Source organism: Furipterus horrens, unplaced genomic scaffold (assembly GCF_987537825.1).
Source record: "Furipterus horrens unplaced genomic scaffold, mFurHor1.1.pri manual_scaffold_16, whole genome shotgun sequence".
Classification (NCBI taxonomy): Eukaryota; Metazoa; Chordata; class Mammalia; order Chiroptera; family Furipteridae; genus Furipterus; species Furipterus horrens.
Window position 1 is genome coordinate 6,086,798 of NW_028327186.1, and position 72,089 is coordinate 6,158,886.

Below are 72,089 nucleotides of genomic sequence, written 5' to 3' on the forward strand. Positions count from 1 at the left end.
AAGTAGTTCCCCCACTTTACAGAAGGTGGAGTTAATTAAGGCTCAGAGAGCCACGTAACCACCCGAAGGTCAAACAGCGAATAGGATGAGAGTGGGGACTTGAACCTAAATTCTTCTGATCCTAGTAAATCTCCTACTATTTTATCTTCTTCCCTGGGATGATACACTATTTTCCTGGAGGCCCATCTGACCTCTGTCTCCAGGAAGCACTTATTCTTTGGAGTACCCACCACATCGACAAATTCCTGTTCATAATATTTAAAACCATGATCTACTGTGAAGTACTAAACATTTCTTCTTTGGGCTAAGACTTCTACAGTATCTATAAAGGTTCTCACAACTGAACAGCAAGCCTCCTTTGTCTGGTTTTAACGACTCTGTAAAATAAATACCTAAGATTGTTCCTTAAGAAAAAGAAAATAAATTGTTTCAGTGGGAGAATATGGGAGATATAAATTTAACTGACTATAATTCCCCCAGTCCTTGTTAAGGGTGAACATGTGACTAGGAATTTTTAGAAGGGCTCCGATGAGCTGGTTGTCATGAGTTGCCTTTCTGGCCTAGATTTGTACTTTCCTTGAGAATAGTGGTAATTTTAGCGTTTCTTTGCAGACTTTTTTCTTCCTCGTACATCCACTGCACAACTGGGATCTGGTCTCAAGGTGGGAAGCCCTTGCCAACGTGTAAAATCGCGTTCTTGCAAAGTACCTGGCGTGAAGGAGAGCGGCAGTGCCTGGCAGTGTGAGCTCGGGCCGCTCTGGCGTTGCTCCGTTGCCTGGACAACCGCGTGGAGGCCCGGGCCCCTGAGCATTGTATTTCACCCACACAGTTTCTCAGGAAGACAGGCAGGGTGGCCAGGTCTCCCCTTCCCCCAGCAGGGAGCCGCCGCTCCCAAGGGTGACAGGTCTGAACACGTTGGGGACAGCGGCGCACTCGGGCCTAGGGAGGCCCAAAAGGCACCGCCAAGGGGAGACGGTGCAGGTGAAGCCTGAAGTAGGCAAAGGCGCCCACAGAACTGTGCGTGGAAAGAGTGTCCCAAGGAACAAGACCCTGAGGAACAAGAGGGGACCGGCAGGGCCTCAGCACGGGGAGGGGCATGGGTTTCCGGGTTCCTGTTCCAGTCAAGCACCTCAACTAGATGGGGCACAGAGGAAAGCTGGGTCCCCGCTCTTATTCTGGGTGGTGAGCTATACCTAGAAACATGGAGAGGCTATTCTGGCTCATTCCTTTCATGTTGCATGTCCACACACACACTTGCTTTTGTTTTCTTGATTTTTTTCCCCTGGAAATTGCTTGTTTTACAATTAAGACAAAAATGCATTTGATGCAAGGATAGATAGGTACCACAGGTACGACAGAGGATACACGAGCTTGGGAGGTGGGAACAGGTTAGTCTGAAGGTCAGCACGCCTGGGTCTGAGCTCCTCGTCAGCTACTTGCTGATGTGTGTTCTCGGTGAAGGTATTTGAATCACCAGCCGGGGCGAGTGCAACAGGCAACTTACTCATGTTTCTCTCCCTCTCTTTCTCTCTCCCTTCCCCTCTCTTTAAGACAAATAAAATCTTAAAAAAAAAAAAAAAAGAGAAAGGACCATGGTTCATCCTTACCTGTTTCCTACAAATGGACACCAATGTGTATCCATGAGAGCGCTTACGCTACAACAGAGGGCAACTCTCCCTTTCTAAAAGGACAAGAAATTCTCTGAATTACAGCTAAAGAGTTTTCATTCTTCGGATGCATTTTTTCCTCCTCTCTGACTTCATCCGTAAGTCTGGCTCCCACACACCTAGCAGGCTTCAGCCTCTCGGTTCCAGATATTTAGAGGGCAGGCAAATGGGAGCCCGCGCCAGGAGCCTCTAATTTACTGCCCTTCTTGCGAGGGGGAAACATGTTTCTCCACAAATCTTTCTTCTTCCTCTTCAGTTTGATAAACCCTTGGCGGCTTTGTCGGGGCAGACCAACTCTAGCCGACTCGTGACAAAAAAAAGCTTTACAAGTGGATTTTCAGTCACTACTCAATGAGGGTGGCTGACAGAGTGGCACGGAATCCTTCGGGAGGGAGGCAGGCTTTTAACTTGATTGATGAAATTATATCTAAATCTAGAAGATTTGGGACTTCAAAGGCATTTTTCCCAACTCAGGGCATCCCGGATGAAGGGCGTTTGCTATTTGTACCAAACTCCCAGGCTCAAGTGGTTCGCAAATTGACCCCTTTGTAATAGGTTAAAGGTTTCTTGCTAGATAACGGTGGTTCATTTTGATTAATTATGTCAGGGAATTAATGTATGATTACTAACTTTTAGCAGACCCTGCTCCTTCTGACCCCGAGCTGCTTGTTTGTGTGGCTGGTTGTAATTTTCGACCGATGGGTTAGGAGGGGTCACTGTGTGGTCAGCATATTTTAAACAAAGGCAGAAAAAGAGCAGCGGAGGCTTCCAAATGGAGTGGACACCGCAGTTCAAGGCCTTTTCAGAGCTCTGTTAAGTGTTTTAACAGTAGGCTTTTATACATCGACTCTTGCTAATAAAAGATGGTCCACCGGCGTAGGAAGTAAGCTGGGAAGATTTGGGGAATAATTTCGCAGTTAAACGTGAGCCCATAAATTTCACTCCATACTGGTTTCAATGGCCTAGGACCTTGTTAAAGATTAAATGGCCGAGTGTTGAGTTTCGGCTGTTGGTGGGTCAAAGGATCCAAGATGAAGGGGTCTTGTTAATAAAGACGGTTTCTAGTCCACGGCGTGCAGTTCCGACTGTTTTTCTCAGGTTCATTGCTAGATAGTTAGACCAAGGGTGACAGAATAGCTGATGCCACCTCGCTTGGAGTTAACTGTATACCATTTACTGATGTCACTTATGTGGTGAGCTCCTTGGAACTTGAATGGTTCCATTCACTGGCAGGCACTGCGGACTCTAAGCGATCCGCACAAAATGGCCAGTAACCCCCAACGTTAGACTGGTTTTCCTGGCATTTCTGACTCTCGGAAACTAAGCATATTTACCTCCAGAATTTGGTCTTTAGGATTTTCAGAAAGATGCTAAGGATTTGTTCTAAAAATGAGAACTCTCCATTCTTCCTGCCATGAAACGTGGAGGATTTCCCTCTACAAGGTGCCATGGATGTTATGTTGCCAACCTGTTTTCCGACTGTGACCTTGTTCAAGCTCAATGACTAGGCTCAGAGGGAGGAAGGCAGGCCGAGGAGAAAGAGGAGACCTTTAGAGGAAAGGTGGACATGCCCAGGGGAGAATTATCAAGGAAACATGGGGAGGCAGAATCATGAAAAGGGCTGGAACAGCATTCGGATGACGGAGAACCAGTCTATTTGGCTTTGGAGCAAATGCTGTGTATTAAAGAACTTGAAAGCAGAGATTGAAAAAGGAAAATCAGAAAAGGAAAGAGAAATTGTTACAAATGGAAGGTGTTACTTAGACACCGTATTAAACTTTTAAACATTATACAACACCCTTTCTATAAGGTTATTCAGAAATAGATTGTGCTTTAGCGTTCAGATTTCGTTAGGTCTGTTCAGAAGGATATTGAAAAGGCACTGGAAATGCCTACAACTGCTGATCCCCCGTAGCCTTTATGGACAACATAATCACAATTACTGTATTTCAAACAAGCCCCTTTCAAAAATTAGAGGTGTTGATGACTTTAATGGGGACATAGACCATTTGTCTGTTCCATTATTGCAATTACTGTCTGGCTTGGTATCTTCTCCCTGACAGTGGCTAATGCTGCATATACTTCAAAGGAAGATATAAACCCCCAATAATGCACTTACGATCCGATGCACATCTAGCTCTTTCTCCCTGCACGGTGCTGCCTGACCTCCCGGACACGCACAAACACAGAGGTGTGAGGAGCGGGTCCTAGGGACGAAGGGTATGTGGGCACCTGCGCTGAGGCGGACAGCGGGCAGCTGGGGGGGGGGGCGCACAGCAGCGCAGGGTGTGGGTTGCAGGGCTGCAGGGATGTAAGGGGGTTGCCTCGCCCAGGTCCCCTGCATGGCTGCCCCATGTCATGCCGAGATCTCAGAAGAAAATATCCCTTGGACACACCCAGCAATATGTTTAGGGATTTTAAAATCTACTTAAACAATCTTCTTTCAGCTCAGTCTCTCACTTTCCTATTCTCATTGTTGGAAATAGATATGAAAATACCACATGTATCATGTGATCTATGTATATCTATAGCTCTAATATCTCAAAATTTTATACATAAATTTTATATTGACATATAGATACAGATATATATGTGTGTCTCCTAAATGTCCTAAATAGATATCTCCTAAATATCCTAAAATTGCCAATGATTTTCTTTTTGATTCCCAGGTCACATGACTTGGAAGTCATTTGACTTTCATTGCACAACAGAAGCTATGATTGCGCAGAAGAGGAGGGGGGGCAATGGGGGAAAAAGTGGGACAACTGTAATGGAAAAACAATACATAAAGTAAAAAGAAGCTATAATTGTTTTAATCTCATGTTAATTTTAAACCAGTAAGACATAGCATGAAACGGTTTATCCCTACATGACCAATAAATGGTGTTACTGGAGGTGAGGAGTCTGTGAGAATGGCTGTCTCCAAAGCTGTGGGCCAGCTTTTGTTCAGGTTTTCTGGAGAAGGTGGATGTCCCACCAAAAGTGCAGACGTGCAGGAGCTACGTCCATTTGTAGTCTTCCTCATCCAGAGAAGCCTGCTCTCCGCTCTGCCCCCAGGGCCTAGATTTTAATGGAAACACATGATACTTCTGCCATGGTTTGAGGTCCTTAGGAAGCATCCAGGGTTTCAAAAGCAAGACGGACAAACATTGCAAAATAAAAACACACGGCAGAAGAACATCTAAAAAGAAAACTAATGATCCTAAACTATTTAAGACTTTTTACCAAGGTTAATAAATTTCATGATTTTTGACATGAATTAAAAAGAACATCATATTGATGCCTGCTTTAACAGGTTGAGTTGAAGGAAGCTTCACTCATTTTTACTCAGATAAACAGACCAATGAATGTATTTATATTTTGATTAATGTCTCCATCCATTAATCCTCAAGACAATATTGATATTTAAGGAGCATCTTGGCTCAACCTGAAGAAAAAGGAGGCAGATAACTCTCCAGTTAGATATAAAGGGCTATAGGGTAACTCATCATCTCGGTAGCCAGGGTTTGAGAGGCGTCTTGGAATATGGGGCTTTATATTTTATTTCATTTTGTTTAATTTTTTTTATTGATTTGAGAGAGAGGAATGGAGGAAGTGGGGGGAAAGAGAGAGAGAGAGAGGAAGGAAGGGAGGGAGGGAAGGGGAAGGAGAGAGAGAGAGAGAGAGAGAGAGAGAGACAGAGAGAGAGAGAGACAGAGAGAGAGAGACAGAGAGAGAGAGAGACAGAGAGAGAGAGAGACAGAGAGAGATTTGTTGTTCCACGTATTTATGCATTCATGGGTTGATTCTTGTATGTCCCCTGACCCAGGATCGAACCTGCAACCTTGGCGTATAGGGATGATGCTCTAACCAACTGAACTACCAGGTCAGGCTTGGGACTTTCTATTTTAAAACTGGAAAAGTCCTGGGCCAACCAGATCAAATCACATCATTCTAGATATGGGCCTCCCTCTCTAGTAGCCGATGCCTAATGGGAGTTGGGTTCTTCCCCTCGAAGACCTGATGTGATTGGACAGATTAGACATATTCTGTCTTAAGGTAGCTCCCCAACATTAATGAACTGTGGAGGGAGCTGGGCCCACTCATGAAAATATTCACTTGCTCTGCTGTCTCATATCCTTTTGTCAGGCTACAAAATTTCACTTGCATACTAACTGAACTCTTTTCATTTTTTTTAAAAACTGGAGATTGCTCAATGAACTTTAATAATTCTCACAATCAAAATTAAACTATTTGCCAAATGTTATTAACCATTTGCAAACCTATCGCTTAGCTTGGCTTTATGAGTATATTCTTTAGAACAGTCAGAACTAAGGCATCGTTCTAAAACACCAAGTACGATGACATTGAAAAGAGAGTATTTTAAGGATCCAATATTTTGGATTGTTTAAAAGTTCAGATGTGACTTTCAACAGAACTTCAAAACCAAATTGGGGAACAATGACCATAGAACTGTTCTTTTTAATCACAAGCAAAATCTATCACACATGTTCTTTCAAGTAAAGTTTATTAGAAAGAACTGCTACTAGAGAACCACATGTTAACTCTGACTTGGCAAGGTCAGGCCAGGGCAATAAACCCTTGAACTTTACAAATATCCCAAGCTGACATAAATAACAAATTAAACCCAGCCAGGTATAACACTTGGGCCAGTTGGATGTGAGGCAGACCCCAGGCCCGGGGAACAAGAGCCTGTTGATTGGTAAGGAAAACCCGGTCTTACCCCCTTTGTTTGCTGCCCATTAGTTTAGCATCTGGGGGTCACTTGGCTCCTTCCCGCTGCGGTAAAACCCAATAAAAATGATTCTGCTGCGGTCCCTGCCAGCGACCCCATGTTATGGCACATGGGTTGTTGGTATTCTACATTGGGCTAATAATGTGGTGCGTTTTTATGAAGGAATGGAGGGCTTTGGGTGGGATTGACGTGAGGCGTTTTGGTGTTTCAAAGCCATTTCGAAATGGTGGAGCCCCGGGATGTTCTCCAGGAAGAAGTGAGGTCTGGGGTAACCACGGAGTCAGCACCACGGGAGAGTGGGTGATATTTGATTCAACTCAATACAGGAAAGAGAATAAGCAGCTTGTGAAGAGGAAAGCAAAGATAAAACATATCTTGTTTTTAAAATTGAACGTTGTCCTGACTGGTGTGGCTCAGTTGGTTGGAGCATCATCCCATAACCCAAAGGTTGTGGGTTCGATTCCCGGTCAGGGTGCGCATGGGAGGACACCAATTGATGTTTCTCTCGCTCCCTTCCCCTCTCTCTATAAGCAATGAAAAAAAAAAGTCCTTTGGTGAGGACAAAAATTTAAAATAGGACATAATTATCTATTTTTTAATCTGAAATTTATTAAAGGATTCAGAAGTTAGGGATCTGGAAGAACTAAGGAGAAAATAACCTTGAATACCGTCTATAATTCACACTAGAAAGTATCAACGGTGCGATATCATTGGCAGGAGACATACTATTTTTTTGCTGAACATATACTTTTGCGTAATATGTAGAAGTTTTCAAGATTATTCTTAAGCTCGAATGTTGTTATTCTGCCATTGCTTTTGTTAAGGAATATAAGTTTTGACAAGTCTAATCTGTAATGCATTTAATTAAGCAAACATGGCCTATCAAATTCAATGAGTTGATTCAAGGGTTGGATTCGGGGCTTTTAACTTCTTTGAGCCTGTGACTCTGTCCTCTCTACCGAAGTCTGTTAGTATAAAATAGCCTTTTGATTGTGGTCATTGAAAGAGAAAACTGTCCTTTGGCTGCTGTACTAGAAGTGGCCCACAGTCGTGGCTCCCTTTGGAAGTCTGTGCTCTCTTTGCCAGCAGGGAACAGCATAGGATGTCTCTAAAGCATTTCCTGGGGAAAAACCATTAGACTACATGGTGGAAGAAAGAGTTACAACATGTCGGTATCATATAAATTTTTGAATTTTAAATTCTGAGAATTGCTTCATGGACCAGGAAACAGGTTTGTAGGTCAATAGTGGAATTCTTGACATTTGTTTAAATAACTTAAAACTTAAAATTGGTATTTTTTTTTTCTAATATATAGATTGTTGAATGTGGATAACAATCTCTTGGGCTTTTGAATGCAGATGTACTTAATGTCAGGACTACCAAAATGTAACTGTATCCAACATCTGAGATAAATTCAGAAACATGTTTTTCTGAAAACACAGAGGACTGCAAAGATCATCGTGAAAACCCAGGTGATGGATGGATTGAGTCCTTTCTCTGCTCTGCCAGTGCGGTCGTAATGAGGTGGTGCGGTCAGTCTTTCCACTTTGGGAGGGAGAAGTAAGAGGTGTTTTTAGCAACTGGCCCAACTGAAGGGCAAGAGGTTTGGCAAACGCCTTTAGGGGAAATAAAGAAAATAATCATCGCCGCACTGTAAAACTGAAATCCCAATAATGAGCAAACGGTATGAAATCAAACCTACAGAGATTTTCAGAAACCTGGATGACAACAGGTAATATTCCACTGCCATTGTTCTTTTACTGTGAAAAGCACTCTAAGTGTCCTCTGGTGATGTCAATGATATATATATATATTTTTTCATTGCAAAAGCAACTATTAGGCAGCTCAACTTTTGAACTAGACAAAAATCTAAATCTGGTCTCTGCTCCATTTTTTGAATTCTATGTAAGTGGTCCCTTAATAGCACAGAAAAACAGTGATTCAGTTGTCTAAAATTATGGCCCATCCTACTCTCTGAACAGCAAGCTCATTTTTTAATATCAATTAATGTTTCTCAGTTGGGCCGGCAGGCTGCATGTTATAACCATTCACCTACTTCATGCTCACCATGAAGACCCTGGTCTCATACTAGCAGACCGGATTCTGTCATTCTGTTCTCTTTCAGTGGTGGCCATAGTTATTTTAAAATTGAACACTGAATGCATTTAGATGGTGAGGGTATAAGCATTTCAATTTGCCATTAGTTTCCCCCCTGATCTATGATCTCATCCCTGGCCTAGCTCACAGAGGAACCTCAGCAGCCTGAGATTTGATGGTGTGATGTAGGCCATCAAGGTGGCCTCCAGTCCCCGGGTCTGGTGTGGACTAATTAGTTAATCCACCATGCCAACCTTGACCCGAGTGGGCTTCTTGCTTCTGGGAAACCTGGATAACTAACACATTTTTGATTTGAATGTCAAGTTAATCTCAAGTTATTTTGGCAAAAACGGAATGACCTTGCTCCTTGCTTCTCTCTTGATTCCGTGGGTGGGAGCTGAGTGGGAGAGAGGCAATTAAGAGGCTCTTGTACAGGAAGTTGAATCATAATGTATATGACTACCTTATTTATTCTTGGATTCTTGTGGATTCAAGGCTGCTGCCTCTAAGTCTCAAGGACTAAAGGATTAGGATATATACATACATATATATAAATATATATATATGACTAAAGAGGAAGGCTTGTTACTCTTGTCTATTCATCTTGGGCCTCAGGGCCTATACCCTTGAATTGTATTAAATATTATATGAAAATGTTTATTTAAAGTCCTTTCCACTGACAGGTTATTAAATGCTAGATCAAATGACAAGAAAGTTCAACATCAAACGTGTTAGTGGGTGAGGAAGGGTGGAATCTGTTGATTCCTGTATAAACAAACAGACATGGAAATATCCTCAACTTCATTTAACCTGCTGAACAACGGTTCCAATGAAGGAAAAATGAGGGAAGCATTTTTTTTTTTCAAGTCATCCAAGGGCAAGCAGAGTTGGCAGAAGTTCACACACTTATGAATATACCGAGAAGGAGAAAACAAATAAGCTTAATTTTGACAACAGATGTTTGGCAGCTAATTAGGAGTCGATGTTTTAGTATGTAACCTAGTCCATCACCTTAGACCCCAGAAGAGTTTAAATATTAGCCTGGGCACGTAAAACAGAATGGTAATAAAAATATAAATAGCAAATAAGAAACGGAAAGGGTTCCTTTTCTTTGCTTTTTCCTACAGAGCAGCTAGCAGACGGTCAGCATTTGGGTTTGTATTCTTTATCTGTTTATAGTGAAATGATTTGAGTGTTTGAAAAAAGTCCACCTTTAGTTCAGTACTCGGTCAGCAGCAGGGAAGGGAGTGCCCAGAGCAGTCTCTTAGCCGAAGGTCAGTAGAGAAGTGTAATCAGAAGTTGATGTTGTAACTTACTAGAATGAAAGACTTTTCTTAAGGTGACGTGAAGATGAAATATTTAAGATAAACTGGAAGATTTGACTGGAAATTCACAATGGCTCTCTGAAATAGCCTGCCCTGATTTACAGATGCTCAATTTTCAATTTATGAGCGAAGACCAGAGTATACCACCAGAGGATGAGAATAGAGTAGTCATATTAGAGGCAGCTCATATATCGTAAAGACAGACTTTGGAGGAATTAGAAAGTATAATAAAGTGCCTGTCCCTTTAAGACAAGACCTGGCTCACTGCCAATTTCAAACCTAAAGCATTAGATATTTTTAAAGCCCTTAAAACTGTCACTTTTTCTCCAGACTTTTTGTCATCTCCAAATGAAAAAACAGTTCCAGGGAGATTTGCCCATATTGTTTCAAGCCTCCTCAGGATATTTTTGAAAAGCAAATATTTATTGCCGACAATAATTTTTGCTGCCAATGCTAACTAGCCCTCCAAGTACAAAGCGGGGAGTCTGAAAGACAGAGAAAGAGCTTGGCCACTCTCAAGTCAGGCGTATTTACAAGAAACTTGCAAACAAGACTATTCAACATGCACATTATTAAAAAAAAAATTTATCCTTTTTCAAAGGAGACGAGAAATAATTTCATGGAGAGATCAGCTAGAAGATGTCTGGGGCTCCCAACAGGTAAACTTTGGCTGGAGGCCACGGGGCCACCAAATACAGAGTTAGCTCCACAGATGGCCTTGCCTCAGCCTTTGTCCTTGGGCTTCCCCAGGTGGATTTTTGACATTGTGATAACCTTGAGGCCCCTTCCTCCCTGAATGTGTCCCTGCCTTTGGCTTCTGTGGGGAAACTTCCAGAACACAATTACTTAATGACCACTCACTGCGTGCTTTCCGTTAGATATCCAAAGAGATCTAGCAACTCCTCCAGTTTTGCTGTCAGCTTGTGCTAAGGAATTTGGGGGGGGGGTTCATTGCGGAGGGGGAGCGTTTTATAATCAGATATGTTATGAGAAGGCAAAGCCAAACACGTTTTTCTAGTGTAGGTCTTTTCAAAGATTTCAATATACATCATGAGTCTCCCATCCTCAGAAATCCATTTTGGCTTTGAGAGACTTTCAGTGAGACTAGTAATCAATTGGTTATATTTTGTTCCATGCTGGCTAAAGGTATCAAAGCAATAAAACCGCTGAAGTTCTTCTGGGTTGTGGTATTTTGATTAATTAATTAAGAAGATAAATAATAAACTGAGTGGTACTATACAGATTTTTTTTTTTGAGAAGACCTCATAATGGTGTCTAATTTTTTTTTATAAATATAAAATACATTTGGAGAGATAGAATTGACTTTGAATACTGTAAGACATCAATTTATCTCTCTATATAGCTATGTTATCTATATCTATCTGCTGATAAATACGTGCTACGAGTATACATTCACAGGTGAGTATACATTCACAGACATGTATTAGGATTTGTTAGGAACAGTTAGAATTTCTACTTGGCTTCAAGTAATAGAGCCCTCAAAGACCCAGTGGTTTAGACAATTCGGTAATTTTCCCCTCATATCATGGTGCTTCCTTAAAATCGAAAGGGATCTGTTTCTGCCTTCCTGCTCCAGACCTTTAGCACAGGGTTATTTCATGGATGCAGAATGACAGCTACAGCCATTGTATCAGCATGACAGGCAGGAAGAGTGAATGAAAAGGAAAAAATTTTTTTAAAAAAGATGTCTTCCCATTGAGTTAGACCCCACCATGAATTTGTGTTGATATTTTATTGGCAAGAATGTGATCCCATGACTCTCTCTATTTGTAAGGAAGGCTGAGAAATGTAGTTTGTTTGTTTGTTTGTTTGTTTTTTTAAACTTGGACCCTATCAGAAACAAGTTTAGGGTCCCAAGAGTAAGAAAGAAGGGGAGAAGGACTATCAGGCAGACAACAAGAGCTGTCATTACATTGCGTTCTTCAGTTTGTCATGGGCCGCGCAGAGGGCTGTCTCAGATACAGGAGTTTGGATGAGCATCCAGTTAGCCACGTGGGGTCTGGAGGCGGCAACAGGATTTTCAAGTACCAAAAACTCTTTAAGGTCAACTGTTGGGAAAGCTATTAGGGGCAGGACAAAAGTGTGTGCATTCTCAGACGCTTTCGATTCAGGGTAAGAAAGACACCAAGACTGAGAGGGTGTTAGAGTTTCTTAAAAGGCATTAGCTACTGAAAATAGCATGGAATGGTTCCATTTGGAATGTGTTTCCATTTTATTTATCCTTCAATGAATACTCTAATACCCTTTGTATCTTTATAGCCTATAAAGTTGATTTTTAGACTAATATTTCCATAAATTAATTTCATTTACAGAAGCCGTCTTAGCTTTAAAAAGATTTCTAGAGGAATCCTCGTTCCTGAAGGACAAGAGCCCTTGCACGAGGCCTTGGGAATCTACAGTGCCATCTAGTGGTGACTATCCTGACCTGTAGACACAAGATCCTTGGGATTTGGAAGTAGGGTCAGGAGACTGAATCCCTATTAATGTCAGGAAATGTTACAGCGGCCACAATCCCAAGCCATCCTGGTTTTCTATTACGTTCCCAAATTATTAATTTTCTTAAACATCATAGTCCATTGCTCTTCCCTTTTTTCAGTGACTGTACCTTTCCTGCACATTTGGCCTTTATAGAGACAGATACATGAACTAGGCGATAAAGGAGTTGGATGGTTCCTTTCTAAGACCATTTTCAAAATTAACATCCCATACTTTTTATTATTACGAGTCAAACCTACATGTCCTGGCCTGTTATCATTACTGGGCTCTGATCACACATTTCTAAATTTTCAGTAGCTGTGTCTGCCCGAGGGTCCTGCTGTTATACACTCCGGTTCTAAGAACAAGCTTAACCCAAGGCTAATCAAAAGGAGTCTCGATTTCTGTTAATGGTGAGCATTTCTCTCTTTATACACCTTAAAATCAGTCTTTAAATTCTGATTACTCTTATTTCATATTTCCTCTTAATGAGAGGAAGAAAGAGCATGGACTTTGCAACCGGCTTGATGAATGGTATTGGAACAATAGCTTTGCCAATTGCTGGATGTATGATCCTGAGAAAGATAATACTCTGTCGATTAGAATAAGAAAACACATACATACATGACAATACAAGAAAGGATATGATTTAGTATCTCATGAACAAAGCAAAAGTTCCGTGAAACTATAAAGGACAGGCTGGTCAGTCATGGACTTAGGTAATCTCAGTTTTGCAATTTCAGTTTTGAAGTCGGGACAATTTTAGTTGAACACAATAAAATAAAATAAAGGAAGTTTGGCACGTTTAAAAGAAAGGCACAGAAAAGGAAGGTGGTATGATGGGTTATAGAACTATATGAGCGAAGTTATGGAGGCGGGGGACTTTACACACCAATTTCAGGAGGAAACAAGGAGCCTTTGCACAGCTAACTTGGAAGACAATATTTTGACCTGTGGTGAGAAATTTAAGTTGTCCTAGATTATGAAGAGTCTTGAACCCCAGGGCCAGGTATTTGCATCTTGATTTAAAGTGAGTTGAGGATTCTGAGGAACAGATTAATATGATCAGTGCAGCACACGATTGCACACGTAGCAGATTAAAATTCTTTGTAATTAAAATAAATTGAAAAGAAAAATTTAAATCAAGAACAAGAGAGAATGAATGTGAAAGAAATCGAGAGCGAAAGCATAATGGGACATCAATAAAAAGCAGAAATGGGAAAAGTCATTAAAGGACTAAAAATCTGATGGAAGGTTTGAATTGGGTCAAGCTGGTTTAGACTGGAAGCCACTGACTTAACTACCACGGGTCTATTCTGGGCCCTGAGAAGTGGAAGGGGCTCCAGGCAGCCCTCTGATGGGTGTGCTGTGCTGACATTATGGTAAGTATTCAACAAACCCTTGCTGAACAAATGAACGGGCCGCTGACACCACAATCCAATTCAATCAACCTAAACTCAGCAACGTGTGAAATACACATCCTCAGACACCCACAACATGGCTGACAGGACAACAAAGAATCAAAGAGTGGGTTATCAGCAAACTAAAAGTGATCATTCCCACTGAGAAACGGTCCACAAATGGAAAATGAATAATGACAGAAAGGTTTTATCAGGTCATGCAAATGATCACAATCGGGGAAGTTTGGAAGAATGGGACTTGCTTGTCCCATGAGCCTTCGAGAGCTTTTACTGAGCTGAGAATGACCAGGGGACCATCTGCTTGGGGAATCGTTCAAAAACTAGCATTTCCTGGTTCTACCTTGCTTTGTTTTTAACGCATCGCTTACGGGTGGCGAGAATTCTCGTCATTTCTAAAAGGCATTTAAATTCCCTGGAATGCAATGTGTTAAAATCAAAAGGGAACTGAGCTATCTTCAGGATAGCACCTTGTGCAATGCAATTACTCAGTAAATACTTAAAATCACATTATAGAAGAACCAGAAGGGACCTTGGAGATCAGCTAGTCCCACCTTTGGTCTTCCCATTCATTTAAAGACGAGGAACCCAAAACTGAGAAAATTGGGAGGCTCAGTTTTCTGGTATACAGATCTATCTACCAGATGACGCTCTCTCTGAAGAGATTCGCTGGCTATTTGTCTTATAATTGAATAACTCAGAATGCTTTTCAGAAGCTAATTGTTTTCCCTGAAACATCTTCAGTAACATTCCAGTCCACATGATGGTAAGAATCTTGAGTGCAGGAACCATAATTAGAAAATGCTGGCTTTCAATAAGTTCCCCGTGAATGAATGAACACTTTCGTCTCCCCCTTATAGATGAAAAGACTCAAATGAAGCAATGGTAAGAATTATTCAGAAATTAGAGCACTGAATCTTGGCTGTTTGAAAACTATTCACACATATCTTACATTCTCTTCTAAATGGCAAATCGCTTTTGCAATTGATTGCTTAGTTTATTTTCTTAAATACCTGATTACTCAGAGGATTAAACTAATTAGATTTAATTATTATAACTACATTCCCCGAGCTCTTGTCAGAAGCCATACTCTTTTTCGTTGTTACTAAACCAAAACCGTTTCCTTGCCTTTGGAATGTAAAATTGTTTATCGTTTTCCTTCTGGTAAAATTAATCCCATTTTTAATCACTCCAGGATGAATAGTATTTAGGGTTACTATCACTCTTCACTTTGCAGTGTGTTAAGAATTTGAGCCCATTCTGGTTCTTGCCCTGACACGGGAGGTAGGTGAGCCTTTTCCTTCCCGGGCAGAGCAGGGATTAGACACGGATATTACTACTCTCCCCGGGAGGGTCCTTCCAAGCGCTTCCCGCTGAACGGCCTCGGCCTGAAGATTTGGAGATAATGCATCTGGGAACGCATCTGGGATAACATGAGCTCATTCAGGTTTGTGGTTTATCTGCAAATCGAATCTCAATAATCTCGTAGCCCATCTGGCTGTGCGTACATTGGGGTAAAGTTTAAAGATCAACATTGACACCGGGCTAACAACTTTCAAAACAGGAGAGGAAGGGAAAGTTCCATTTTTTTTTTAAAGCTCAGGCTAGCATCCCTGTGCACTGGGCGGCGTGTTTTTCTTTCAGCGGCCCAGAGAGTGTTGTTGGCAGAAGCCTCTTCTGTGTGTTTGTTTCTCCTACGGTCACATGTACTCAGCAGGCCCTTGTAAGCGTGAACAGAACCCAGACGTAGCCCGTGGCCTGGCCGCAGCAAAACTGTTAAAGGTGTGAAAACACGAATCTAGAGATTGAATAGATTAGCCTTTCGACATTCATTTTAGAAAGCGCCTCTCTCTCCCAAGGCTTATGAGCCAGCCCGTGGCCCAGCCAGAGAGGGTGGGAGCGCAGAATGCTCCATGTTTGGTTCACAGGGAGTCACCAGTACAAGGCAGAAGCAGGCAGTTTGGTGCTGGTTAAGGGCCTGGAGTTTGAAATAAAACAGATCACGGTTCAAGGCCGGGGCTTTGAGACATGGTAGCCGAGGGATATTAAACAGGTTGTTTACCCTCTTACAGTGCCGCGCATGGGGACGAGGACAGAAGGGATGTCATGGGATTCTTGTAAGCATCGCACGGCGTGATGCATGTGAAGGGGGGTGGACAACATAGACTCTGGCACAGAGAACACACACAAAAAACAACCGTGGGTCAAACAGAATGGATGGCCTCGCCTGCTGAGAAGGTATTTTCTGAAAGTTTTGTAGGTTTCTTATTAAATATCCCGATTTTAAAAAGAAAAAGAAGGAGCCCTGGCTGCTGTGGCTCAGTGGATTGAGCGTCGGCCTGCAAGCCAAGTGTCGCTGGTTCGATTCCCAGTCAGGGCACAGGACGAGGTTGCACGTCAGGTCCCCAGTTGGGGGCACGAGTGAGAGGCAACCACACAGTGATGTTTCTCTCCCTCTCTTTCTCCTTTCCCCTCTCTCTAAAAAATAAAATAAATGAACAAACAAATAAATAAATTATTAAAAAAAGAAAAAAGAAAAAGAAAAATAAGGAAGAAAGCCTATGTGGGACTGAATCCTCTCCCAGACCTTGCTAATGAGCGCAAGAATTGGTGCAACGTTTCTGGAGGACAATCTGTCAAAACAAATCAAAAGCCTTAAGCAAGTGAATGCACTTTACCTAAAAATTCAAATTTTTATACCCTAAAGAACAATCAGAAATAGAAACAAAGATTACATGTAAAATATTTATTACAATGTATTTTTCCATCATGTTGCATTATTTAAAATAGTTTTTAAAAAGTACAACCCAGTGTGATGAAATTTACATATGCAATATAATAGCTTTATAGCTACTTGAAATCTTGCTTCAGAAGAATCTGTCATGATAAGGGAAAGTACACTTAACACATTGCATATGGGTGGCGAGAATTCTCGCCATTTCTAAAAGGCATTTAACTTCCCCGGTACGCAACGTGTTAATATACCATTAAAAGTAGCAAAAACTGCTATGAAGCAGGACATATCCTGTAAAATCAACAGTGTTAAAATTCAGTAAAATATTTACCAAAATTGGAGTTATCAGGGTGATGGGATTACAAGTTATTTTTATCTTCTTACAATTTGTAGTTTTAAAACGTTAAAACACCTATCTTTAATTTTCACCTCAAGGGTTTGCTTATGACCCTAATTCCTCCTTCCTAGTCCCTCACATGTTCCTACTACCAAAAACAATGAGTTACTGCCCATATAGCTTTTGATATAACTTGTTAAAATGTAAAAATATAGAATTCCTAACAGCTGGGTAACGTAATGCAAAGTATAATTGTTGAAATGACAGAGAAAATAGTAATTATAAATCACTTGATTTTTTTGCAATGAACAAATGGGATTTCGAGTTTAGCTAAATAAAATGTAAAGAGGCATCAAGTTCAACATGAAAAAAGTCTTGGCAAGTATTTTAAAGATATTTCCATGAACATGCATAATCAAAACTACTCCACAGGACATTCTGGGACTTTCCTTGGTGTCTAAAAGGAACTTCCGGTGGCCAGACCATTCAGGTCACGTTAAGTGGAGTGGACCTCTCGTGATTTTCTCATCAAGTTAATGCTATTCTTTAGGTAGTAATGATAACCCAAAAACTTACTTTCTAGAATTTCTTCACGAGAAGTCTCAAATAACTTTAGGGGCAAATATGAAGACCACAATAATATGATTCTTGGACCACGAGTTAGAAATCAGGTTTTCATGGCTTTATAAAAGATACTGATTCCTTACTTTTATGTGATTAGAAATTATTTGGTTTTAGTATAGAATTGGAGAAACCAAAGAAATAAAAAAAAAAATTTAATGTTCTTTCTCAGTACCACATAGCATAAAAAAATAAAAGAAATAATTCTCAGTCATACATTATAGAAAGTGATTCTGTATCTTCGCCGGCCTACCTAGATATATGTTTAATATATATTTCTTCTAGTACCGGCTGTCTAGAGACAGGTGTAACCACAGAACCAACTCAGACTGGCCCTATCCTGTTTCCAACGAGACCAGAAGGCGAGACCCTGGATGCGCCCCTTACAAGGAACGCCTGTGAACCCTTAACTGCTCTCTCCCACAGAACCAAAGGACGTGACAGGACCAGAACCCAAACGCCGGAGCCCTTCCGGAAGCAAGATATCCGCTGTCCAGGACGATCCGGTGCTGAAGCCCCTTAAACCTGTCCGAACCCTGGACCAGGGGACAGAGTGGAGCCTCACGTCCTGCTCCTGAGCTGGTGGAACTCACAGATGAAAGCTCTTTCTTTTCCCAAGGCCTGTCTGTAGCACGGGCTTCTGTGCAGGTTGGCGGCGACCCCTTGCTTGGTGAGGCTCTAAGGTTCTGTCACAATTTGTTATCTAGGATGGTTTGGGGCCCATTACCGAAGCAGTAGCTGAAGGGTGTATAGGACAAGCTTTCGTTAAATTTCAACCACAGTGCAGAATCCCCTGCGGTGAAAATATGAACGGACGCACACGCTAAGATTATCTGGCCAAGGCACAAGGATAGAAAGGAAAGGGAAAGTCGAGATGACCGCGACTCATGGGACATCTGCAGGACACCCAAGTGCTGCTGCCTTTCAGGTACGATACGGAAAATATGACTTGACAAATGGATCGTGTCAACTTATCCTAAGCTTATGGCGAAGTCTAATGAGGGCTCAGCGAGGGGATTACAACCCCACAACTTCGGGTTCCTTCCTACAGGGGTAGATTCCGTGGCTCTAGAAGGATTCAGGTCCCCAAGACTATCAGCGGAGCTGAAACTCCTGACTGTCACCGGTATGCGCAAACAAATGACGTTTTATGAGCATCCTGGGGACATCTTCCTGATGCACCATCCCGGCCAGCAAGCAACACCGAGTGGCCATACTCGGCCAAACTGCGGCTGCTTGTGTGTCAGGAGTTAGTTCCCTGTGACGATCTCCTTCGGGGAGACGGCGTGATCATCCCCAGTTCACAGGGCCTGTGGCCGGCTGGGCTTTAAAAGCTGTCCCATTCGGCATCTCTGCCATAAAGTGGGGGCGCTGGCATTCTTTAGGACCTGGGGGAGTTGTTGAGTTCCACTGGAATGTGTTGAATGGCTTGTAAATTAGAGTCCCTAATGAAAACTCGCCGGTGTCCAACTGCAGCAATCATCTGGTTAAAATCAGGCAGTAATTCCACTAATTTTACTGCCCTTCTCCCAGCCCTCAACGCCTCATTTAGGAAAAAATGTTTATGTTCCCCTCAAAACACCTGCATTTTAACTTCAGTCCCCAAAGCAATCACAGCGTTTTATTTTATTTTTAAATTTTATTTCTTCTTCTTCCTTTGTATTTAATTTTAATTTTTTTTAAAATTTCTCTGTTGTGAATGAAGTATTCCTTCCTTTTGTAAAATGTAAGTAAAATAACCCTGAAATCTTTCACTGTGGGCATTCTACATAGTCCTTTTTTCCCCCCCTTTGGTGCAGAGCACCTAGTTTTGCAAAACTTACGCAGAATCGTTTCGATATTTTTCAGAACACAACAGAGACGTTCACGCTGTGACTAAGTGAGTTTGGGGTTTGAAGGCAAGAATGGCGTGGCTGCCATCTGTCCAATTAAAAACCTTCCCAGTGGGCTGCAGCTTCTACCAAAATCTAGTCCCACCAAGACCTTCCATACTTTTACCAATTTAACAACACTTAAAACAAAACAAAACAAACAAACAAAGAAACAAAAATGTAGTGATCTGCCACCCCCAAAGAAAGTTCTGTGGCAAATGTTGAAAATACAGTCTGGGCGCCTGTTACTCGCTCTTTTAGCTGCCTAAATTAATAGAGCATTACCTGATGATAAGTTTTCTGCTTTCCATTGGTTTAAGGTTCCTAAAAGTCCAGCGAAAATTATTCTCTCAAAGCTAGGTAAAAATTCATGACTTTGTATTCCACGTTGTTTCCTGATACAACACAGGGGGAAAGAATTTCGAGGAACGTATACACACATCTCTCTGTTTGTTTCTAAAGCATCACCTTTCCCCCACCCGCTCCTCACCCCACGTCTGGGAAACATCTGCGAGCCGGGGCGGCATTCTGGGTAATGACATGCAAATGAGCCCACCAGTTAACAGAATTTCCTTGTCCAATAATGGAATTGGACCAACATGTAGGTTTTTAAATTGGAGCCAGGCTTTGGCCAGGCCAGATGTGCAAACGAGAGCACGTGTTCCTGGTTTTAGGGGTTGGAGCAGCGACGGCCCGTGGGGGAGGGAGGAAGGGAGAACCATGTGAGGGACAGGCTATCGCGTGAAGAAGAAGGAAGAAAGGGCTAGAAAGGCTCACCTGGGTTACCTGCCTGTCGATCACATTTAGTTATTTGTTACCACCTGGGAACTGGGGACGGTCGCCCACCATGGCCCCCGAGTCTGCTAAGCGTGGCCAGCTGTGAGACTGTCCCTTTCTCTGGGTCCTGACTGACACACTCACGCTCAGATGCTGCGTGAGGCACCCAGCTTCCTCTCCTCCCTCCTGCAGCCTCTGCCCGGGTCCCCCTGACACACGGAGAGCTGCAGAAACAGACACCCCGCATCCTATGCTGTTCATTGGGCGTCCTTAGAAAAAACGGGGCGGCCACTTCTAACAGGGAGAGTTGGCTCTGACGGCTGCAGTCCCCTCCAGGGAAGGGACAAGTCAATACGTGGTGCTTCCCACTTAGAAAACAACACTCACGCCATTACCTCTGTAACAGCAAAAGGTAATTAAAGTGGCTGGGGAAGGAATCTAAAGGAACTGAACAGGAGAAATCAAATGAACTGAAATCAAGATGTGAAAAATGGTTTGGAGTAGGATTGCTTTTTTTTTTTTTTTTTTTTTTAAGTGAAAGGATTCCTTACCATTCTTTTTAAAAGTGAAAGTCAAAAAAGTATTATATTGTAGATGTCACAATTAATAATCATCATGTGATCAAGGCTCATTGAGGATCAAAAAAAAATGAGCAAACATTTGGATATACTTCTCAAGGATGATGGATATATTTAACTGATGGCTATTGAATTTATCAGGGTCAGTTAGTATAATGAAAACATATTTTATTAGGCTGTTAAAGGGATAAATTGTTTTCATATTTATTCATCTGTTCCCAAGGCTAATTTTGGGGGTTTTTAAAACATGCTTTTCATGTTCCTAAAATGAACAGCTAAATAAATAAAGCATTAGTTTGGGAACAGAAGTAAGCACCACAGATATAGTATTTCTCAGTACAGGCCTAAGTAATGACTTTCTGACTTACTGTTCACCGGTCACCGTACATAGTCACCAGAATTCTAAAACTAATAACAAATAAATAAAAGTAGAACTATGCATAAGTAAGAAAAAAAAAAGAAAAAATCAAACCTTGGTCAGGCTGATGTTTTCTACACGAAAACACAACATCACTAATATCATTATATGTATAATTTAAGCTGAGAACACCTTTGCTTCCATTCATTTCTGAGTGCATTGTCATAGACTGAAGAACACACAGAATCTGGAAAATGCCCACCTTCCTTTGCAGACATAAAAAACAACAACATTCCTGATGGAAATGGTAACTTTTACGTACTGACTCCCAAAGCATGGCTGGCGTCGCGGCAGCTGTCGGGGGTAATGTGCGCTCTGCCATTTTGCAGGGGACTCTCCTCTCGCCTGTCACCTGCCCTCCATCCAGGCCCTCGGGGGCCAGGTCACTTTCTGGATGTTACAGCAAGACTCTTGCCCTGATTTTCTCTTCCATCAGTTACTTTTCAGGTCCAGTCATGGGCCTTTCGCTCCCTTTGTGGGCAGGTCCAACAACTCCACAGGCACCTTGCCTTGGAGGGTCCTTAAGTATCTCAGGCTCATCAGAACGAAAGTAAAACTGCATGCTGTTGGCAACACGTGTTCTCTCTCCTGTCCTCTTGGCTAAGGAAGTCTTCATCTATTTACTTTGACCCCTCTTTCTGCTGTCCAGAAGTACCCTTCACTGCTCTGCTTTGGAAATGTCCCCCAAATCAGGCCTGTCCTCTCCATTCACCCACCGCCACTGCCGTAAGCGAGGTCACATCATCTGTTGTTCTGATGGTTGCAACAGCTTTTCTGGTTTCCCAGTTAATTACCTGTATTACCACCAGATCTGTTTTTTTCCTCTTTCTAAAAAGTGAAGTGGACAATGTTTCTACATAAAAATGTCCATTGATTCCTTCCTGCTGCTTATTGGATGAAGTCTAGATTCTTAGTGCAAACCCACTGCCGTAACTGGAATATAATCTTTCTTTCGGCTCATTCATGCCTGGCCACCGCTTAGCCTGCACCATCATTTACCACAATGCCCTCCTCATCCTCCAAGTCCACGTGGCTGGCACGTGTTCTCTCTTCTTTGACGTGACAGTAAGTAGCCTTAGAGCTCAGAATAACGAAACCACTTCTTTGATAAAAAGCTCTCAGAGGGCAGGGAACGAAGTTAGTGTGGCATATTAGCATGGTTGATCATACCTTAAGAATCGGGGGATGTCACAGAAAGATAGATGATTATTGCTGGAGGCAGATGTTGGCTAAATTACCCTTCAGCCTTTACCGTGCGTGGAAGAAGAAAAAAAACTTTACTGCCCAGCAAGCGAGCTTGGAGGTCCCGAGGGCAGAGACGTCCTCTTCTGTGTAAATCAGCACGGGCAGTGCACACGACTGGCCAGACACCAAAACTGGCTGCGAACTGAAGAGCAGAGTGAGGGACATCAGAAGAGTCCGTCCACCCGCAAGGCCCCGGTCGATGCGGGCACATCCAGGCTCTCACGGAAGCCGGCGCCGCTCTCCACACTTCGGTAGCAGCAATCTAGGCCGCAATTTACATTTTACATTTGGGGTCCCGCCTGGAATTGGGTAGTGGAGGTGTGAGGGGCGGTCGATTAGAGAGAAACAGACCGAGCAGCAGCAGCGGAGGGACAGGCAGGCGTGCCAAATGTGCGGCAAAGGGCAGAGAGAAGCGTTCGCTTCAGCTTTAAACCAGGGGGTGTGTAATTAAAAGCTCCCACTCATGATTCCATTTCCCCAACATATTACTCTTTATTGCGAGCCCTTCATGGAACATGGTGAATTGGCTGTGAATGAGAACGACGCTCTGACATGGGCCTGACATAGTTTCCTTCGGTTTCCTGGGACTACGTTCGGTGCTGGTGACAGACAGCACCCCAAAAGCCAGGCTCGAATCCCCTCTTTACCTCTGCAGCAGGCCGAAGGGATTAGCTGGGCAACCCAGCGCCCTTGTTGCTACAACACCGTTTGGGGACCAGCGGGGCCGCCTTGGGGAGTGTGACTTCTTTCCTATTCAATGATTAGTCTCTCTACCATGACCCCCTCTAACTGCCAATTAGCACGAGGTATAAAGGGATTGATGTTAAATGGATATCTTGATTTGGCTTCACATTGCCATTCCTAGCTCAGACTTTCAGGTGGTAACGGCTTCCTGTCCTTTCTAAGGAAACTAGATGTAGAACAGAAACAGAAATGAAACTCTCCAGTTTTCAAAGGGAAAACAAGAAACACACACACACACACACACACACACACAGAGCAACCCCGCCCCCCAACTTGGAGTCCCTTAAATTCTACCAGTTTGGTGGTCCTGACGTCATACAGGCTGAGAAAGAATGTAAGCTTGTTGGGAGAGGGAAAAATAAAAATGTTGGGATATTATGAAATTTATTGAGCGGTCTTCTATTTTCATGGTCAATGTTACAGGTTCAGATTCTATAATCATCTCTAAAGTACATATGAGCAAAGGAGGAAAACTCAGTCATAAGGAACCATGAATTATTTAAAAGACGACTCTACCCATACAAGAATGAAATTAACAGCACATAATGCTCTTAATAACGCAAACAAAATTCTCCACTTTCCCTTAATCAGTTGTATGTTTTAAATAAAGTATTTTTCTGCCTGAAATAGTCAAGTGATTTCTCCCAATGTCCACTCTGTGTACACACAGGGAGAGAGTACACATTCGGGTATGTTCTGTAATTAATTCTGAAGTTGACGGAAGAATGTGCTGATAAGCAGCTAGTCCATTATCTGAACAATGGGAACCTCACTTACAAATGCGGGCAAACTACTTTTCCCTCTTTTTAAACACACATATATTGTGCAAATAGAAAAAGATATTTCCATTTGTAAAAGGGCTTTCTAATTTGGTACATTTGCAGCCACAGAAGAAGCCACATTCAACCACAAATTAGATCAGAGAGCTGAAACAGCTCAGATTATAACAGGCCAGAGGTCTGTGAAAAATATACTGTCATTTGGGGTTGAATTTTTTTTTTTTACATTAAAGCAAAGGAAAAGTCACTTTATGATAAAATATCATACCATCTGTTCTTGTATGTAAAAGAATTTGGCTGAACTGATCCGATTTACAACAAGTAAAATGGGTAGGTCTGGAATCTCTTTACCCGCAAATTTCAGTGGCTCCGTGTGTATAGGAAAAATATAGTTAGGAAAACGGAGAAAACATAGCAATTCTATTTTAAATTCTTGGCCAAATCCCTATTACTCTGTGGCCTCTACCTGTTATGTTTTGGGAGAACCTCAGATGTTTGCATGCTTCTGCAAAGGATTGCTTCCTATCTCAAGTTAGTTAAGAAGATACTCAGGTCCAATAGCACACTGATGACTTAATATTAATCTAGAAAATAGGTTTGAACTGGAAATACTCAAAACCACAATTTTGAAATGGCAAAGGGTTGTCTCAGGTCTTAAATTTCTATGATTCTAAAATTGGTAATGCTTATAAGATTGTATGGAATTACATTTTGATTTTGCAGAAGACACATGTTTGTGGTTGGGTTTCCCCAGCTTTGATTAGAGTCCTATTCAATTCTGGAAAAATACCATATATAAAGTATTTATCAACGGATTCTGATCTTTTGCCCAATTTTCTTCAGAGTTCAAGGATGCATTAGTATTCATGCATATCTTATATTTATATTATATCCAGTATATATCAAGACAGAATAAATATCTAGTAAACAGGTAAGAGACTTACTCAGTGAAGAATACAGTAATCCCTCTCTATATCATGGTTCACTTACCGCGGCCTCACTGTATCGCGGGATTTAAAAAAATATTTTATTTAATTATTTATCGCGGATTTTTCGCTATATCGTGGGATTCTGCAGTACTGTATATGTATGTTGTTAAAGTTACGTAGGTTTAAGAGTGTAGAATAAATGTAAGGTTCCTACTTTGTGGGGGGGGGTCTGGAATGTAATACCTGCAATAAGTGAGGGATTACTGTAATATAATGATAAGTTTTCAGGCAATTCTTTTCATTTTTATAACTTCACCTCTATCTTGCTTTTTTTCTCTTCTAGCACTGTGTTATGATATTTAGCTCTGGAAGAAATATCCACTTTGGAAAGCCATCTAAGATAGAAAATTCTGCCTATATTTTAGGTGGATACCCCTTCATTCTTAAGTTTTGAGTTTTTGAGGACCGTGGAATTATCCTGTATCTAACCCTCCAGAGAGTCCTTTGGCTCAAGGTCTTGAAATATTTGATATTGCCTGTTATCCTCAGAAGGCCACTGATTCAGTTTTCGGAACTAGAAAACATTGTTTTACCTCCTTCCAACCCCAAGATGGGACGAGCCAGGCAGAACATATGCTCACAATTTCATGGTGGGGAGGTTGTCCTACTGTAGATGAAACCCCATGCAAAAAAGGCAGAGCGAAGTGGGAATATTCTTTTAATGTTGGGATAATGGGAATGACAATGTGAATAATTTAGATCTGAATTATCTGGTTGGGCCTTAGTGCCAATTAAGTTAACCGAATAAATTATCCTAGGGCTGATAATTTACACTACACAAATGGGAGCGAACAAAGAGAAGCGGGGAGTACGATAAATACCTGAAAGATTCATTTACAAACTCAGTTAATAATGTTTTCAGTCCTAATTACTGAGTTTGGCTATATAAATAGTGGATCTATTGGCTGTAAAATTATCTAATTGCTTAATGCTCCACTCCAGGTTGTTGAGAGGATTAAATGAAATAGCATATTTAAAGAATTTAGTAATACTTATTCCATATATTACGTCTTTTCTAGGCCGTTGTATCTTTACCACAAGCCACCAGTGGGTGGGCAGGTCTCCTATAAGAGAACACTACGTCACAGCATTATCCAACTCTGCCCCATTGTATCCCCTGCAAATTACACCCCGATTCGTCTGGTTACAGGACAATTACATAGAAGCAGCTACGGGCCAGGACTACATCTGGAAACCCGAAGCTGACGCATCAGTGAGTTAAAAGATCTGTAACAGAATCCAACAAAGGGACTAATGTTTTATGGATATATTATATGTTCTGTCTAATTTAATCCTCGCAAGGCTCCTCTAAAACGAAACAAACAGTTTTATAGAAGACACTGGGTTTCAGTGAGGAGAAATAATGTGCCCCAAGTCACAAATGGCAGAAATGAGATATTAACCCAGATTTTTCCCTGCCCCAAAGCCTCTGCTCTTTCCAGGACACTGTGCTTCCTGCAGATGCCTGCCATTCACTCCGAGAGCATAGCAAACATTCCAACCGATAAAATATGTATCACGAAGGAAGATGTGTATGTGGCTACATTTTCCAGACTGGCTAACTTACTTTGAATTGTAACGATAAGAGTAAAAATGCCATCAGCCTGAATTTTTCACACCGGCCTCTTAAGTTAGATGCCTTACTTTTGTCTTAAAACAAATACTGATCAATGAATGAAGAGCACTAATTGCTACAAAACAGTGGGTCAGCCTCACACGAGTCCTTTGCTGTGGCATAGACAGTGGGGGCCCATATTCTTGCAGTGGTGATCTTGGGGTGACACCCAGAATCCTGGGGTTGCAGGGAGGGACAGAGAAGAGGAGAGAGATGATTTAGTGGAGTTAATCCCACGCCTAGGTCTTGATGGGAAAATTCTTCATTCTAAGGATCAAGAAAGTGGGCTTAAATGTCTACAGTGAGCTCTATTAGCTTTGTATCCGTGATCACGGCCCCCGTCTCTCTTAACCTTGGTGTCATCACCAGGGGAATAAAAGCAGCTTGGTCTGATGTAGGTTTGTGGTGAGGGTCGGAGGGAAGGACCGATATGAGAGTCCCTTGAAACATACCATGAGAAAGCCCTGCACAAACTCGGGGGTTATTAGCAGCCTTTCTGCTTCGTGGCTGTTGCCAGGCAGAATGGTTGGCCACTTGCCCTGACCGCAACATCCTCCAGGCGGGCACGCTGCGTGGCAGAAACCGGAAACAGGCCACTTTCGCATTATTTAAAAATTTGTTATGAAATTTTGCCAAAACTTTATAAATACCAGCGAGGGCAATGGGGTGCTGGACCACATTCTTTCCACCTCATGAACCCATTGTTTTTTGTTCAGAACTCCTAAGTTTTAAAATGCATTGGGCTGCAGTTGTCAGCTGGGTCAGCTTGTGAAATGCCTGATATGTAATGCTTGATTCTAGCCAATTTTCTTTAGTTCCTCTCTTTTATTAGTGTTAAATTTGAATTACAAGGGGGAAGGGTGGGAGTGGAGCGTGAACTCTGCTCTAAATCTTTAAGACAGTGAATTCGTTTGTATTATTTTATTATCTCTCTTGATCACTATCCGTGGTTTTCAACTTCTGTTGCCACTTCTGCACCCCCTCCCGACTCATCCGACCCTTCCCTTTGCTTTAACTCTGCTTCCTAAAAGCAGAAGATGAACTTTCCTTTTGCAGACTTTGAAGGGAGGAGGGGAAAAAAAAAAAAAAAGAAAACCTCACAACAATCTTAAACTCGTAGTTAACAAAATAAACTACAGATAAAGCCCCCGAAGGTCTTGGCTGCAAACGTTTCCCACTAAAATGGGGCTGTGCGCTCCGAGTCTGAAACAAATTAGGAAGCAGGGGGAAAAATCAACAGCTCTGGGGTGAAACCGGGGTTGGTGCTGCCTCATCATTTTTTAACCAAAAATAAAACAAGCAAATTTTGTTTAACTGCAGGTCAAATAAAAAAAAAAAAAATTAAAAATCCCTCATCTGTTCAATGTAATTACTAACAGAGAGCCGTCTTACCAGCTGCAGGGTTCATGGATAAATGGAGAAAACCATAATTTTCTCTCCCTGGGGTTAAACCTCCAAACGTTGCGTCCTGGACCTCCTGTTACAGCATCGCCTTTAATATACCGTGAGAAGCCAATGTTTTCAGACCATGCCTCTATTCTATTTTTTTTTTTTAGCAGAATGAAATAATTGTGTGTACATATAAGAGTTCATATTCTGAAAGGAAAAATAAAATACAGATTTATTTCTTCAGGGTCCTCCATCTTGACACTCTACCCTCTTCCTAATGAGGACAACGGTCCCCAGACTCCTGCCACCCAAAGCTGGGTGAAATGGAGTAGACTTCAGATTTGTCAAATGTTGCCTATTTGGTTCCAACTGTTCTTAGTCCCCACAACCAGAGAAAGATTTTATTTCTCCCCTAGTACTTTTCCCTTAATTTTCAGGCCCAAGTGTATTTTAAGGAAAATTTGACCCTTCTGTTTCTGATTCATTTAAACTAAACTCATTGAGCTTTTAAAAAAAATAAAAAAAAAACATTTTTTGGTGTCCAAAACCCCCAATGAATGTCTTTTAAAACCATCTTTAAACCCTTATTTTATTTGCATAAGACATCAGATTTGGGCTGAAAGAAATTTGAGCTTGAAAGTCTCAATTTTGGTTTGAGATGGAATTCATCAAGTTCATACGGGGTCTGAAAAGGAAGTAGAAAATGATGTTTTTTCACCTCTAGCTAGGCTTTTCTTAATGGGTAATTTCACCTTGTCATCAGGAGCTCACCAGAGAAATGCAGACTAACCGGGGTGAAAGCGTTCATTTCACAGTAACATGAATGGGAGGCTGGGATCGTGGAGAAGAGAAGCTGTCAGAAGCTTTTGAGTATATCCTAGACCTGCTTCCCTGCCTCCTGATCTTTACATCTGAGCCAGACAGAACGTATATGTTCTGGAAAAGGACATCTTGCTCAAATGGGGAACAGGAGTGGACTAAATATGGGTGACTCTGAGAGATTTGGGAGAAATTTCCGGAAGGTCCGCACATGAGCACGCTACGTTCCTGCCTTTATGAAGATGGAGAATGGCTGGGGAGGGTATCCTTGAAGTTTAGACCAAGGTCACCGTCTCAACAGCAATGAGAAAAGATTTCTAGTTCTTGGCATTATCACAAGAAATCCCACTGAGAAAAATGACCCCGAGGGCTTAGAATCAGAACTCCCAGAAAATGGGTCTGGACGCCTCACATAGATCTTTGGAAAGAGATGGTAAGGGAGAACTAAGAACCAGAACGGGGAACAGGAATTTTCTCTCGGTTAATAAACTCGTCTTGCTCTCTTTGATTGTTAAGGGTGATGTATGCTTTTGTGCTTTTAAGACCAAACTCCAACCTCTCTGGAACAAAGAAAAGCTGACACGAAGTCTCTGTTTGTATACCTCAGATACTTATATCCTTGCGGAAAGATATCTGAAAATGAAAATCAAAACACCATGAATACTTACATGTACACACGATTATTTCATTCTGCTAAAAGAAAAAAAAAAGAATAGAGACATGGTCTGAAAATGTTGGCTTCTCATGGTATATTAAAGACAAGAGGCCCAGGACACAATGTTTGGAGGTTTAACCCCAGGGAGAGAAAATCATGGTTTTCTCCATTTATCCCTAAATCCTCCTGGATTCTCCTCTGACTTCCCGGCCCCTGTGCTTCTGCACGCAGCTGAGCCTTCGCTATGAATAGCCTCGCTGTGTCCTTTCAACAATAATATCTTAAACTTTATGGTGCCTTACAGCTAAGCATCTCTAGACGTTTTACAATAGCATTAAAATGAAAGCCAGTTCTGCTCCCAGTTGCCACAGGGGCCACACGGAGCACCAGCTGTTTGTGGCTTTATCGTGAAAACAAGGGGAAGTGGTGGAATAAAGGCCACCGCTGTCTTCCACATCCCGGGCTGGGACTGGCCCTTGACCTCCTGACGGCAGAAGGCAGGAGAGGGAGGGAGCATGCGCGGCCACGAGAGACGTGTGGCCCGTGGCCACGTGGGGAGCGCAGCAAAGGCCTGAGATCAGGGCTCTGGGTTCTCACCGCCTGCCTCCCTCAACGTCAGCTTTTCAGTTTTTCTTTGAAAAAAGAAAGAGAATGGTGGAAGGCTCGATGATGTCTAAGTGCCATCAAATATTTATGTGACAGAGAAGTCTACTCCTCAGTTCAGCAATCTCAGAATGTGTGCTTGAAAATGTGAAAAGATTTCTCCCTTGGAAATCTATTTTTGCTTCATGTGTTGGCTATATATGTTATATATACAAATTTAATATAATACATTTTAAATAAACTTTACATGACTATATTTTCTATATATTCATACTATGTATTCAGACGGTATATCTATATTCATAGCAATATAGCTATATCTATAAATGCATATATTCCCACTCTTCACAACATTGCTGAGGGAGACTAGGTTAGGGTTCACTGGGTCATAACCCAGTTTTTTCCCCCAATTACAGTGATCTAATGGATAAAGCATAAGATTCTAAAGCCACAGCTACATTAGCAAAGTGAAAAGAGAATTAAGGCAATTATCTCAGTAATTAAGGGAGCCAGCCAGACCTTTTTGGGCTGAGATGTCTAAGTAAGTTGAGGAAAATGGGGGCTGGGGGAGGCGGCAGCACTTGCATTTTCTGGCTAAAAGCCTCCTTTGGGCATGCACTCTGGTCCCCACCCCAGAGGCACGCATCGGGACTTCTTCCTCTTAGCGACGCCGAGGCAGAGGCTGTTGGTCGCGAACACTGGGTTTTTGAGGTCAGTCTTTCTCTGCGCCGCTGCAGAGAGGGGCAGGGGATGAATTTGGGTGGCCACCCCTGCCTTTCCGGGAGGCACCCGCCTGGGATCGCCACGCTCACCTTCTGGGGGGCTGCAGCCAGTCCCGTACGGGGTGTGATGGCCGCGCTGTCTGGGTAAGAGAGACACACACGGGGCTGCCCCAGGCAAGGGCCCCATGGGGTGTCCGAGATCCCCTTCACGAGGCCTCCTCTGCCAAGGCCCCTGCACACAAACCCAGGCTCCGGGGGCGGAAGGCTTTCCTCCCTGGGCGACGCCACGCTCGGAGAGGGCAGGTCCAGGGCGCCCCTGTTTCCTATGCCCCCCCTGCGCCCCCTTTCCCGGCTGAGCTCCAGTGTAGTTGTAGCCGCCTTTAAAAATGACAAATGCGTTCTAATTCTGGAGCATCATAGCAATAATTGTTTTTATTTCCGTGGCGAGGAAAAGTGAAGGAAAAACAGCTTGGGACTTAATAACCACCTTAGCCTGCAGCCTCGCGCGTTATTCATGAGATTTTTTATCTTCCCTCTCCCTCTCCGTGCGGTTAGCATCTTCTTTAAGGCACAGCCTTAAATTACCTTTGCAAAGGTTATATGTTTATTTACAAAGAGCTGGCTATGAACGGGCCTCTCCTATGGAGAAGGCGGCTTCTGGCAATAAACGTCTTGCGCTCTCTTACCCACGGAGGTCACCTGGATACCTGCCGTTTGGGGGTCTCGGTTTACGGCTTCATTAACTACCTGACCTGCATTGTGTGCAAATTTCATGCAAGTAGGATGCGCATTTGTTTCCAGAGGTGGGCGCTTGGCGATATTTTATTCTTACAGGGAAACTGGAATAATTATCTGTCAAGGGAAGAGCTTCTTCCATTTTCATCCAGACAATGAGAAATGCAGCCCCATGTATGCCATTTACTTTACCTAGTACATGCCTGTGCCCTGAGCATGTACAGTCGTGTCAGGGGTCTCAGCCACACCCCAGCTCAAGGACACATGTAACTGAAATGAAAACAGCAAAAGAAAATGACCTCAAGTGACGGAGCTGACTCGCCAAACAGATTTTTATTAGAGCCTCAACTATCCGTCCATTTCAAGGAAGTGGGTATCTATTTTTAAATACAAAATTCCCAGATTAAGTACTTGAGTTTATTTAGCTAAAAATAAGAGAAAGAAATAGACAATGATCTGATTAGTTTTATCCTTATTATAAATAGTCAAATGGGGAGAACAAACAAAAAAATTCTGGACTTTTTTTGGTCAAAATGAATCAACATGTCACTGAAAAGAATTATTTTTATATGGTGAGTCTCCTGCATGTGTGAGAAAATGGGAAAACATGAAAAGCGGGAGGTTATGGCCTGGGTGTTGTTTATGTGAATAAATCTATGGGCAAATGGGCCTCCTCATGCCAGTGCTTCTCCCTCAGTCCCGACCGTCTGCTATCACTTCAGCCCGCTGGTGGAAGCGGTTTCCCCACTGCATGGTCTACTGGTGTTTCTCCCCAAGTTCTCAAACGTGGAAGGTTCTCTAGAACCAGTCAGTCCATTCTTCCGGGTCACCCCCCTGTCCCCTGCCAACCATCGTCACTCGGTGACATGCTGACTTGTCCCTTTTTTTTAGATGTGTATGCCTGCATGTTTTATGTCCCCAGTCATGTTGACCGGCTTTGGGAGGGCTGAAAAGGCATCTTCATTGTGTTCCCTTCTGGGATTCAGCTTTTATCTACCCTACCATCCCCGCAGTAGGTTCTCAGTATAATTATTTGTTTGACTGATTGACATTAAATCAAATCATGATTATCAAGTGCATGGTGCAGTGTCTGGCGCTTAATAAGTGTTCAGTAAACGTACGCAATTTAGTCAGAGAGCTAACAACACAGAGGAATAAATATTTCAATATCTCGTTTCACACACGTGAATGAGAGCGTGATGGGAAGTCTCGCATGTCCTCAGATAAGATGATCACAATCTTTCTCACGTGTCTACCTTCGTGATGAAACATTGAGGACTTCTTTACCTAGTAGAAGCCTCAGCAAGCTGTCCAGTTCGAGCTGTGATCTCTGAGGACAGATCATGCATTTTGCAGGTTGCTGCCGAGAAACCTGTCACTGCTGCAGTCCCCACAGCTGTGCAGGGTGCTGGCCCATCTCAGTGACCCGCTGCTGTTCCCTGATGCTTCCCAGCTGCGGGAGGTCCCTCTCAAGACCCTTTTTGAGACTTTTATGGCTCATACTCTCACTGAGTGGGGTTCTGTTTAATGACACATTCCTAATCATAGCAGTTTAAGAAAAATCATTAGACTCTTTCAGCTTAAGCTGGAATATATGAAATCCTGGTTTCTGCAATGCCTAAAACAAAACGCTAAACTGACAGATTTTATTTATTTTGTTCTCCATGGGTGAATTTTTTTGCTGCCTTAACTCTCAATTCATGGTGGGGAAGTTTTCAGTGGGGCATGGCCATATACCCTGAGGATAATTATGACCGACGGGGAAATTCCCAGAAAGTTGTAACAGGCCGGGTCTGCACAAAACAACTGGGAAGTCAGTTGCCTAGAACTTGAAGGGATGTAACAGATAAACCACGCTTTGTTTTTTAAACAATCTAATAGTGATAAGCTTGCTATTAAAAATTCCATTGTGCCTTCCTCCTGTAGATCATTATTAGGTTATATCCAAGTTATTAATAAACCCCCTCATGAAATCTTTGCTTTAGAGAAACAGAAAATAAGTTTTATGGCTCGAAAAACGGGAAGCCCCATTTCCTAGTGAATTATCATCGGCTTTTAAATGGCACAGAAGAGCTGGTCTTGTAGCGCAGTGGTAAATAGTCTCCGTGGCCGGAAGAGAACTGTGCCACAAAGCTCATTAAAGGCACCGAAACTTCCCAAGGAGTGAGCGATTCCAGGAAGGAAAAAGCAGAGGAAGGCTGCCAGGAACCGAAGATTGAAAAGACATCATGAGGGAAAAATATATTTCCTCTTGACACTACCTATCAATTTATATTTGGTTTGTGCAGGTTACAGTCTGAGCAAATTTAAAGGGCACTATTCATATGCGAATCTTACTGCCAGAGATCTGCAGGCCACAGCCCTTAACCTGGCTTCACCTTATTTCACTGATTTTAAAATGACAATCAAGAGGCTACAGGGAGGCCCTGACCTCTGTGGCTCAGTTGGTTGGGCATCGTCCCGCAGAGCGAAAGGTCACCAGTTGGATCCTTGGTTGGGGCACATGCCTGGGTTGTGGGTTCGGTCCCATGAAAATACACACAGTTTTAAAGAAATGTATCTGGCACCTCTATGGTCTGCCCACACTTCAGTTACTTCTTCCTTTTGAAATAGAAGCAAAGAAATCCTTGCCAGGAGGCAGTCCAGTCTGTAAATTTTGCCAGAGGACCTTTTAATATCCCTCTCTCTCTTTCTTTCTGTCTCCCTGCTCCCCCCCAGGCCCCCGATCTCATTTCTCCCTCACTCCTTTTCCTCTCTCGCTCTTGCTCTTAGTATCTTGGGAAGCGAGCTCTCTCACTCGTGGGCTGATGTCTCCTGTCCCCACGGAGGGCTTATGTCGGTGTAAGACCATGACAGGCCCGGGCTGCCCCTTGGTCCGCCCACAGGCACGGTGTCCACAGCGCGGCTCACTCTTGGCCGCATGGTGACGGGCTTTTGTCCCCGCTTCTTTCGCTCGTTACCGCGCCACGTGTCGGCTTTAAACGTTTTATTTAAGTTCCCCTCAGCCTCTTTGGGAACGATGTCTGATAACATAACATTAAAGAACATGTCACCGTTTAAATGCTTTCCACACACCTCGGAAAGCCTTCCACCTCCCAGCCCTCGAATCTGTTGCACATTTAATTAAATGTGCTGTTTGCTGTCATTCCTGTAAGTCATCAAGCAACAGGCCCTCGGACAGACGCAGTCCCCGGCCACAGCGTCGCTTCAATGGGAAAATCAGATTCCTTCCCGGTCGTTTTGGGCCGCAATGCCTTTTGCAGAGACATAACTACAGGAACTCCGGGTCGGCTGAGCTGCGCTTTTGTTTTCTGAGCGAAGGTGATGCCCCGGGCCTGGCTCTGGGGGAGGAACCGCTCGGCCAGGCGGGCCCCTGGCTGCTCGGAAGGCGCTGCAGGCCAACTGCCTTCCTCCTTGCCCTGCCTCTTTGCTGTCTGATCCTGGACGGGTCTATCGGAAAAGGGTGTTTTTTTTGAAAATGTATTTTTATTTCTTGATTTGAGAGAAAGACAGTAAGGGAGAGAGAGAGAGAGAGAGAGAGAGAGAGAGAGAGAGAGAGAGAGAGAGAGAGAGACAGAGAGAAAGAGAGAGAGAGAGACAGAGAGAGAGAGGAGAGAGGAGAGAGAGAGTAAAGAGAGAGAGAGAGAGAGACAGAGAGAGAGAGAGAGAGAGAGACAGAGAGAGAGACAGAGAGAGAGAAAGAGAGAGGAGAGAGAGGACAGAGAGAGAGAAAGAGAGAGAGAGAGACAGAGAGAGAGACAGAGAGAGAGACAGAAGAGAGAGAGACAGAGAGAGAGGAGAGAGAGGAGAGAGAAAGAGAGAGAGATAGAGAGAGAGAGAGAGAGAAAGAGAGAGAGAGAGAGAGAGAGAGACAGAGAGAGAGAGAGAGAGAGAGAGAGAGAGAGAGAGACAGAGAGACAGAGAGACAGAGAGACAGAGAGAGAGACAGAGAGAGAGCCTGATTTGTTGTTCCATAGAGTTATGCATTCACTGGTTAATTCTTGTATGTGCCCTGACCAAGGATCAAATCCCCAGCCTTGCTCTATTGGGACGATGCTAACAACCAACTGAGCTGCCTGGCCAGGGCCTGAAAAATATTTTACCCACAGTATTTACACACGTTCTGGTTGTAGGAATAGTCTCCAAGTGTCAGCCAGCGCTAGTGGAGCATGAACCTTTTGGGGACTGAAGAGTTCTAGAATAACTGTGAATACAGACCTGGAAGGTGTGGGCTTTTTGAAAGACACGGCCCAAGCTTCATTTCTGTTCCCAAGAGACTCATATGACAGCTGCATCTGAAGTTATCACAGATTGGCAAGCCAGGTATAAAGTGGTGGCCTCCTTCCTCTGGGCATAGTCGATTACAAATATTTAACGCTTCTCACTAATATATGCTAAGAGTCGAGGCCTGGAAGCCAATGAGGCAGTTTATGTTTTAAACCAGCTCATATACCTAAATGGGACTTATTAAAGAAGACAGACATAAACAAACATTATCTTATTTATAATAAAGTAAGGAAATGGACTAAGACGGAATACGTAAAGTATAACTCAGAAAGTTCTGGATATACTCGCGCTATCTCCTGGATGAATAAAACAAACGCCACCCTTATCATCCTGTATCTCTAGAGCTACTCAAAGAAAAACGCAACTGCCCCTGGGGGAGAAAAACTTTTCCCATTATGGCCTTGGATTCTGAAAATGTACCCAGCGGGCGGAAACGGCTTAGTGCTGTAATGGAGCCAGAGGCCCACGGATTCTCGTGAGGCTGGGAGCGGCCATGGGCTGCCCTGAGTCCAACCGCAGTACAAGTCGGCACAGCTGATGAACATCTGGCGCCCAAACCCTGATGTGTACGTACCTAGCCCACAGTTGAGCCTGGGCAATCCCTCTCTACACCCTTTTGTAACCGAGAGAGTGTTTGTATAATTCTTTTTCACAGCCTGATTTTATACAACTTAAAAGAGCAAACTTCCTTTGAACTTCAGGGTCTAGTTTCATTCAACCACCTGAAATAAATCCTCTCCGTATACTCCAGGGGCTCTTGCATTAGAGGATGCCACATTTGGAGCCTTGTACTGTGTCACACATTTGTGGGTTTCACTTAGGAGTTGTTGAATGGATATTAGGTGAATGGATGAGTGGACGGATGCATTAACACCAAATCTTCATGGTTTCGTTCTGCAAGAACCTATCAGCAACCTTTTCCTCGTTCGTCTCTGGGTCCCTCATAACTTAGTAGCTAGTTATTTTTTATTCAAAGTCACGGTCAGACTATCTAGTCATGGAAAACAGATTTGGCCAAATTTCCTTTCTCCTCTTTGCCAAAATCTCAAGGAGGGAAATGAGAGGAAAAGAACACCTTAAATATGATAAGTAGAACTCTTTTGTATGCCCTTGGTCTGCCTAGGATATACTTGATTGATTTCCTTCTCCTCTTGAGTGGGTAGACACATAAAGAATCACCTTTGAGGTTTTTTATATGGATGAGTAACATCTCTTTTAACCTGAATTGTTCAATGTGTTTCTTAAGAATTATGTTTACAGAATTAATTCGGTTCTCAATATGAGAACAAATTTAGGGCACCAACTTAACTCGGTTTTTCCCTAAGGCAATCTAATTCATAAAATCTGAAATATTGTTTTGGCCATGAAGTAATGTTTTCTCTGACTTAGCACATAAATGGACGGAGAAAAACATCATAAAGCTCAAATCCCCAGCAGCTAAAAAGTTAACACCTTGGTGGTGAGGAGCCAAAATAAGAAAGAATTGACGGTTAGGGGCAGGCTAAAGGTCTCCAACCTGTTGAACCTCTTTCTTAAAGCTGTAACACTTTCCTTTCAAGTTATTCAACCTTTCACCCGGCAGGTCCCTTTCTCTGACCCCTGAACTGTGGTTATTTGTTTAGCGTCGTGGTAATAGAGTTTGGAAATCTGAAAAACATTAAGTTAAATGCAAGGGTGTTGAGAAGGTGAAATTCTTGAAGTGAGCTGAAGAAATTCTATCTGGAAGACTTAAACCTTTTTTTTTTCCTCACAGGAGTAAGGGATAAGAAAAATATGGTGAGGTTTTGGAAACATTATCAAAGTTTTTTGTTTTTTTTTCTTTAAGTAAAGGAAAAGAGAGAATGTGATTGAGGACATGTATGTGTGAAGAGTGAAGATTAGTAAAGCAATGGTCTCAGAGAATTATTTAAATTATCACAGAAGTAAAAATTTAGCAGGCCAACCAAAAATTTAATTGAGGTTAGATCTATTGAGAGTAACACCAAAGCTGAAAAATATAATATATTTATTCATGCTATTGTAATTTTTAATCTGCAAGGCTACTAAATAAGGAAGGCACACGTTTCCTACACAAGTTGCCCGTCTTTGCTGTGCTTAGTTTGCTGGATTTGTTCTAATATTCCTCTAAACTGTATTCAGTAGAGGAAATCTGTAACTTCTTTAAAAGTATCTGAGACTTGTTTACGTGTTTAATTTAATACTTTAATTTAACAGTATTTAAAGTATGTGTTGACTACCCCAGACTATGATTTAAAAGTGTCAAATGAGTCTTCTTGCCCAATTTCAGTATCTTTTCTTTATAAGAAGTATAATCATGCAAAATATCACCCTTTCATTTACATTGCTAGCTTTATGTATTTGTGGCCAAAGGGTTCTTTCCGCCAAAAGATTTTGGTTCTAAGACTTTTCTGGATTGTTCTCGGTAATCTGGAATTTAATATCTGGGCAATGGAGACCGGCAACAGGACGAAACTTGATTAGTATATTATACTCTTTAGTGAAAGCAATAAAAGAAAATATCACAGCACCTCTAGTGACACCAGCTTTTTAAACTGTTTTTTTTTTTAAATAATTTGAAATATACCGAAAAGCATGACTAATCTATCTACCTCTCTGCCTCTGCCTTATAACTGCTTTGTACCTTCATTGTGCAGACAATTCGCTTATTTATTCATTCAACAAACATTTTTACCAAGCATATACTGTATGGGCTGTACTAGGCAGAGCACTGAGGATAAACATATTAACGACTGAACACCTCAGTAGAATTTAAAGTCAGATGGATACGTTAGGAACTCCAGGAGATTTTGGATCTGTGTGGTTTAGTGGCAATCACACTGGATCCAGAGTCAGGAAATCTGGGTTTTAGGCCTGTGTTCTAGTCCCAGTATTGTCACTAAGTGTCCTGAGAAATACCTAGAATGGGTCACTTTACTGCACTACCTCCTGCTTTGCACCCCAGTATCCATAAAGCCTAAACTCTTACAAAACCTCTGGGCACACAAAGACATGCTGGCACCCCCTGGCGTTCCCATAAGGTCACCTGTGAACCCTTGATGTGCAGCACAGTGGTTAGGTATTTGTTTAGGTAACAGTTTCTCCCATGTTCTTTCTCATCGCCCCATACCCGGCTCCCAGCGTAATGCCTGGGATGTGGTATGGACTAGTAAGTATTTGAATAAAGAAATAAAAGCAACAATGATAACAGAGAGGAACTGTGGAAACAGGCAGAAACAATATGGCTCGGGCGGCGATTACGATCTCGCTTAAAGAACAGGTATTTGTGTGTTGCACGTTAATAGTACGTAACAGAAGTATGATGCTTTGTGTTGCTGGCATACAACATGGAGGGCAGCTTCCACCCTCCGTAGGTCAGTGTGAGCCTGTTAGAGGGTGTGATACAAATGAGGGGAACACGTCGAAACAGAACTAACGTCCGCTCACCCAGCCTCCAACAGGACATTCAAGAACAAACATCTACTTTCTGGGTCCCCACTCTACAGATAATTTATTGACACATCACATCAGTTGCCTTCAGGACAAGACATAATCTGAAACTTGTTTGATCATCTGGACACAACTCCCAGATCGTTACCTCCACTGACATTAAACATCTAGGTCTTTTCAGATATCGACTACATTACAGTTTCTACACACACAATTAATTTAAACATTCTTACAAATCCCTCCAGTGAGTTTGGTCAAACAACCAGGTAAGTCGCCTAAGAGATTAATTTGCCCGAGATTCTTCATATAATGTGTGTCCAATAAATATTTGGTGAGTTAGTGTTTTCACTGAGTTAATGAATTTGAATAAACTGGTAAGTCTCTGAATATTACCAATTTCATGGGAAGGAGTGATTAGGTTGTAAACTGGCTACAGAGATACCCTTCAAAGAATAGTATCTACATGTAAGCATGACGGAAACAGTTATGTGTTGAACAAAATCACATGTCAGTTTAACAATCCTTGAATACAAATATTAATCAACTATATAGAAATAGAATCTACCAACACGTTTGCTGTCTGTGCATTGATTATATAGCTCTTTGCCTACTCTAAAAGCCATGGTTCTTGTTTTCAAGTTTTCATTTATTTCATGAGCTTACTTTCGGGTTGAGTTCTGTGGGCCTGATAGAGTAGGGGAAGGGATTTTTTTTTTTGAGCTCCCACCAACTTCAGGAGTTAATGCCTTTGAAAGGAAGGCAATACTATATATTCTACTGCTGTCAGGCACTGCAATCTGTACAAGGAAGCTTCTCAATAGATCATTTCGACTGACTGCAAAGTTTTTATGTGTTTCTCCTTTCGAAAAATAGAGAGAGAGGCAGATACAGTGATCGAGTGAATCTACCTCGTTATTATTGGAGAAATACTCTACTCACTGAGTTATTTTTATTTTCTTCAACTTTTCGCTCAAATCAATTAGGAAACAGCATCACAGAGGTAGATATGTTTGTTGTATTAGGATGACGTTCAAGAAATGAAAATCTAAACATTACCATGTTACTTCAGTAAAAGGCATGTATGAGTCTATTTGTGGATTTATTGAGGGTAAATGAAGGCCAAGTGCAGTTTTTCCTTCTTAGATGAAAAAAGAAAAGTTCGTCCTAAGCTCTAAAGCACCATCTGTCTATCCCCTTTTCCTCATGGGGTTTTAAAAATGTAGTACCAAGGAATTTCATTGATCCTCTTCTGCATCCCTAAGGATTAGCTTTTCTATGTCCGTTCCCAAGTATTTGCCATTTCCCATGAAGCTATATCCAACTTGAAAGTACACAGTGTCCCTTTCTTCTTAAATCCCACCAAACGCCTAGAACTATTCTTAGCCATAGTTAGGTTATTTTTTCCTAATGAATTATGCTTCCCCCATAAATCAGCATTATTGTAGTTTATGACCAAGATTCTATCAGCGGGTTCTACAGCTCGGTGAGTGATTCTTAGAAGGTTAGTCCTTATGTTTTTTAAAGGCGTCCAGTTCTAGCCCCAAACAGAATTTCAACTTTTGTACCAACACCTCCTGGTTTCTTAGGCCCTAATATTTTCACCCTCACTTTGGCTTCCCAGGTACGTAGTCTCAGAGATCCCTTTTGTCCTCAATGCATTCCGATCCTTAGTATTTACTTTGTCATCGATTCCTATCAATAGCGCTCGGTAACTTATTTTCATCTGCCATATGCTTGGCTCAGGTTCAGATCCACACGATTGCTCTACTATTCAGACTAATTTCTTCATTGAATCCCCAAATCTCCTCTTTCGCTAAGTGATTCTCCGCACAGCTACCTAAAAGTCAGCTCAGAAATTCTCACTGTCCCAGGCACAATTTGCGTCAACTTTTGCACACCACGGCGCACACAGTAAAAGACAGACATTCTTGATTCTTAGTGCAGTGGGACTCCCATGCGTGCCTCCGGCTGTACCTACCCCCACCCACGGTCCCTCACCGGCACCCGGCTCCTGTTACTGACTCGGATGTGACCGTCTAACCGTGTTTAATGGGTTGCATCTAAGGAGGGTCAGAGCCTTGGGTTTCTCTCCCCGGAGTGCCCCCGATGAGCTGGTCTTGCTTGTGGGTGGGGTTTCCATGCGCTAGAAATGCTTTTCCCTGGCAGACATCTTCTCATTAGTTTCTTCTTCTAAATCACATATCACTTCAGATTTGCTCAGAAGAGCGGATCAAAGGCAGTGTGTGAACTTTGGCCAGCGTATGAGGCAAAAGAAGGAAAGGGAATGACAAAGTGATTTTACTGGGGCGGAGACTTGTGAAAACAGTTCTGGCCCATCCTTTTATTCCTTCCTTTCCTTAAAGTCGGCTGCAAGCTGAAAAGAAACTAATAAAAAAATCAAAGCATTTTCTTTTAATGCTTCCTATGAATATAGAAAAATCTATTGGGATTAAGCAAAGCAAGGTGGGTAATTTAATCAGAGCACACAATAATATATACGTCTGATTGATTAAGAATGCATGGAGAAATACATTAGCATCTCCACTTGACAGTGAGGGTGTAACAGTAATAACAGTAATAATAGTGTGTAGTGATTTACTTTTCTAAGTGACAGACACGTTCCCCACATTTGGTCCTCATGGGCAACGCTACCCATGAAATAGAAAAATTTTTAAAGTTTCTCCAAATATCGGTCGCTGCATTGTAGGCTGACAAAATGATTTTTGATAATAGCCACCACACACAAGTGTCCTAATTTTGAGTAATTATTTTTTCTTTGGCACAAATGTGGTTTTTAAAAGCATAACAGAGGCCATTTTTGTTCCTGTGTTCATGAGAGATATTGATCTGCAGTTTTCTTGTGTTTTAATGTCTTTATCTGATATTAGGGTAATCCCAAATTGGGATTATTCTGACGTCATAATAAGACGTAAGAACTGATCCCTCTGCTTTTGTTTTCTGCAAGAAATCATGGAGAATTGGTATTTTTCTCTTTTTAAATATATGGTAGAACTCTAGTAAAACCATCTGGGTCTAGTGCCTTTCTTCTATGAAGGTTATTATTTATTAATGCAATTTTTAAAGTAGACATAGGGGATATTCAGGCTATTTTTATTTATTTCTTCTTGTATGAATTTTAGCAGTTCGTGTCTGCCAAGGAATCAGTCTGATACATTTTCTCATTATTTTCCTTTCCTATTCTTTTCATGCCCACGAAATCAGTGGCAATGACCCCCTTTTCATTTCTGATATTGGTTATTTGTGCAGTTTCCTGACTTATTCTTGTGCAGCCTGGCTCGAGTTTTTTTTCGTTTTTATTGAGATTTTCCAAGAAACATTGTTTTTCGCTGTTATTTTCCAGTTTTCAATTTCATTGATTTGTAGTCTAACTTTTGCTTCTTTCCTACTTCTTGCTTAAATTGCTCTTCTTTCTCTAGAGTATCTAAAACGGAGGCGTAGGTTGTGGTCCGCAGATGCTTCTCCTTTTCTAACGTGTACACTTAATACTATATCTCTACCTCTCTGCCTTGTTTTCACTATCATCTATCAATTTTGATAAGAAGAACAAAAAGGATAAGGAAAAGTAAGCAAGTATTCATGTACATTAATATATCTATAAGCCAAGATGGAAATATGATACTTTTTTAAAATTCTGTATCTTAATGAAAAAGAAAAACTTAATATGAGAAATCTGTAGTTAGCATATGCTAATATAAGGCTATTTAAATTTTTTGTTATTATTTTTTCTCTTGAGATGTGCCTCTTTTTTTTAATAGTTCCTTTTGTATTGATTTTTTTTCTATTACCATTTATCCTCCCCCTCTCCTGGGGCCATTAAAAAAAAAAACTTCGATAAAGACTTACTAGTCCCAACATTTTTCCTAAATGCACATTATGTCGGGCGGCATAGCTTATTTTGCAGCTGTTCTGTGAGTTTCTTGAAATGGCCGAAGAGGTTCACAACAGTTAATTCTTTGAGGACCTGTAGGCTGATGGACTGCAAACTAACAAGTCCAGTTCCAGTCCAAGCAGAGCTGTTCCCAGGGAGTTCCCACCATTGAGGAGTCCTGAAGCATCGCTGGGCCAGCCCTCCCTCCAGCCTTCTAGGCTCCTCAGTGACATTTCCAAACCCCAGCCCTCCTGCAAGGCTCCCGAAGACTTCCTGAAGGCCCCAGGTAAAACACAGCCATCCCTCAGGATCTGGGGGGGATTAGTTCTGGAATGCCACACCCCGCCCCTTACCAAAATATTCAAGTCCCTTATATAAAAGGAATAGTATTTGCATCTAACCTATATTTACATAGAGGCTACAGCAGGAAATGACTACACATCACTTCGTTAGTGTGAATGCAGTTCAACGCTCAGTGCATGGCAAACTTTTTGAAATTTTCTGGGATTTTTTAATTTGAATATTTTTGATCCGCAGTTTGTTGGATCCGCGATGCAAATCCCAGAGATATGGACGGCCAACTCTATGTGCTCCTAAAAAATTAAAGATGAAAACTAAAACTTTCTAGAAGAACAGGGCACTGAAAAATGAAATACACTGTAGGTATTTCAGCCACCTAGTCTCCTTCCCAACCCCATGCCATCACTCCCTCCTGAGTTTACTCACATGGGGGTTATTAAAGAACACATACATGCAGTTTCTTTTTAAAAAGTTAGATCATTTATATTTTTCTAAGGAACCAGCAAGAGAATTCTGAGTCGTTCAACAAAGTCCTCTTGACCAAACCCTCAGAGTCGTGGGGAATGTTCTCTTTTTCTACTGCTTTGTGAAAAGTGAGTCAGATCAACTGGAATCTGGGCTGGGTGAGGATGTGAGTGTGTGTTGAATAGGGTCCGCGTCTCCCTTCGCTCTGCCTTTCCCTCTCCCTCCTTCTGTCTCCCTGACAGTCCGTCGTTGCTACAGGGCCCTGAAGACAACTCTCATATTCTCATTCTCTTCTTTTTCTTCTTTGCCTGCTGGACAGAGAGATCTCGCCGCCTTCTCCTCGGCTCCCTTCTTTCTGTGGTTCCCAGACAGGACCGGGAGTTTGGAAAGTGTCAGGAGAGTGTAAATGCTGATGTATAGGCCACAGTTGTTCCTCTCAAAAGGCCTTCAGAGCCCCCTCCTTCTCTGCCCCCTTCGAGTTAGGAGTGATTCATCAGCTGGCCTTTAGCAAGAAAAGAGGCCGGCCTGAGGTCTCGGGCCTTTGACCCCCGTGAAGAGAAAGGTCAGGCCGAGCGCAACTGTGCAAGCGCCAGGCCAGGAGCCACAAGCCTGGAAACCCGAGGCGGGGGCGCCTGGCTGAGCCGAGGGCGATGGTGGGAAAGAGTGGGAGTTCGGGGAAGTTAAGAGCATATTTCTAAGGGCCTCGGTGGATCAGCTGACAGCCGGGGTCAGGGGTCATATTTATGCTTGATTCCCTGAGCGTGTTACAGTAACATCTGCTTGTTAAGGGTCTTCAGGGAGCAGGCGCGGGGACCAAATCCTTCTGACCTCCTTCCACAAAAGGGGGCAGGCTAAGAGATTAGGGGTTCCTCTGGATGTTTGTGTTAGACTTAACGACCCCCCTCTCTGGGCAGGACTGGTCAGCTTCACTCCATTTCTTTTTATCATCTTGCGAAATATTTAAATGAGCTCCACAGTTGTCAGGGGATAAGCAGTGGAAACTGCAGAAATGAAAGTCTGATTTTAATCGGGGAAAACTTGGATGAAAATATAAAATGATGAACATTAGAGGAGAAGAATACAACCACCCAGGAAATCCTTCACGGGCTAGAATCAAATTGTTTCCTGGAAATGTCTCAACATTTGACATCATAAACAGAATTAAAAGAAAAGAACCCCAAAAACAGTTGTCACTGTGCGTTGTCACATTTTGCAGTGAGCTTCCTAAAAGGAGAGATGATGTGGTCATTCAGTTACCAGGAAATTATAATCCCACGTGGCATTCGACTCAGAGATGGGTGTCTAGACTCAAAAAGAGGACACACCTCACAATTGAGGGGAGGCTGAGCACTGATCACTGATTCTACTCCTTCATTAACCTTTTTGGGTTTGAGTCACTCTTATGCCTTTCCCCCCAATTTCCCTTTTAAAAATCCCATTTTCTCCTTCTGTCACCAAAGAAATAGAACTTTGACATGGTCATATTCCCCCATCTCCAAATTAATAATCAATGGAAGCAGGAAGCAATTTCTGGAAAAATGGGTTGAAGGAAGAGGAAAATGCACTTGGCTGCTAAATTATTTTCATTTTCAAAAAAAAAAAAAAAAAGAAAAGAAAAAAAGAATAGTTGCTATGTGTTTGCTGGCTTCTAATGTGCCCATTTTGCATCGGTTACCATTATCCCAAATTTATGTTTCTATTTCCCATGATTTTTGCTTAGAAGTTTCTAGAAGGATTCAGTTTTGTTTTCTAAAAAGCTCCTGGTGCTACCATAGGCACCCATATTCGACATCTCCAGGACCATATGCCGTGGGTGTGTGTTGATGTCTTAACCACTTATATGACAGCGCCTTTTTTTCTTTTTTGTTAGTAGGAGAATTAAAATTTGGGAAGGGTGGGAGGAGATTGGAGATAGATGATATTTTTAGCTTAAAAAAAAGTTAAAATTAGTGTGTGATACCACAGAAAGGAGTCTCCTCTGGGCTCCACGTCCATGGCAAAGTTCACACACGCCAACCTTCCATGACAACAGCATGTTTTCTATTTATAGGGAATCGCCTTGGGGAACCCGGCTCCAAGGAGGAGAGCAGACTGTCCTGCGGCCAGCTGGACGTGAGAGGATGGGCCTCTTTTAAGGTAAGAGCGCGCGTGTGTGTGTGTGTGTGTGTGTGTGTGTGTACTTGGGGGTGGGATGGGTGCTGGGAGCTGTTCAAATCCACTTTGTGATTATAAATAATAAAAAAATTCAATCGGAAGTGCGTTCTGCCAAACCGGACAATAACCCTCCTAGAAAGGCATTGACATTTTCTTAATCAGGGTCAGACCCACAAGCATAAGGCCAATGAGTTCAGTGGGAAAAACGACTCTTCTTCCCAGTTTTTTTTTTTCCTTTCCTTTTTTCTTTCATTGGGAAGGGACCCCCTCATAAACATGCAGGGCAATTTTCCAGTACATTAACCCAGGAGGGATCCTCTCCCTGTCAGCTCCAGAGACAGAAAAGTTGAGAACCAGGGCGCGGGAAGATGGATGGGCCTGGGATATGAGAGAGGGCAGTTTTTCCACTGTCCTGCCCTGAACACCTAGGACAAAGACTTCATTGACTGCGATGCTCGACATCAGCCTCATAAACTAGTAGCCGGGCACAAAAGGGCTGACACTTGAAAGTAGCAGACCCTGCCTTCCCTCCATTGCAGCTGTGCTGGGGGGCTGGGCCCGACAGTGGCGCCCCTTTGTCAGCCCGTAGGACAAGCGGTGAAGATAAATAGTGTTGACTTTAATGTAGTCACACAATTTTGCTGCCTTCCCAAAAGACAACATTTCCTTCCAGGTGTCACATCATGGCCCCAGGAGATGGGACTATCTTCCCCCTGGCCATCCCTGGAGCATTGGCCCGGCGACAGCCAAGAGGGCGCAGAGTGGACATGTGGCTGGAGGGAAGGGGAGCAGTCAAGGGGCAGGCGCAGAGCCCCGGGATCTGTCCCCATGGAGGAGGTGGTATGGTTTTCATGCATTCCAGCTCAGTCACAGTGGCTTCTTTCATTTTTCTTGGGCTCTCTTTCCCCTCGAGGGGGAAAATGGGTGAGGGGGGCAAGACGGAAAACCCTGTATGATGACAGGATTGAAAGGACCTTTAAAAACCACTTTGGTATCTCTCTGATTATCACAAGGCCAGACAGTTAAATGCTTTGCTGGGAACATTTTGGTAAGGAGACTTCACAGGAAACAGTCCAATTGAACGCAAGAATTTGAGAATCCTACGTGCTTGAAGGCACTTGGTTGTTGCTAGCATTCATTTTGAATGGGGCATCAGCGCAGGGAGACCCCCTTTTTCATGATCTCTTTGTGTTAGGGAAGAAAGAATTTGAGATACAGATTACAGAACCCATCTGGACTTGATGGCTGATGGCCAAGTTCAGTTGGCTGGAGGGGATCACCTTGCTGAATGTCATCCTCAGTCTGTGTCATGCCACTTGGGGTCTGTCGTTTCACCTCCCCATGAGCCTCATTGGAAGATAATGTCGGAGCCATCCTCACTTAGAAGCAGCTCTCTGTCTTTAGTCAGACCTCTCTGTCTTCAGAGGGAATTCCAAGAGCCTACGGCATTGAGATTCTAAGAGCTCTCCCAGAGTTTTTCATGTGCAGGGAGAAGAGTGTGGGAGCGCAGATACCTGCAGGCCCCTGGTGTCCAAGCTGAAGAAAAGTTAGAGTGGGCACATGAACGTCAAACATAAACACTCAACAGTGGAACTCAGGTCCATCGCACGTGAGCTGGTTTTAAACACTTTGCTGAGTTTTCCTTCCCTTCCCCTACCACGTGTCCAAGTGCAGAGCCTCCTACATGACCCTCCTTTGCCTCTTTCGAGCGTATATTTTAGAAACTATTCATCCAAGTTCCTTCAAAAACTCTCTTCTATACCACCCAGTTGCAATCTTGTTTTAGAGAATGTTGCTTGAGGCTAAGTTTAAAGATTCTCCATCGATGGGAAAATATTTAAATGATTTTTTTTTCTTTGTCCCTCCCTCCCTACGTTCTAACAGCGAGCTGCGTTACAAGTAATCATGGGGAAAAACAAGACAACTTTTTAAAAACAGAATTGAACACTGAAGAATATAATAATCTCAATTTTGGGAGCTGTTGGTATCGCATCTAGAAAGGTCAGTGATTTGGATGTGTCTGCGTGAGCAAACATGTCTTCTGCTCTAAATTCAGGCCTGTGTCATGGAATTGGAATTGAGTGTGTCTTCGGAGTTTTCTTAGTTCTAGTTGAGGACAAAGAGTTTTGTAAACACGCCATTAAAGAAGGCTCTCCAGGCAGAGACCTCCGTGTGCAGACGCCCTCATGGGATTCCTGGACAGAATCAGCGTTTAAAAAAATCCTTTCAAATAAACATTTGTGTTTTGGCTTGTTGAGAGTCTTACTTTCCGACAAAACCTTTCTTATTTGCATGCTGTGAAACCTCTCTTTCAGGTAGAATGAATATTTCAACCACTTGTATTTATGCCAATGAGGACACTGGCGAGGGTATCGGGCTGGACTGAGCCAGCAAGGCCTTCCTTTGTTGCTCACTCACTCTGTCTGGAGAGCTAGACTAGTGCCGCAGATAAAAAGAACAAATTTCGTTTTTTGAACCAAAGACTAAAGAACTCTGTGTGCAAATCGGCCCCCATAAGCCGGGTCCTTGTGAAACCAAGGCCACGGGAACGCGCTCAGAAAAAGGATGGCTGCTTGGCTTTTGTCGCCCTTCTCATTGCTGTTGTCCCCGAGAAACTTCTGGGGAGGGCCCGTGACTGCGTATGCGCCTCGCTGCCAAGTTTACCAGCACACGGATCAGTGAATCAAGGAGTTCACTGTTGTTTCCAGTTCTCTAGCTTTGTCTTCCCCCCGGTGAGTCAACCTCACAGAATAACCTAGTAAACACGTCCGATTTGATAACCTGCGAACCTTGAACTTGACGTATCTCAAACTCCTTTCCTGCTCCTCCTTAGAAAAAATGAGCTCCGCTTTCTCTTTTGTTTCCCCATTTGTATTACGATCGCTGCCTCTACCATAGTCATACCTCTGAATTTTCTCCTCCTTTTCTCTGTAGCTCTCTGTGCTAACAGGGATCTATTCCTACGGAATCTTTCTTGCTTCTGTGCCCTGGTTCTAGCCGATTTCTGTGGCCTCAGTTAGCTGAGACCTCCAGATCTTCATGTCAAACTATTGCAATAACCCCCTACGTGAACTCCCTTGGTCAGCACGTGCTCAGTATAATTCTCTGCTCCAGCCACCGGTCTTCTGCTCACGCTCCCATGACTTGTGCCTCAACTGCGTTCCAAGGAGCGAGATCGCTTTTATTCCCTCTCACACTCAGTTCCCATTCTTTAGCAAGCCTGCCTTGACCTCTCTAGGGCCCAGCGAATACCTCCCCTCCGGGTACCAATGGCACCATTAGCATTTACTGTACATTTCGCTGTTCTCATCTGAGAGGACACATAAAATATCCAATGCAGTCTCCTAGAAGCTGTTAGAATTACGGACAAGACTGTATGAAGTTTATTTATAAACCTGGCCAGGAAGTGCGATATAGAGGTAGGCAGTAAGAACAATGGTATTGACAGTAGTTATTATTGATTGCCTATTATGTGCCAAGAGATATTCTGAGCATTTTATTGTCACTGACTCATTTAATGCTGTCAATGACTCGATGGGGTGGGGACTCAGTATCTCATTTCACGGACGTGGAAATGGAGATGCAGACAGGCCAGTTCAATGAAGTACAAGTTTTTAAAAAGTGCCAAAGGGTGATGAAAGCCCAGTAAGAGAGACGACCTCCATCCATTTGAGATGGGGGTTGTGAAAGAACTTTAAAAGAATGAGGAAAAAAAACTTGGCATTTCCCATTTAATTGATTAGAAATGCCACATCGTTCAGTCTTCTGTTGTTATGCTTCTATGAGCTCCTGCTTGTGCTTCAAACTAGAAGATGAGCTCCTTGAAGATGGATATTGATTCTCTCTGTCTCCTTTACAACACCAGACCCCATGCTTTTCATAGAGCAGGTGTATGTTGATTGAAAAAATACGTATATGACTTTGTTTCTATTTTGACTTTTGGGAGGTAGCTTATTTAGTAAATAAACTATGCACGTGCCAATATAATGACAATAATAATATTTTTTCAAATTTTAATTTAATTTGAAATACTTTGGAGGCTGGTGTTCTCCATGTATCCTAATCACAGGTCTTTGCCAAGCAAGAATAGATTTACAGTAGGAGGGATCAGGGTTGTGAGTTGCTAAGATTTTCGAGAACCATTTTTATTGTTCTCTAGAGTTTCTCGTCCTGGTCCCATGTCCTTTCCACTGCGTCAGTGACTTCCTCACAGGGTTATTGACAGGATTAAACAAAATAGAGAAAATAAAGCAATTAGAAGAGAGCCTGGCACATGGTAATTTCTATGTCTTAAATATCACCACCATCATCTTCTTTATCATCACCATCATCATCATCAGCACCACCTTCATCATTGTTGTCATCCCGTGTGTCCATACATCTCTAAGTGTCATCGGGTACTGGTGACCACAGTGACATCTATTGTCCCAGAATCAACATCAATACTACACTTGGGTGTGAGGCTGTGGCAGAGGGCCGATAATGCCAGACTCAGGTAATCTTCCCAGAGCATAGAATCTGTTTACTTCATAAATATACAACTGGAAATCATAACTTCCCATGTATCATATGTGACACTCTTCTAGGGAAGCGGGGATCACAATGTCCCCTGCTTGGGGGAAGTATCTGTGACTCCCCCCACCCCCAATACCTTCCTTTTCTTCCTATTTGGCTTGTAATACTCAGCATCCTTGATCCAAAAGTGCCATGCAATAAATTTATTTATTTATATGCCATGCAATAAATATATTTATTTTTAAGCTTATTTTACAGTTTACTAGCAAGTAATAGCTGTGAAATGTCTGGACTAAAACTGAATATAAATCAAATGCAATTAAAAACTGCACAGAAAGAGATGTTAGTTGTGATTTAAGTGAAAAACAAAGTTAAGGTAAAACAGGCTTTGCTTGTGATTCATTTTTCCTTTCCAAGGGCAAAGGGCACATATTTAAATGAAGAGAAGTGAGTGTTTGAATGACAGCTCCTGCGGCATTCTTGTCCAGGGAGCTCTATGCTCAGAAATAGCGACCTGACTTTTCTTTGAGTTGTTCTGAAGTAAAAATAATATAAAGAGCTTTGAGTGTAGATCAAGAACATAGTTTCTATGCATTTTATGTTATTTTTTCTTGAAAATGGCAATATTTTTTCTGTTGTTAAAAAGGTAATTATCAAGCTACCTTATAAATTAATTGACATAATGAATTGATGTGTTATTTCTTACTTCAATGAACATGTGATCAAGTCTTGTATGACAGTACAGGGAACTTCTAAACAAGGTCTACACCAACTGATGCACATTTAGAAGAGTCTCATGAAAAACACAAATTCAATAATAAGTTTGAAAATGGGTTAGGGTACCGTAACACTCAAATATGTTTGTTTGGGGTTTTAAAATATATATTTTTCTGATTATTTTAAAAACTATAAGCACTCACTACAGAAATTTTAGAATTTGGAAAGACCAGTAAAGAGGATTATTTTCTTATGATATAACCACTCAAGAGCAACCTTGGTTAGCATTATACTTTAATTATTTGTAGATGGTGTGTAGAGGTGAAGTGGAAAATATTTAACCATCATGACAGGCATTGACCAACGGGAAGCTCTGTTATATGTAAAATCTGGGTGAATCACCATGTTTTGCTGAGCATCATCTCTGTGGTGTATATACAGATATTTTAATATTTATGTCCATAAATAATGTAGTATACATTTATAAGCTTGTATATTAGTTATAAAGCATACCTATACAATATACAATCTTATAAATTTATACATCTTGAATATAATCATCACAATGTTGATGTCTGGAGTATTTAACTATTGTTTATCTCTGATTAACCGGTGAAAAAAATAGAATAGTTCAGGGGAAAGACTTTAAAACTACTTAATAAACACCTGTTTACTAGCAATGACTATGTGAAGTATAAATTATTCTCAGCAAGAACTTAGAGAAGCTGAAGGGAGAATTCTGTAGGACGATATTTTCTTATCACTGACAGGGTTACAGCACACATTTTTAAATAATCTGCATTGCTTTTTAAGCTATTATTTCTCACTCTTTACTAATTAATTAATTCTTAGCACCACCCCCAGCAGTTAGCCCTAAGAAGTAAATATTTTTACTTTATTAAAATTTCATTTGACTACCCAGCTTCATTGATGGAAAACAAATTACGTACACCTACGATGAATTTAACAAACTTTCCCTTTAAGAAGCAAAATTGTATTCTGGCTACCTTGTGACTGAATAACAGGGGACGTTTCACAGATTCTCAGTGAGGAATTAAGTTCACCTTGAAACTCACTATTAAGACATCCTCTCCAAAATGAGTCATCATTAACTTGTAAACCCGTGAGGGAGTCTTGAAGTATTATCCCTACTTTAGGGGAAAGAAAAGGAGCTTCATCCTTCTGCTCCTGACACCAAAGACTTAGTCTTGGGAAATCAGAAAGAATTCATATAAGATATATATGGGCTTGTGCCAAGAACTGCCTCTTGGAATTCTTTGTTATCACACTAGTATCTACGCTGTTTATTTCTTACAAAAGTGCACACACTTGCACGGCCATTGAAATGTGGAAGCCTGTTAAAGAATCACCTGGAAATCAGATTTCAACATAAACGTACAGACCATTGCACACGGTACCAGATCAGAGAGTGCCCTGCGGACTGGCCTCGCCTTTCATGCGAGGGCAGGCGCTGTCACGGTACACACGTGCACGTCTATTCCCACCCCAGAATGTCCTGTATCAGGGAATTCACTCCATCAGAGAAGAGCGATTTCTGCCCTCATTTGTGTTTGAAACATGCAAACAACGTAACAGCTGCATGCTGCATTGAATAAGGAAGATACACATGCATTTAAATCACTTATATCTTACTTTTTTATGATGCAATTGTGAATTATGTTCTTTCTGCATCTGTAATTAGAGGGCAGAACAGATGGCGGAGGCTTCGTTTAAAGTGATGCGTCCATTAAAATAACCTAGGCTGCCAAATGAGTATTCACTGGAAGAGGGCATTCATTCACCATGGCAGGCACTTTGCGGTACTGAAATATGTTGCAAAGGCCCCTGGACTATACATGACGCTTATTATTTTTAAGGGCTTTCCAATAAAAGGGTTCACTGTAGCACAGCTAGCTTTGTACCTCATTTATCTTCGGAGCATATGTTTTACTATATTGTTCTAATTAAAAAGTGACCTTGTATATAATGATCAGAACTCAGTGCTGAAAATGATTCATACAGGCATTGGGGGTATGAGAAGACAGTCCCAGCCATATTAAACTGGGCAGCGAGGCGGGGCTGGGGATGGTGGCCGCGTTGGGAGGACACCTGTTTCCAAGATCACAGCGAGAGGGGTATAGAAGAGGCCATTGTCCTCTGAGTCACATTAGCCTCCCACTGTACCTTATTAAGAGGTTTTGGAGGAGAAAAGCAAACACAAAAAAATGAAACAAAAAAGGTAAAAAGTAACAAAATTTGTCCAAAAATGCTCCTATAAAATTCAGTCATTTTACATTTGGCCAAAGCCTACTGGCTCCTCCTTGGTTTAAAGCTATTCAAGATGCATTTGGGCTGGCTTTATTTGGTCAAGATAGGTTGACATTTGTTGGCCTATCGGATTCTGTCAGCCCTACTGGTATTATTAGCTTTCATTTTTATCAACCTCTGAGGACAGAGAGCTTTCAAATGTATCACAGAACGCCTAGAACTCTGTAAAATAGTTACTGTAATGTTCACAACTAGGAAGGAGAAAATGGTCAGAGAGAGATCAGCTGAGCATTCCCACTCATCCAGCTGGTAAAGGCATTAAAAAGAAAAACATCAAAAGCAATGGAAGAAAATATCAATAATTTTTTCATGTAATCTCTGGAGAAAAGATTTTCTAAGTCAAGGTGGGTGAAAACAAACGAGGAGCACATGTTAACACTGCTGACCGGCAACTTCATACAAAAGCTATCCCGTATCACCAACGATTTGTTTGTAACTGAACAGGAAAATGAAACAATCTAAGGAAACTTCAGTGTACCTTATTTATACATAATGCATTGAAATGAAACTTTGTACCTATCTTCTATATAACTTTCAATAACTTTTTTTGGTGTGGTAAACTGTATAGCAGTTTATCATGCTCGAAAACATGAGTATATTCATGACCACTCAACAACATGTTAAAAATTACACAAAGAAAACTGTGTCGAATTTGAAATGTAATCAAAATGATTTTAAAGTAAATAAAAGTACTCTTTTCAACTAAAACAGTAAAATCCATTTAAAAAAATGTTCATACCCACTTCTGGTGAAGAGTCAGTAAATAGGTCATTGTAGTAAAAGGAACATATATCAGAATTATCTTTATGAAAAGTGTTTGAACAATTTTTCAAAGTGTGTACATTTTATTTGTTAATTCTACTTTACAAGTTAATACCAAGGACCCAAGTAGAAATGTGGACTAAACTTTGTGCAAGTAGGTAGTAATAATAACATTATGTACTGAATTAAAAAAACAAACAAACTCGAAAATCACCTAAATACCAACACCTAGCTCATGGTTTGACAAATTTTGATATTTTCTTATAAACCCCAAGTACATCAGCATTGAAAATAATGTCCTTAAAATATGGGTTCTGTTTGCATTTGAGGGAGAACCCTTGCATTTACAGACATACTCCAAAATTCATCATGAAAATTCATTTCCGGCAAAGCGGATTCTACCTCTCAGGCACCCTTCTCCTTAATTTTGGTTAATCAACAGAGTCTCACACTTAGGCGGTTTTTCTGCACCAGGCTTTCCTGAGTAGTTAATGATCTGTAAACACCGTTTAAATGCACCAGGGGAGTTTGCCGTTTAGAAGAATTCTGTGGGGACCGCTTTCATAGGAGGAAAAGTCTTTGGATAATACAAATATTCACCCCTAAACAATTTTTATTGGCTTTAAATTGTATTTTAAAATCCTTTTGGCGAAGCTTCCAATCACAGAAGAGTGTTCTTATTTCTGGCAAAAAGGGAAATCGGTTTCATTTTACCGGAGTAACTATTTCCCCTCCTTTTTTAGTAAACTTTAATTTGGCCTTGTAATGAGAGGATGCTCTGCGGATGTGGGGAAATTGTGAAAGACAGCGGCTGGGTCTGTAGAGTCTTTGCATTGGTATTTATGGAATTTCATAAATATTCTTCCGGCCTTTTGATGAGCACTGTCAGCCTGGTGTGGGGCTGAGTGGTGAAGAAGCAAGCCCCCCATTTAAGCAGCTTTGCCTCAGCCTTGTATTCTTTCAGGCGGGACTTAGAAATAGCCATGAGCTCCCCACTCTGGTTGGCGATGCTGTGGAAAATCACTGCTCCCTGATGCTGGGAGAAGGGAAAATGAGGCTGCATGCCTGCACGCCTACCAGACTGTCATTGTAATCTCGCCATGTTGCCAAATGTCCCAGTGGGGACCATGACCGTAACCAACACCAGACTCATTGGAAAATCATGAGGAGTAAGGAGATGGTGATATTAACACGATTTTCAATCTTGCACATGGAAACCAAGCACTTAGCACATTCTGTGGGTCATGACTGCTTTCTTGTTTGACTCCATTCTGGACGGAAAAATTCCACACAGCAGGTCCAAGGTTTCATCCACCTCTTCTTCCCCAGGGCTTACTTCACATACTGGAGTGGGGGCCACAACTCCTTGCTCCAGCAATATGTCTTTTCTTCTCATTCACCGGACTACACACATCAAGCTGCAGTTTCTGAGTGGAGTGTTATTTATTATATTTTAAACTCTTTGCAGGACGCCCATATATTCCAAGGATCAATAGTTCTGTCTCTGCTTCTGTTATTTTTATTTATCTGCATCTCTTCTATCATCGTTAAGCACTTCACACAAGGACCTGAAGAAAATTTAAAAATACTTTACCTGTCCATTAGGATCTTCGAATCTAGTTTCTGCATGACACAATGTGATTAATCAGTAATGAACAGATTAAGTATTTGGCGTTCAACATTCAGACTTTTCACGAGTGTAAAAATATTCCGGACATATTCTCTATTGATTTCTAATGGAATCAGGGCAGAAAAGGCGCCCAGAACTAATGCAGAATGAAGAACGGCTGAATATACAATAAAATAGGGTTGCCAAACATACCAGGAGAAAATGGTTCTTTTGCGTGTTTTTTCTTTTATTACGAAAACTCAATTTTAAAATATCAATATTTTATGCTTTAATTTTTGATCTCTGACCAAGCTATTTGTCACTGTTGGAATGGGGATCTGCAGCCGCTACTGATATGCCTTCTCACTGTGAAGTGGGTCTTCGGTGGCCATTCTTTTTCACAGAGTGCGTCTGTCTTTTCAGGTTAAGACTGCTGGGCTTTCCTTTGCCAAAGGTTACATCTATAATAATTGTGTTACCTACCTGCCAGTGGCCATTTCTCAATTATTCTAACTCAAGTGTTTGTGCTTTCCAGAATGAGCGTGCCAGCCATTTCTTCCCATACACAGATGTTGGCTTCATCCATGCCTGCGGTTTGTTTCCTCTGCCCCAGAAAATTAAGAGGCCATAGATCAGAGGAAAAAATGCTAATTCAAAGGCCAGACGTCATACGGTTGGAAGCTTTTGTCAGCTTGGTGATATGGTTTCGAATTCTCTGATTTGTTCCAGGAATTTCTTGAACTGGCGGAGGTTTTAATTCATTAAGGTCAACCGAGAAGCTTGGTAGCTTTACCTGTCTGCCCACCCAGGTAAGCTGTGTGTGTGCGCGTGTGCGCACGCGCGTCCATGCTCACCGGGACCTTGAGCATTGTTAATTCTGATTGTGAGTGAAGGTGATGACTGACGTGTGCTCACAGAGGACCATTTTCAGGTCTTGAAGAGACCTGTTGGGATGTACACATTCGAGATAATAGCGTCGGGCAGGACAAAGGCGACAGCATCGTGGAAACGCCTTCAACCTGAAACGCACTGATGGAAGCCTGCGTGGACAATGGGCACACACCGCTTCGTGTGGTATGTAAAGACAGCAATAACCCTTAATGGCAACTGGAAAATGAAGCATTATGTGAGCCGGCAGAAAGGAAGATGCAAATTGATTCTCTTTTTGTTTCGATGTAAGTGCTGATCAAGGTTAGTAGGTATTCAAGGTCTGTGACACCAGAATAATTTGTTTTATTATAATACATGGGAAAGGAAGGTGCTTGTGGCTTTCTGCGTGACTCAGATGGACAGAGAAAATTCTGCCATCTGAGCTCTTAACAAGCTCGTCTCAACACGTCTCATACTCTGTCTGATAGGGAGAAAGTAGGTTTGGAACTGAAACCTTTCAAAAATCAGATGATGGAAGTAATAGTGATAATGGATGATAGCTAGTGATATTTTGTTCCTTCGTGAGATTACAGAATTGAACCTTGCATTTGGACTTGACCTGTTTTACGGTTGCCTCCCAGGCAAAGGTTTTCCAAGTTCTTCATCTCAGGCTTCTGGGCCTGAGCAGGGTGTTCACTGTTAACCCTTCCCCACCACAGAGGGTCACGGCACAGCAGAGACGAAGACACGTCTGCATTCGTTTGGCTAGAATCAAAACCACACCCCACCCAAACACCAGCTCCCTAAACTCTCCTAAGCCTAAAGGACTCTTTCCTTCATGTCTTGTCACTGACCTCAGGGAACAGCTTCATCTTTGGATGCTGTCACATAGTGACACCTATTGTCCAATGAAGCAATTTTTGGCACCGCCTTCATGTATCTCTGCCCAGATGGTGGCTCAGGAAGGGGGCAAGGCGGGAGGGCAGAAGGATCATCCCGGTGGGCAAAGCTTTTCATTTGAAAACCTGCGCCACAGTATGAGCTACGGGAATGTCTCCCCCAAGTACAGGTGGTCTCTAATGACAAAGGCTAATTTTGGGAGATCTTGGCAAGGGCAGACATGGCTGCTCAGAATTCCCCTTCGGCTGTTAAGGAGATGCAAAGTGTGACTGGTTACTCTTCAGCACATTAATGAAACCGATAAAGCCAGCGCCACATAAGTGGACTTAGAAATGGATACATCTCTCTAATTCCTAAGTAGGATTTCGGTATTTGTATCTTCCTTCCAGTAGGTTACTGAGTGAAATAATCGTAATGTAAAAAAAAAAAAAAATGAGCCTTTTATTCAGTGCGTTCTGGAATGATGGAAATAACTCGTTAGTTACTACTCAGGGGAATTGTATGAGTGAAACACCAAAAATATGCAAGACACAGCCGCTTTCCTCAGGGAACTTGCAATCAGATTTTCAGCTGGATGTTGGCTGGCCTCTCATGCTAGCGCTCTGAAAATAAATAGAACATTCTTTTTCTTGGGAATTGATCATTATCTGCCAAGGGAAAATCACCAGGAACGTTTATGCTAATTAAAAATAATAAAATATTAAAAACAAAATAAATCATATTAGTGGTTTCTTGGTCTGCAACCAGCAGAAAATAATGTGACACATTCAAGTGAGGCTCTTCATTGGAAAGATACTGACTGGCATGTGGTAAAAGGAATGAATCGAGGGGCCTCAGAAAGAGAGCAACATCAGTGTTGAGGTCCTGGGACCTCGAACAGCAATTGCTTCTGGGCCTTCCCTCTCGAGACCCATCAATAGTTAACTCAAACCTCAGTACTCCTCTGTTCAAGGGAGGAAGCGCGTGTGAGCACACACCGACTGGCCCAAGTTGGGCCGGGAATCTGACGACGTCACGCGTGGTGGCCAACGCAGCAGGGCTGTAAAACCCACACCCGGCCACGGACGGGCGTCCTGTGACGTAGCGGGGAAGTTCAAAAGGAAGGAAGAAGTGTGAGTTGGACAGACACCTCCCAGAATACGTCAGTTACAATGGTAAAATAAGAAAGGTTCTTGTTTTCTGCAAACGCTGATCTTACTTAAGAGCATCTGATGCTGGTAGAGTACAAGTCTCAGAATGGGGTAGAGTTTACGTTTACAGAAATTAATGATTTGGAAACAACACGGGAGAGTCTGGACTATGACTGCATAGCTTCGTTTTCATTACTCTCTTGTCCCCCAGTCTGTGGTTTCTCTCTTTGCTGGTCGGGCTACTGATGGCCCTGCATGTGGCCAGAATAGATCAGCAATAGTCTCACGACCACGTGACAATCCGGGTTCTGAAGAGGAACCCAAATGCCACCACATGGGCCCAGGCCTTGAGCCTCTCAGGGTCTGAGTTGCAGTTTCTCAGCCCCATCAGGCCACACAATCCCCTTGAGATGCAGCGTAGGCAAATTTCCAGTCACGCATGGAACTTCTCGTAGACCCTTGAACATGTAGCTCATTCCCTATGCTGCTGCCCCTTTGCTCACGCCATTTTTATTGACTGGAAGGCAACCCCTCCCCTCTATCTGGCTATTGGTCCTTTTGAGCACTTAGCCAAGTTCAAATGTCACCACCTCCAGGGAGGCCTCTGTGTGCCCTGCATTGACCAAGTACTTGGCTCCCAGCAGTCTCCCCAGTTCCTACAACATGTGCTCCCAAGAGGAGGACCATGTCTCCTTTTCACCTTTGCATCCTCCACCACATGCACACCGGACATTGGCACAAGAAATGCCGTCTGAAAGAATGAATGGGGGGAGTCAGTGTGAACACAGATTTGAGGCCTCCAGAACACCTATTCCTCCCAGAGCACGTGGCTGTCCCTGGGACCTTCCCCTGGCAGCCTATAGGTGGCAATGAGAGGTTTCTCTCTCCCGCTTTTCTTTTCTTCAGGTCTGATGGTAATGACAGACCATTCAGAAGCATGCTGTGTTTGGAATGAACCCAACGCAGCAACAGTGTGGTATACACTTCAGTCTATCAATCTTGACAGGATTTGTATATGGGGATTTCATGGCGAAGCCTTCCCATCCCATCACACCTCTCCTGAGCCATCCGCTCCCAGGGGGATATTTGTCTACAGTTACAAAAATAAAATAAAATAAAAATAAGCCAAGAAAATCTGCAACATACTGCTCGTTTTTCAATGTAAGCAGAGTCTCTATTGATCCTGTTATTGGTTACGGACCCACGTGCTGTTTGGGTGTGTGAAGTTTATACAATATAAACATTCTATATATTTACATGTTCACTTACACAAATTATACAAGCATAAGCATGTACACAGGAACCTTTCCTGGGCGGATGGCGGTAAGTCTCTCACACACACACATGTACATGCATGTGCAGAAGGGAAGGAAACGATATTACTGTTTTCGCTCCTTTCCTTTGCTTATCTGGAAAGGAGCAAATTTTCAGGGAGATGAGATAGCGTCTTTCTACATTTTTATATATTTTATCTTTTTCGCTGTGTCCCTTTTGCTAAATCTGCTCAGCAACCATCAAGGCCCGTGCGCTAATTTGCCTAATTTGGAGTTGGAGACAATGTGGGTTGATTTTCAACTTCTCTCAGAATCCAGGGGAAGGGCCATCTGTTAGGATTAACTGGGTGTGTAAATCCCTTTTGACTCATCTTCTCTGACAACAGGGTGGAAGAGTAACTGGTCGACCACAGCGTTCCCTCGACTCACAGTAAGAAATATACTTTCCCTCTGAGAAGTCCATCAGTTAATATTAACAAGGAGACAGAGGAAAAAAGAGTAACTTGGCAGGAAGCTCTGAATTTCCCCCAGACTCGAGCCCAGAGATCACCGAGGAAGGAGTGTGGTGGTAAAGGATACCGCTCTTCCTCTGATGGGAGTGACGGCCGGGGGCAGTGGAACCAGAGGGCAGCCCACTCCCCTCTGGCAAACAAACACCCACTCTGGTAAGTGCCTTTTAATGTGCACCGAGTGGACGTCTCAGCGAAGGATGCACAGTTGGCAAGTACAGAGCTGTAAGAGGATAGCTCTGACATGCTGATAAAGCTTCTCGGTTTACTTTGGACTTGACTTTATCATTTACTGAAGGATATTATTAGTGCGGAGATGATAGCCATGCTCTGCCTTCTCGAACGAAAGCCAGTGAAATGTATAGGAACAAAAGGTCTGTTATGGAGAATCCTACCCTGTTTGTTCAGTGACATTGGGATCTCAGTTATACAACTGAACAGAGATAAGGCCTGGAGCAGAGGAAAAGAGACCACCCGGTTTGGGGCCCCCAGGAAGACGAACGAAAGCCAGTTGTGTGAAAAATGGAAGCTCATCCAGCTCCAAGCCATGTGGGTAGTTTTCCCTTATTGCAAATTTGATGTTATAAAAATAGATTTGCTCTTTGGAGCCAGACGGCACGCGGTAGCTCTGAAGTTAAATCCAGCCCCGTGACAATGACCATGGCCGATGAGAAACCTCTTCAACTGTTAGGCCCAACTGCCCAGCTTTTTGTGACGTGTTTCCATCAAGGGAGCACTTCTGAACCTGAGCGTAAAGATACATGCGTGCGTTTGGACACTGATGCGACCATTGTTTCAGTGAGGCACCTTTTTTGTTCCTTTTGTGTTTGTCTTTCGTCTGCCTCATTCTTGTTGGAAGAAAATAATAAAGAGCACATAACTATCAACCTTGGTACTGATCATCAATTAGCTGGCTGCTACACAACGTGCCTCTGGCGCTCATTTTCTGATGGTTTCATCGATCGATTGATTGACGTATCCACTCATTCAGCCAAGTCTCATACAAGCAAGATCACAGGATTGGGAATCAAAGGTCTATGTTGGGCTCATCAAGAGAGTTTTAGAAGCTGTGTCATCTTCAGAAACTCTTTAAGTTTTCTCAGCTCTAGCTTCTATAGTGTATTTGGGAGATAAATGTAGCAACTGTACCTAAAAATAGCATTTATGAGAGTTATTTAGAAACTGTAAGCTATGCAAATCTATGCAAATGATTTTTATTTTCTGAGGCTAGAGTGATGACTGGGATATTGTAAAAGTTAAGGAAGTAGGTAGATTTTAAGCATCTAGTCTATGTTCAGAAATGTTTGAGGAGTTCTGTAGATAAAAAGACTAATCTGACAGAACTTCTGTACTCAAGAAGGTTACAGTCTATGAGAAAAAATAATCTAGTTTTGGAGAAGGCACAGATTTAACCATAGAGCTTTCTTAAACTTTTCTATAAAGTAATTTATTTGCCAGACAAAGCTATGAGCATTCTAATTATCTGTGATCCTCAGCCTGATTTTGTAATAAACCACATTTAAAGATAATATGTTATTTTAAGATATGTTCCCTATAAACATAATAAATTATTCACTTTTATTTAACAAGCCACATTCTCCTTGTTAAATAATTTCTTAATTTCAGGCACTTGGAAACTTAATGGTGGGCACTGAATTCAGGCTACTTTTCTCTGTATTTTTTAGAAACCAAATGATCTTTATTAATAATTGGAAATAGCGATGTTTTAAATTAAGAGCAAATATTCCATTGTTTAAAAAAATTTCCAAATGTAGGCTTGTCCAAAAAAAAAATATACAAAAGGGGGTACTTAAATGTGTGTTGCTCTATTAAAAGTTATGTGGTTTGGGAAGCTAACATGAACATTTGAAACCCAGTTTTCTGGGGTGGGCAGGGAATACCAGTGCCCCGTGCTGAAGATAAAACATGAAACACACAGGGAACACCTGTATGTGTCAGGTGCAGGTTAAGTTCTGGTGGCAGAGTCCCTATGCACTTGAACAAACCGCAGCCTCTTACTTCCTCACTAGACACCTGACATTGTCGCTGGGAGCTCGGTGGTGTCAAGGCCCAGCAAGTCTGCATCACGGGCTGTAACAGCGTCACTGCCACCAGGACACCAGCAAGAGAGGCACACCAGACAGACAAGAGACACTGCTTTGGGGCCTTGCGGGGCTGCTCAGGGCCACTGTGGCATCCAGAGGCCTCTGTCTGCCCCACCGTCCCAAGGATCCTCAGAGAAACGGTCACCTACAGACCTGGGCAACTGCGCACGGCCCCGTGGGACTCCTTATAGCTCCTCGCATCCCGTCTTGTGCACCCCCTTACATGCCTGTCATAATTTGGGCGATGGTTAGCGATTTCCTTTCCATGAAGGCACGCTCTGTGCTGAAGGAGGCCTTATAATATTGTGGGACTCAGGCTAAGCGGTGTGAAAACATTACACGTGGCCGCATGCCTGTGTAAGTGCTGATGTGGGTGCGTGTGACTGCAGTGCCTCATTCAGCCAGGCGGAGGGGGCGGTTCCGTGGGGGGCCCATGGCACGGGCATCCGGGCCAGAGCCTGGGAGGAGCCGCAAGGGCGTCTTGAGTGGGGGTTTCATGAATCGAGAGCCGGCAGTGGCCTTCAGGGCAGGCGTCTGCGCTGCCTCCGGGGTGGATGGGGCCGGAGGGCTTGCCGCTCCCAGAGGCCATGGGACTGCCCGGCTCTGAGTAGGTGTTACAGATGGTGCTGCAGGTAAGCGTCAGATGGGGAACCAGCGTGGGTCCTTGTCACCGTCACTTCCCCAGAAGCCACCTCCCGAGTCCCTGCACGCTGCCAGCAGAGGCTCAGGTGCCTGGCTCTCGGCCCTGCTCCCGGCGCTCTCGCTGACACGGCAGCCTGTGCACCCCGCGCCGCGGACAGTGAGGAATCACAGGCGGCGGAGGCCCCCGGAAGGGCCACCGAGCAGAGGGGCTGGCCCTCCCTCTCACCTACATCTCTCCTCTCTTCCTTGTCCTTTGTATCTCAAGAGCTACAAAGTGTCACACTGTGATATCGCAGGCAGGTGTTGGACGCAAAGGCAGCGACAGTACAGGCGGTCACCTGCTGTCCCTGGGACAGTTAGGGGAGAGGAACCTGCCTCGGGGGGGTGGGGGGTTGGCTTTTCCTGTATTGAATTTGAGGAAACACTGAATCAAGAATATCCAGGTAGTTTAAACTGCAGAGCCGGGGGCAAGGTCAAGTTTAGGGGTGTGGCCAGTGTCTGTCTGAGGCTCAAAAATTTCTGGAGCACTTCCATGTTTTTTTAAAAAAGGTAATTGGTATATTAAAAAAAAAATAAAGAAAACAGGCTTAGAAACTGTGGCATAGTTAACATTTTTATACTTATCAAAATGACATTTTCAGCACACAAACAATCCAACTGTGTCTTTAAAACAGATCAGGCTAGAGTTCCTAAAATTTATCTACACGCGGAGAATTAAGTAGCACGGTTTCATCGCGGGGATAGAGAAGGGGTCATTCCCCTCACTGTGCCCGGGGCAGTCATTTTCACCCCCGTTGTCCCAGCATAATTATTAACAGCCCTAAAGAATGTCCCAATTTGGATGATAAATTGTTTGGTCAGCTTAGGAATATGTTTAAACCTGTATGTTGAGTGTTCTTTCTACACTCTCCCCATGGCTCAATGTCAAAGGTCTCACCTGGGCCCTGGCCAGGTTGCTCCGTTGGTTAGAGCATCGTCCCGATACACCAAGGCTGTGGGTTCGATCCCAGGTCCGGGCACATACAAGAAGCAACCAATGATGCATCAGTAAGTGGGACAACAAATCGATGTTTCTTTCCCCTCTGCTCTCCCTAACGATCAATTTTTAAAAAGACTCACTTGGAGGCACTTTGGGAACGAATATGAGAGTCACCTCCACAGTGGTGGCACCAAAAGTTGAGGTGATGAACGGGCACGGGGTGCTGGCCCAGCCTATTCCCAGGGATGGGTTATGAGACCCTCATAAGCCCGACATTGTTTTGAACTTGGTATTTTCCCTACCACGGCCCCATAGATTATCTCAGCCGATCCTTTGACACCAGTATGAAGTAGGTGGTACCCGTGAGATTATTCCTGTTTTACTCATGATGGGAAAAAAAAAAAAAATCAAGAGGACTGAGAAATACATGAGTGCTCACAGAACAAGACCAAGAACTAGAATCTTCCAGACCCCAATCCAGAGTGTTTCCCCACTGCAGTGCATGAAGGGAAAGTGCCCAGGGCCTCTTCTGTGCATGCTGTGAACGCTTTTGGAACGCGGGGATCGCCAGTGCCCCATGTGACAAGCGACATTAACAGGGACACAGTCGAACTGCTGGGCTCTGTCAAACCAGGTTTCCATCCTGATTCTGCCATTTCCTATGGTCACGTGCAACTTATCTCGGAATCTTTCTTGCGTTGCGTGCAAGGATAACACCGCCTGCTTTGGCGGTCTGGTTGTATTAAATGAGATTTGTGTAATGCGCCTCAGGCATAATTTGCAGAAGTCCCCCAAACAACCCCTTTCTTTCTTTAAAGTATGTGTAAAAAATACTTATGTTTTTAGTACACCTTTACGTCCCACTTAAAATTTCTAGGCCAGAGACAAGACACTTGAGGCCATTTCACATTTTTGTGAGTTAAGAGTCTTCTAACCTCAGGGTCCCAGTTAACTAGCAACGGAACTTGCTGGCAGATAATGACACACGAGTCCCCTCCTGGCTCCTTATAAACAGGAAATAAATCCAAAATTCCCCACCACTGGAAAGAAATTTAATATTTAAAGGCAATTTGACCTGTACATGTGTGTACGATGAATATTTAATGAATCCTATAGCAAATGTATTTATATAGCATTAAACCGAGGGTATTTATTTCTTATTCATTTTCTAGGATATGATTTCCTCAGCACAGGTGAGGCTGCCCTCTGAAAAATGCTCAGTTTTAAAGGTGGGCTGAAAAATCACCGAGCAGAACTGTTCCTTTTCCTGCTACAAATGTCGACGCTACCTCTGCCCCTTTACAAAGCACAGTAGCTCTAAGAGGACATTCTAAATGTACCCCAAAGACTATGGCCATTGGGTTACCCCCAGGTACCATCCTTTGGACTCTCTATTTCGACTTTACATAATGTTTAGAAATATAAACAGGCGGAATCCAACTTTTTTACTTCCCCTTGGTATTTCAGCTTGTTAGTGCTTTAAACAAAAGAGGGTAGGCGCAAGGTAATTTAGTCAATAGTTTATGTGATATCTAATTAAGAGATTTAAAAATTTCTTGAAATACAGCTGTTGGGGTGACGTTGCTTATTAACATTACATAGGCTTCAAGTATACAATTCTCTGATACATGATCTGTCTATTCAATTGTGTGCCCAGCACTGAAAGTCAAATCTGCCTCACGAATTGTTTTTTTAATTTATTTTTTGCATAGGTTAGGAGACCCACAGGGAATGAGATGTTTTTCTCTGATAGAGCTTCAAACTTGGGATTAGGAAAAAGCAAAAGCAATTAAAAAATAATAATATCGACAACGTGAAAACCAACAACAAGCAAAAGGCGCTGCGTCCTGATGCAACTGGGTATTATTTTTTATTTATTTTTACTAAATTAGAAGTGACTGGTTTGGGGAGAGAAAAGATAAGGTGCGACCCGATCCCTTTTTAGAACTTAATAACCCCAACATTGTTGAGAGAGAAGAAAAAATAATGCAGAACGAGTATCAATCCTTTCTTTCCTGGGCGGCAACTAAAAGCTGGAGGGAGTGGTCTAACCCATTGGTCAAGGACACTGGGCAGAGGCAGGCTTCTGAGGAAGGTCTCCCTCTCCCAGTAAGTCACAGCTGGGGACTTTTCCATGGGTTGAGTTGTTTTCATTTTATAATCATGTTTCCCTTTAAAATGTTCCTCTTGCAGAGAAAACAAAACCAGTGTTTATCATCCGCATACTCCTTTCACATGTCATGAGCAAGACACCATGCTTTGTTATCTAATGGAAAGAAAATAAAACTGAAGATTGAAATTTAAACTACTAGTTAAAAGCACAGAATTCCACAGGGAGTTTTTCAAAGACTACATGTTTAAGAGTTGTAGCCCAGAGGAACTGATAACGTGTTCACGCTAGCAGAGGTGCTTACAGTTAACGTGGCAGGTTGGGTCACATGTGGCTTCATTAGAATAGTTGGCCAAGCTCTGCCCTGACTTTCCCTGACCTTCATAGTCCAATGCATCTGAACCATTAAGCTTGGGGATGCATTGGCTGCTGTTTAAGAATGTTTGAAATCTCATGTTTTTACTTCCTTGTCATAAATCTTTTCGTGCCTTTACGGAGAGCCCCTTCTTTCTTCTCCCATGGGAATGGTCAGTGTGATGTTGTCAGTTGCTGTACCGGTTAGGAAGACCCTAGGCTTCAAGGCCCTGTGGAAATGGCCTTGTGCTGTAAGAATAACTGGTAGGTCCTTTGGCTGACCTCAGATTAACTTGGGGTTGTCAGCGCTCACTAGGCCTAGCAAAGTGTGAGGCAGTCCACGCACGCAAGCACACCATGGGAACAAAATTTTCACAAAACACTGAATCTTCATCTTCCTACATGCAATTACATGATGTTATTTTTGGCTCCGGCTTATCCCATTACATTAAAAAACAAAAACAAAAACAAAAATCTAATCATGACCCACTGCACTGATGAGCCCACTAATGCACCATGACCCATGCTGTGAGAAATACTGATCTAGCACTCTGCCAGGCACATTGCATAGAGTGTTTGATTGCACAGCGTGTGTGTGTGTGTGTGTGTGTGTGTGTTTTGCATAAAGAACTTTTTAAATGTCTTTCTGTTTTTCACAAAGGCCATGCCTGGTCCTTCCCCACTGTGCCTGCTTTAGTGATTTTGTCTCTGTGGTCCAGCACACATTATCTTTTCTTTTTAGCACACAAAAGAAATGTACAGTATTCTCAGAGAATTTTGGGGTGGAAGCTATAAATGATGAGGTGGAACAGGGACCCGAAGCTTGGATAGGGTGGCCAGGTAAGATAAAAACATCCAGTTAAATTTAAATTTTAGAAAAAAGGTGAATAATTTTTTAAATAAAAGTGTGCCCCAAATATGGCATGGATATACTTATGCTACAGAGATTATTTGTTGCTTATGAAATGAAAATTTAACTGGGAAGTCTGTGTTTTTAAATATTTGCTGAGTATAGCAACCTTCAATCCTAAGAACTGTCTTTTCTGCTTATAGTCAGCTGATTGGGCTGAATGTCATTTCCCTCACTTATAAAAAGTTAAAGTTGACTTGATGAACGTGAAGGTCCCATGTAGGTGTAATATTCTGTGATTTAAGACAACGAGGTTTGGAATACAGAGTAGTAAAGAACACTAGGTGGTGAATGAATGATATTGGCATAAATAATTTCAGTGTTTGCGTTTATGCTGTGGTTGAACCACGCAAGCATATGTGTGACGTGTGGGAAATGCAATGATGTATTTCTAGGAGACAGACAGAGAGCGGTGCCTGGTGTCGGGCTATTCAGCTCTCTGTTCCCCTCATGATAGCCCTCTGTAAGTTCTCAGAGTAGGAGGTCTTGCTGGCTATAGCATCGATCAATGATGCCTCTGAGAACTTCTTCCAACAAAGGCGCACAGCAGCTAGCAGCCTGCAGTTCCAGCACCCCTGAATCCCCTGCAGCTCCCCAGCTGAGACCCAGCCCTCCCACGCAGCCCTCGCCAACGCCCGGGCGTGGCGTGAGGTACCGGAGTCCTGCGTTCGTGTGCTCTGTCCTGTGGTGGGTACCTCTACTGGGCCATCTTTGGTCCAGAGCTCCTTGTTTGATTAGCTGGGCTCTGTCAGATCTGCATGGCCGTCAGAGGCTCTTCTTCCGAATTCTGCCTTTTTCCTCTTTATCTTTCGCAAGCATCGGCCCCCAGTGAGTCTCCTGTACCCCAGCGACTTTGGCCACCCCCCCAAGTCCTCACAGCCTGAGGAGGCAGCTTGCCTCTTCCTGTTTTGAGCTTGCATGTACCCCGTGCAAAGTTGCAGGGCCCACCGCTTCTTTGCTCGCCTGCCAAGCCAGAAACTGACCGTAAGTCATAGGCTCCGGAGCATGTGCTGAGCCTAACGATGACTTTATGCCAAAGGGGCTGCAGGGAAACCAAGATCAAAGGCGGACACCATGGGAACCTCTGCACTGGATTCTCGTGGGTGCCTGACCCAGGGGTGGGAACACAGGATGAGGTGAGGAGAGGGGGTCACTCTGTCAGAATACAGGATTTTACACCATTCCGACATGAGTTATTAAAAGATGTTCTCAGCACCACAGGGTCACAGAAAACAGACCGCTCTGAAACTTTGATGAAAAAATACTACTAAGGACATACTCCAACCAAATGAAAAATGTATTAAAATAGTAGAAAGAAGATCTGAGAGAATTTGATGCAAAATAAAAGAGTGGTAAGAAATGATACCAATAAACCTTAGTTGCTTCTTTTTTCAAACACTTAATTGCAAAACACAGGTAAGGAATATAATAAATGCATGAAAAATTATTATTAAAAAGGGAGGTCAATAAAGTCAAAATAACATATGAACGTAATAGTCTAGATTTCAAATCTGAAATGATTGGGAAGTACAAAGGAAGAAAGAAAATAAAACAGTTAAGTTGACATACTTTGGGATTTAAATAAATATTGTTTCATGATTCACATTAATAAGAGAATGGGGTAGAATGTGTAACTTTATAATCATCAAAGAGCAAAAAAAGAGCAGAATATGTACTGACTTACAAAACTCCTTTTTAACTAATAAATATTAATGACTCTTACATGTGTATAAATATTCTCTTTGATAATGCCAGAGAACATTCTATTGAATAACTACCCGCCCCCCAGCATTTTAACCAGTATCCCATATTTAATGTGTTGGAGGTGTTGCCAAATTGTATTGCAATGAGTTTCTATCATCTCACAGGCCCCGCCAGCAATGAATGAAAGTGCCTATTACCTCACACCCAGGCCAGCATGCTGTTAAAATGAAAAAGGACCGTCTCCTTTTAGCTCAGCCATTATTTCATTCATAGATTTTTCTGGCTCTGAACTAAAATGCTTCATTTTGCTTAACAGTGACTTAGTGATATATTTATATGCCAAGTGTAATTTTTCCCACAAACAAGTGAAAATCTGTCTTTCAGAATAGGACCAACTGCTAAATGCTTTCTGATTCTAGCAAATATTTTGTTTCGGTCCAAAATATAGTCAAGTACCTTCACAATATTTGGTAATAATTATCATTCTTCTATTTGATAAGACAAGAGCCCTTTGGTGAAAACATTTACAAAAATTAATTGTGAGTACGGTTAGGTTTGGATAACCCACTTGAAAGTGATGTTTCTGACTTTAATATGTAGTGTTCAGATGTCCATTTTTTATTTGGATCTCTCCACAGGGGGGAATATAATCAGGAATTCCTATTATTTGAAGAGATTTTCTCTTTTAACATGTATGCTACCATTTAAGCAGCATCTTCCCTTTTTAAATGGAAAGTGACATTAAACATAGTATTAAACATCAAAGAATGTCAAGAAAAATATAAGGATATCAAATAAAAATGGAATTCGATCTTTAGCATGAGTGATACAATGAAATAGTTTAATTTTAAAATCTTGAATACCACAATAGAATGTCGAATTGTAGATAACTCTTGATGGTCTGTAAATTTATATATGTGAAAAATGTAAAGTGCACTTTTACCGGACTTCACAGATAGAATAGTATTTTGGTGGGAAGTCTGATAATATCAATCCAAACAAAGAAAACATATGTGCAAATTGACCTAGCGGCTCCACAAAGATATTAAATAAGATAACAAAGTCTCAAAAAAATCATCTCAAGAAAATGCATCTGTGAGTGGTATTGATTAAAAAGATCTAGATTATGCCTCTGGATATAAGGGGGGTTGTTTCTTCAGGTTAGTTGTCTCGATGAGAAGAGCTCAAAAATCTGAAACATATGTACATATAAAAATATATAAATAGATATAAATATACATGTCATCATACATAAATACAGAAACATTTATATGTAACATATATACCTTTTATATATCTGTATCTATGTCTGTGTGTGTATATGTGTGCAATTTTTCATATTTTGGGTTGTTCCCATCAAAAGGGTTAGCCAGCTACAACCTCTTTCATCCAAAAGCATACTCTGGTTCTTTTTATTCAACACCACTTGGGTACATATTATCATTGAGAATTTTAAAATAAAAATGTATTTTTATGTAACATTAAAATTCCCTTGACATAAATACGTATTTTTATGTAAAATTAAAATTTTGAATGTATGGGGTATGATAACTAAGGTGGTCGGCTCAGATACTATATTGCACGGTTTATTGGCTCTAGTAATATTCAGACTCAATTTTTACTTTAAATTTCTAAATCACGACTCTGAAAGGTGATGTGCTGATGTTACACTCCTCGCTCTAGGACACCTGTAGCAAGATTTTGAGGCGTTTTGTTCTCTGGTTAATAGTATTAACAGGCAATGATTACTGATATTACATGTGCCAACACTTTTTTAAGGGCTTTATCCATTTATGCAGCTTCACCTCATTAAAATGTTATGGGATACTTGTTAAGTGCATCTTGAATAGAAGAATATTAAGGTACGTATAGTAACTCTGTCAGTGTTACTTACCTAAGTGAAGAACTGTAATTCTCAATCTAGTACTTTGGTTTTGGCACACAAGTCTTCTACTTACTGTTTCTCAGATCCTTGCTGGATCAAAGAAATCTTTGACTAGGTATCTGGTTATTCCTTTTGTCTCTCTTTCTATGAACCCCAGTTAAAAATCTAAATTTGAATTTCATTTCACAGACAACTGAGCTGAAATACACCTAGTCTAGTTTTTAAGGGCTACGTGTTGTTTTAAATTTTGCCCCAAAAGGATACCTCAAAATTATTTCTTTCAAAAGTGAAATCCCCAAATTGAGAAATATTAGTGAGAAGAACTCATAAAGGATTTGAAGAATAATTTATTTTTAGAAATAACTGTCTAATATATACTCTACCTAGTAATTAACTTACACAGTCTTTAAGCTGGAAAATAAGTAGATATTTTCTATGTAACCTTATAGTACATCTATAGAATTATCAGTTGAAACTCATTTTAAATAGCATATTTCACTTACTAACTCCCCCCCCCCCATTTTAGAGAGATATCCCAAAATTGTGAGGACATTACCAGTACAAAGGTTTACTAAATAAAGGATTGCTAAACCAAGCTGAGTTATGGAAATATAGAATCCCACTCTAAATTTATTACCACCCTTTTTGATTATCAGATTTAAAATTTTTGAGAGTTCATAAGAAAACAGCTTTAACTCAAAACTTAATTGATTTAGCCTAATAGTTACTATGCAAAAGGAATTTAAAAATAAAAAGTAATCAGGCTTTCTAAAAGTGCCTTTTCTATTTCCTACAGTGTAGTTTTCTTGTTGGTAATGGCAGTGCTTCTTGGCTGTGCCACTGAACTTAAATAGCAAGAAAAGTGAATGAGCAGA